Genomic DNA, 72,089 nt, shown 5'->3' with positions numbered 1-72,089 from the left:
ATTCATTTACATTGACCATTCTTGGGACACTGGCACCAGTACTGGGACAGGAGGGAGCTGTTCCGTTGGGACGAACTCCACTTGGCCAGACGTAAAAGGGCATGTGAGTGAGGCAGGTACGGGGATCCAGGAGGTAGAGCTGGAGGAGCCGCAGCCCTTGCTCTTGTCCAACAGGTTCGAGGTTCTTACTCCCTGTGGGGAAAGGAGCAGGGACTGCAGGGAGGATGAGCAACCTGGCCACAGCACCGTGGAACGGGGGGCCATTCAAGAGGGGGGAGTAAATAGAAATGTTGTAGTGGTAGGGGATAGTATTATTAGGGGGATAGATAGAGTTCTCTGCAGCTGAGAGCGAGAGTCCCGAAGGCTGTGTTGCCTACCCGGTGCCAGGGTTAAGGACATCTCCTCTGGGCTGGAAAGAAACTTGCAGTGGGGGGGGGGGGGGTGGATCCAGTTGTCGTGGTCCATGTTGGTACAAACGACGTAGATAGGACTAGGAAGCTGGTTCTGTTAAAGGAGTATGAGCAGCTAGGGGTCAAATTAAAAAACAGAACCTCAAGGGTAATAATCTCTGGATTATTACCTGAGCTGCGAGCGAATTTGGCTAGGACAAATAAAATTAGAGAGTTAAATGCATGGCTCAAAGACTGGTGTGGGAGAAATGGGTTTTGCTTCCTGGGACACTGGCACCAGTACTGGGGCAGGAAGGAGCTGTTCCGTTGGGACGGGCTTCACTTGGCCAGTGCTGGGACTAGAGTCCTGGCAGATCATATAACTAGGGCTGTAGAGAGGGCTTTAAACTAACTAGTGGGGGGGAGGTTCCTAGAGAGCAAATAATAAAAATGACAACAGAGAAGGTAGGTAGCAGTGGGGAAATTAAAAACCAGAGCGTGTCAGGAAGGGGCAGAAGGTATGGAGTAAAAGGTAAAGTAATAAAAAGGGCAAAAGCAGGAACTAAGTGTCACCAAACATATTTGAAAGTTCTCTATCTGAATGCACGTAGCATTCGTAACAAAATAGACGAGTTAATGGCACAAATAACTACATATGGGTATGATCTTGTGGCCATTACAGAAACATGGCTGCAGGGTGACTGCCTGGGAATTAAACATACCAGGTTATTTAATGATCAGGAAGGACAGGCAGGAAGGAAGGGGAGGTGGGGTGGCTATGTTAATAAAGGAAGGAATCACTGTAATACAGAGAAATGATATTGGGTCAAAAGATCAGGATAATGAAACAGTTTGGGTGGAGGTAAGGAATAATAAGGGGAAAAAAACACTAGTGGGCGTAGTCTATAGGCCTCCGAACAGTGGCAACTCTGTTGGACGGAGTATCAATCAGGAAATAGTTGAGGCTTGTAATAAGGGAACATCTATAATTATGGGGGATTTTAACTATCATATTAATTGGACAAATCAAATTGGGCAGGGCTGCCTTGAGGATGAGTTCATTGAGTGTATTAGGGATGGGTTTCTTGAGCAGTATGTAACTGAACCGGCCAGGGGGCAAGCAACCTTAGATCTGGTCCTGTGTAACGAGACAGGATTAATTAAAAATGTCCTAGTAAAGGATCCCCTTGGAATGAGTGACCATAACATGGTTGAATTCCATATTCAATTAGAGGGTGAGAAGGTTGGATCTCAAACAAGCATGCTAAGCTTGAATAAAGGAGACTATGAAGGTATGAGAGCGGAATTGAGTAGAGTGGATTGGGAAAATAGATTAAAGGGTAAGACGATACATGATCAGTGGTGTACATTTAAGGCGTTATTTTACAACTTCCAAAAAAAATATATTCCACTATGAAGAAAAGGGTGTAAAAGAAAAGACAGCCATCCGTGGCTAAGTAAAGAAATTAAGGATAGTATTCGACTAAAAACAAGGGCATATAAGGTAGCCAAATCTAGTGGGAGGATAGAGGATTGGGAAAACTTTAAAAGACAACAAAAATAACAAAAAGATTGATTAAGAAAGGGAAGATAGATTATGAAAGTAAATTAGCAAAAAATATAAAAACAGACAGCAAAAGTTTCTATAGTTATATAAAAAGAAAAAGGGTGGCTAAAGTAAATGTTGGTCCCTTAGAGGATGAGACCGGGAAATTAATGGTGGGAAACATGGAGATGGCAAAAACGCTGAACAAATATTTTGTATCAGTCTTTATGGTAGAGGACACTTAGAATATCCCAACACTGGACAAACAGGGGGCTCTTGGGGGAGAGGAGCTAAATATGATTAAAATCACTAAGGAAGTGGTACTTGGTAAAATAATGGGACTCAAGCCGGATAAATCCCCTGGACCTGATGGCTTACATCCTAGGGTCTTGAGGGAAGTGGCGGTAGGGATTGTGGATGCATTGGTAATAATTTTCCAAAACTCCCTGGACTCAGCAAAGGTCCCGGCAGATTGGAAAACTGCTAATGTAACACCCTTATTTAAAAAGGGTAGTAGGCAGAAGGCTGGAAACTATAGACCTGTTAGCCTAACATCTGTGGTTGGTAAAATGTTAGAGTCCATTATTAAGGAGACAGTAACGGGACATTTGGATAAACATAATTTAATAGGACAAACTCAGTATGGTTTCATGAAGGGGAAGTCATGTTTGACAAATTTGCTTGAGTTCTTTGAGGAAGTAACATACAGGGTGGATAAAGGAGAACCAGTGGACGTAGTATATTTAGACTTCCAAAAGGCATTTGACAAGGTGCCACACAAAAGATTATTGCTCAAGATAAAAAATCATGGGATTGGTGGTAATATTCTGGCGTGGGTGGAGGATTGGCTCTCTAACAGAAAGCAGAGAGTTGGGATAAATGGTTCGTTCTCAGACTGGCAATCAGTAACTAGTGGTGTTCCGCAGGGGTCAGTGCTGGCTCCCCAACTCTTTACAATCTATATTAACGATTTGGAGGAGGGGACTGAGTGTAACATATCAAAGTTTGCAGATGATACTAAGATGGGAGGGGAAGTAGTGAGTGAGGAGGACATAAAAAACCTGCAAGGGGACATAGACAGGCTAAGTAAGTGGACAGAGATTTGGCAGATGGAATATAATACTGCAAAGTGTGAGGTTATGCACTTTGGCAGGAAAAATCGTAGAGCAAGTTATTATCTTAATGGCAAGAAACTGGAAAGTACTGAAGTACAAAGGGAATCTGTGGGTCCTGATGCACGAAACTCAAAAGGTTAGTATGCAGGTGCAGCAAGTGATTAAGAAGGCCAATGGAATGTTGGCTTTTATTGCTAGGGGGATAGAATATAAAAACAGGGAGGTATTGCTGCAGTTATACAAGGTATTGGTGAGACCGCACCTGGAATACTGCATACAGTTTTGGTGTCCATACTTAAGAAAAGACATACTTGCTTTTGAGTCAGTACAAAGAAGGTTCACTCGGTTAATCCTGGGGATGAGGGGGTGGTCATATGAGGAGAGGCTGAGTAGATTGGGACTCTACTCATTGGAGTTCAGAAGAATGAGAGGCGGTCTTATTGAAACATATAAGATTGTGAAGGGGCTTGATCGGGTAGATGCGGTGAGGATGTTCCCAATGATGGATGAAACTAGAACTAGGGGGCATAATCTTAGAATAAGGGGCTGCTCTTTCAAAACTGAGCTGAGGAGAAACTTCTTCACTCAGAGGGTGGTAGGTTTGCTGGAATTTGCTGCCCCAGAAAGCTGTGGAAGCTACATCATTAAATAAATTTAAAACAGAAATGGATAGTGTAATAATCAGTAACCTGTCATTCTGGAATGGTACACTAGGTGGTGCTGTATGTATATAAGAGTGGGCTACCCACAAGGCAGCAGTCAAGATGGAGGCCTCTACAGATACTGTACCTTGTCCACATGTGCTCAATAAAGTGTCAAACAAAAGCTAGCTGTTCTTAATAAAAACGACTAGTTATTAATGAACATAACATGGTACCAGGATTGGTAAGATCTGCTGAATATTGTGCAACGCGACATGGAGAATTTGAAGCCACCAGAGCGTTTGAAACTCACAGGAAATGTCGACTACAATTGGCAGACTTTTAAACAACAATTCGAACTCTACATTGCTGCCATCGGGTACGGTACGAAGCCAGACGCAAGAAAAATAGCATTGCTGCTCACGGTTGCAGGCCCACAGGCGATAGAGGTATTTAATACATTTGTATTTAATCCAGAGGAGAACAGAGAAAAATTAGACGATGTGCTAAAGAAGTTTGATACACATTGTTCTCCCAAAAAGAATGAAATCTATGAGAGGTACATCTTCCGTTCTCGGACATAGCAGCAGAATGAGACTTTTGATAGCTTTTTGACTGATCTGAAACTGAAAGCACAGACATGTAATTTCTCTGAGCTGAAAGCATCCATGATTCGTGACCAAATTGTGTTTGGTATTCATGATAAAAAGGTCAGGGAACGTCTGTTGAGAGAAACCGAACTGACGTTGGAAATTGCTGTGAAAATATGCCAAGCTAGCTCAAAAGCATGCCAAGACTTTCAGTGAAATCAATGCTGATGCGATTGCAGTAAGTGCTGCTGTCGGTGCTGTGTCCTACAAGGAGAAGAAACATGGGCAGAACAGAAGTGAAAAGCAATCGGAGGAAGGAATTTTTAATTGTAAACGCTGTGGTTACATACACCAGTTAAAACAATGTCCAGCATTTGGAAAAATGTGCGCAAAATGTCATGGAAAGAATCACTTTGCCCAACAATGCTTTTCAAAAGTAAAAACTAAGAAAGGGCAACAAGTTAATCTAATTGAGGACACTAAGTGAGACATGTTTTGTAGGAATGGTGTCATGTGACAATATCAAAAAGGATACAGAAAATGTGCAGCCCTCAGCAATTAACAATGCTGAACATAAAGTTAATGCAGTAAAAGAGGACAAATGGATGATCCCACTGCAGGTAAATGGAGCATTAGTTACATTGAAACTAGACACTGGGGCAAAAGCAAACTTAATCAGTATGAGTGACATTAACAATATGAAAGAAAAGCCCAAAATACAGAAAAAGTCAGTACTACTGAAGGACTATAATGGACAGAAAATAGCTTAGGTGTATGCAGACTTAAAGTGACAGTCAAAGACAAAGTGCATCATCTCATGTTTTCTGTTGTGGCTGAAGGACTTGATTCACTACTGGGCGACAAAGCTTGTGAGGACTTAGAACTGGTCAAGAGAGTCTACCGTATAAACTGTGCCATAAGCAGACCAGATGACTCGGTGGATTCTGTAGTGAATAATTTCCAGGATGTGTTCAAAGGATTTGGAGTTCTACCATTCACTTACAAGATCCAGCTAAAGGAGGATGCTCAGCCAGTGGTACATGCTCCACGAAGAGTTCCAGCACCCCTGTGTGACCGGCTCAAGAATGAACTGGACAGAATGACCACGCTAGGAGTCATCAGAAAAGTCGAAGAGCCAACAGACTGGGTTAACTCCATGGTGTGTGTAAAGAAAAAGAACAATGATCTAAGAATATGCATGGATCCAAAGGACTTAAATGCAAACATAAAACGTGAACACTACCAGATTCCCAAGCGAGAAGAAATCACCAGTGAAATGTCAGGTGCCAGATACTTTACAAAGCTCGATGCCTCACAAGGATTTTGGCAACTAAAACTGGATGAAGAGAGCACCAAATACTGTACCTTCAACACACCATTTGGCAGGTATTGTTTCCTCAGAATGCCTTTCGGGATAATATCTGCATCTGAAATCTTTCATAGAGCGATGGAACACATAATTGAAGGTCTGGAAGGAGTTCGGGTCTATGTTGATGACATCATCATCTGGGGCTCCACACTGAAAGAACACAATGAGAGACTGACTAAAGTGCTACAGAGCATACGCCGGAATGGACTGAAGCTCAACAAAGCCAAGTGTCAGTTTGGCGTCCAGGAAGTCACTTTCCTAGGAAATAATTTATCTGGTAAAGGAATAGAGCCAGATGTGGAAAAAGTAAACGCCATACTCAAAATGCCCCAACCCACTGACAAAAAAAGGAGTGCTACGCATCATGGGGATGATAAACTTCATTGGAAAGTTCATTCCTAACTTGTCAGCCAAGACAGCCTGTCTGCGAGACCTGCTACGTAAAACAAATGAGTTTGCATGGACAGAAAGACATGAACAAGAGTGGATAAACCTCAAAACCGTGCTGACAACCACACCTGTACTCACCTTTCTTTGACCCAACAAAAAGAATCAAAGTGTCAACGGATGCATCAAAAGATGGCCTAGGTGCGGTCTTGCTACAAGCAGAGGGTGAAGATTGGAAGCCTGTTGCCTATGCCTCCAGGTCTATGACTGATACTGAGTGTCGATACGCCCAGATTGAAAAGGAATGTCTAGGCTTGGTAGTTGGACTAGAAAAGTTTCATGGCTACATATATGGACTTCCCACCTTCACAGTTGAGACAGACCACAGCCCACTGGTTGCCATCATAAAAAAGAACCTGAATGAGATGTCTCCAAGGATTCAACGACTCATGATGAAGCTGCAAAGATATGACTTTGAACTGATCTACACACCAGGCAAATACATAGTGTTAGCAGATGCACTATCCCGAGCACCCACAATGAGTCATGTGAGCTCTACTGAAGAAGACGTGGATGTTCATGTGAGTATGGTCACTGCTGCGCTGCCTGTGTCAGACACAAAATCAAAGCAAATAGCAGAAGAAACAGTAAAAGATACAGTATTACAAACAGTAATAGAGAACATTCATCATGGTTGGCTAAAAGGTTCCTGTCCAAAATGTTTTCACATAAGGTCAGAATTGAGTGTCGCAAGTGGACTATTACTAAAACAGAACAGAATAGTCATTCCACAGGCTCTACGTCAAGACATGCTCAAAAGGATTCATGAGGGACACCTTGGAATTGAAAAATGCAAAAGGAGAGCAAGAGATACTGTTTATTGGCCTGGCATAAATAAGGACATTGAGAACATGATAGGCAAATGTGAGACATGTCAGAAACACCAAAACAAACAAGCAAAGGAACCAATGATAGTAGCTGACATACCAACAGCACCATGGCAAAAGGTTGGTATGGACCTTTTTCATTTAAATGGTAAAGACTATCTAATAGTGATTGACTACTATTTTAACTATCCTGAGATGGCGCTGCTCTCAAGCACCACAGCAAGCAGTGTCATAATGCATGTGAAATCCATCTTCGCCAGACATGGAATTCCCAGGATTGCCGTTAGCGACAATGGTCCGTGCTTCAACTGTAAGGAGTGGCAACAGTTTGCAGCACATTATGACTTTCAACACATCACATCCAGTCCTTTGTATGCTCAGTCGAATGGTGAGGCAGAGAAAGGTGTTCAAGTTCTCAAGCAGCTACTGAAGAAAGCGACAGAAAGCAAGTCTGATCCTTATCTCGCCCTGCTGAGCTACCGAGCCTCACCTTTAGACTCTGGTTCTTCACCTGCTGAACTTCTAATGGGTCGCAAGTTGCGTACCACGCTACCCTGCTGTGCAAAAGAAAAGCAGAGTAAGGAACTGAGACAGAGACTTCAACTGTTAAAGCTGAAACAGAAATCATACGATGACAAGTCATCCAAAACTCTGAAACCATTGACAAGGGATGATGTTGTCAGGATTGAGGATCCAGATGCATGGAACAGGAAAGCTACAGTTCTTGAGGAAGTAGGACCAAGGTCATACACTGTTAGAACTGAGGAAGGACAGATTCTCAGGAGGAACCGCCGTTCCCTCCTAAAAACACGAGACTATCGAAGAGCAAATCGATGACAATGCCGCAACTGAATCTTGTCACTCACCACCAGAACAATCTAACACAAATACACATACAGGCTCTCATGAAAACACATCAGACTTACCTGTGCTGAGAAGGTCCACACGTGAAGTAAAAAAGCTTGATAGACTTAATCTTTGAGTACAAAGAAAACTACATTGAAAATGTATTGACTGTTGAAGATGTTTGTTATTGATTGGTAATGATTGATACTGATTTTGTTTAACCTCAAAGAAAGGGGGATGTAATGATCAGTAACCTGTCATTCTGGAATGGTACACTAAGTGGTGCTGTATGTATATGAGTGGGCTACCCACGATGCACTAGGCTACCCACGATGCACTAGGCTACCCACAAGGCAGCAGTCAAGATGGAGGCCTCTACAGATACTGTGCCTAGTCCACATGTGCTCAATAAAGTGTCTAGCAAAAGCTAGCTGTTCTTAATAAAAACGACTAGTTATTAATGAACATAACAGATAGTTTCCTAGGAGTAAAGGGAATTAAGGGTTACGGGGAGCGGGCAGGAAATTGGACATGAGTCTAGGTTTGGAATGGTCATGGCCCTGTGGGTAGTGGAGCGGGCCCAGGGGCCGTGTTGCCTGGTTCTGCCCCTACTACTTGTGTTCTAATTCTGTGTTAGATTTCAGGAGATGGTTTTATTCCTGTTCCTGGCTGGGGTGGAGATCGCCTTTACAGAAGGTAAGTACTGTAGAAAATATAGGGACAGAGTGATCTCCTGGATGAGTTTCGATGGCCTAGATGGGTCAGAGAGGAATTTCTCAGATTTTTTCTCCCAAATTGGCCATTGGGTTTTTTACCTTTTTTTGCCTCTCCCGGGATATCACATGGGTTCGGGTGGGATGGAGAGTGATAGAAGATTTGAGGTTAGGATCAGATCAGCCATGATCTTATTGAATGGTGGAGCAGGCTCGAGGGGCCGATTGGCCTACTCCTGCTATTTCTTATGTTCTTAAGAGGTCATCGCTGAGCTGGAGACACACGCCAAGAACAACAACGATTTGATATGGGAGGACAGGAATGCCTCGGCACAGGCAGCCAGAAGTGATGTGTGTGTTGTACGGTGCGTGTGTGCTAAACGAGGGACGCAGTAATTTGGAGAACTTACAACAAGGTCGCGTCCCATCGTGGGTTAGCAACCGGCACCTCACAGCGCTCAGCCTGGATCATAATTCGATGAGCCCGTGTCCGCTCCGATTAGCTTTCGAAGCCTACCCAGTCCCAGTTGATTGCGGACGGTCCAACTACATGGTTATGGGGATTGTACTGCGGATGCCGGTAATGGGCGGGTCACGGCATTGGCGACTTGAGGGACGGGGTGCATATGCGGTATCGTGGGGCCCCACTGATGGTTATAAAGTGGGAGCATGCCATGACCGGCACTGACCAAGGGGTGCCAGAGCAGGGGCGCATACGTGATATTGTGTCCCCAGCACCTGAACGCGTTCGATCGACCAGTGTGTGGGTTTGAATCGGAAAGTGCAGAGCCCATCAATTGCACCATGGAAGCGATGGCCCAGAGCCACGTTCCACCTCAGGTAGCATATGCGGGCGATGGGACGTACTGTGTCACGACAAGCGTGGACCAGTATCGGGTACACTACGACACTTGGTGCCCGGTCACCGATTCGACTTTCTGCTTCAAACCCCACACACAAGTTCAGGTGGTGCAAGAGTGCATCTTTCCCATTTCAGAGCCATCCACAGTACACCACGTGGTAAACAACACGGTGCAGAATCTGCAGCAGTACGCTACACGGTTCAGGTATGAGATACAGCCTCTGCCCGAACACCTCACAAAATTAATAAAAGCCATTGCGCTGACACAAAAACATTTTTACATGCTCGAACAGCGAAACCGGGACACGGGAGGAAATGAAAGGGATGATTTCCCCGCCCTGGTGGGACATTGGGTTAAATGCCAAGATCCCTTCGTGGATCCAGATATGTTCGCACGCTCTTGTAATTATACAGAGTTTGGTGGGATTGTACTTGTTACGGCCCTCCTGTAAAAAGTGAAGCAAGGCACTCCGAAGTCGTTGGCAGGGCCTGATTAAAGGGCAACCAGGAGTTTTGTTCTCTGTAAAAAGTTGTATTTGTGATTAAAAAACAGAACCTGGGGATTTGAAAGGTAATGAACAGCTTGGTTGGGGCTCACAATGCTTCTACACAGTGGAAGAAGAGAAGGATGCTTGATATTTAAGTGGGGACTTTGGTGGCAGTAAAAGCAGCAGGAGCAGCTGGAGAGAGCGAGACTTCGGCGGCAGTGAAAGCCGCAGGAGAGGCTGGAGAAAGCGAGACTTCGGCGGCGGAGAAAGCGAGACTTCGGCGGCAGTGAAAGCCGCAGGAGAGGCTGGAGAAAGCGAGACTTCGGCGGCAGTGAAAGCAGCAGGAGAGGCTGGAGAGAGCGAGACTTCGGCGGCAGTGAAAGCCGCGGGAGAGGCTGGAGAAAGCGAGACTTCGGCGGCGGAGAAAGCGAGACTTCGGCGGCAGTGAAAACCACGGGAGCGGCTGGAGAGAGCGAGACTTCGGCGGCAGTGAAAGCAGCAGGAGAGGCTGGAGAGAGCGAGACTTCGGCGGCAGTGAAAGCCGCGGGAGAGGCTGGAGAAAGCGAGACTTCGGCGGCAGTGAAAACCACGGGAGCGGCTGGAGAGAGCGAGACTTCGGCGGCAGTGAAAGCAGCAGGAGAGGCTGGAGAGAGCGAGACTTCGGCGGCAGTGAAAGCCGCGGGAGAGGCTGGAGAAAGCGAGACTTCGGCGGCAGTGAAAACCACGGGAGCGGCTGGAGAGAGCGAGACTTCGGCGGCAGTGAAAGCCGCGGGAGCAGCTGAGTGTAAAGAAGTAAAAAGTAATCGAAGTGTGATATCACCAGAAAGCAGCTAAGTGATTGGTTGGCGAGTATTTCTCTCTCGCTTTTTTCCAAACTTGGGCGTCTAAATTTAAATGCCTTGGTGTGGATTAAAAGATAGACGTGTTCCAAAGTGATGCTGGCGCAGGGGAAGAAGCTAATTGGTGAGTAGTAGGTGAGTGCTTTTTTTTCTTCAATTTTAAATCTATTTCTTTTAAGGTAGTTCATAGTTAAGGTAGTTCAGGAGAGCGAGAGTTTAAATTTGAGGTAAGAGTTTTTTAATTAAAAGTATGACGGGGACCTCAGTCCCATGCGTTGCATGACCTGCAGCATGTGGGAATTCGTAGACGCTTCTTGCAGTCAGGATGACCACATGTGCAGTAAGTGCCAACGGTTTGGCCAACTTGAGATCAGGATTTCGGAGCTCAAGCGTCAGCTGGAGGCACTGCAGTGTATCCGCGAGGCTGAGAGTTACGTGGATAGCACATTTTTAGACGTGGTCGCCCCGCAGCTTAAGAAAGTGCAGTCAGAGAGGGAATGGGAGACCACCAGTCAGAAGAAGGGGGGCAGGCAGATAGTCAGGAAATCCCCAGAGTGCACCTCACTCAACAACCGTTTTTCTGTGTTGGAAAACGGTGAAAGTGACGGTTTCTCTGGGGAGTGCAGCCAGAGCTAAGTTCACGGCACTGTGGGTGGCTCAGCTGCACAAGGGGGGAGGAGTAAGAGTGGAAGGGTAATAGTGGTGGGAGACTCAATAGCGAGGGGTGCAGACAGGTGTTTCTGCGGCCGCAGACGTGACTCCAGCATGGTATGTTGCCTCCCTGGTGCCAGGGTCAAGGATGTTACTGAACGGCTGCAGGGCATTCTGAAGGGGGAGGGTGAACAGTCAGAGGTCGTGGTTCACATTGGTCCCAATGACATGGGTAGAAAGAGGGATGAGGTCCTGCAACAAGAATTTAGGGAGCTAGGTAGCAGATTGAAAAGCAGGACCTCAAAGGTTGTAATCTCTGGATTACTCCCGGTGCCACGTGCTAGTGAGTATAGGAATAGGAGGATAGAGCAGATGAAAGCGTGGCTAAAGAGTTGGTGCAGGAGGGAGGGCTTTAGTTTCCTGGATCACTGGGTCTGTTGCTAGGGAAGGTGTACAAGTTGGATGGGTTGCACCTGAACCGGAATGGGACCAACATCCTTGCAGGGAGGTTTGCTAGTGCTGTTGGGGGTGGGGGGGGGGGGAGGGGTGGGTGGATACAGAGTGGAACTATAGTAGGGGGTGATGCACAGCCAAAAATAGAGGAAAAAACAAGTCAGTCTGGAAGGCAGAGCAAATATGTAATGGCACAAGGGAGTATGGCAAGGCTGGATGACATTTATTTTAATGCAAGGAGTCTTGCGAGTAAGGCAGATGAATTGAAGGTGTTGATGAACACATGGGAGTATAATATTATTGCTATCACAGAGACATGGTTGAGGGAGGGGCAGGACTGGCAGTTCAATATTCCGGGGTATAGAATCTTCAGGCGAGATAGAGGGGGGTGTAAAAGAGGAGGGGGTGTCGCAATATTAATCAAGGAGTCAATTACTGTTGTAAGGGGGATGATATCTTAGAGGTTCCTCTAATGAGGCCATATGGGTAGAACTTAAAAACAAAAAGGGGGCAAGCACTTTGTTGGGAGTGTACTATAGGCCCCCAAACAGTCAGGGGGAGATAGACGAACGGATATGTAGGCAAATCTCAGAAGTGTAGAAATAATAGAGTAATAATAGTAGGGGATTTCAACTTCCCCAATATTAACTGGGATAGTCAGAGTGTGAAAGGCTTAGCGGGTGCGAAATTCTTAAAGTGCATCCAGGAGAGCTTTTTGAGCCAGTCTAAGGGGGGCATCTTTTAACTGGTTTATGGTAATTTACCTGGCCAGCAGCCTTTGCCTCTGAGCTCTGGCCAATTCCAACCTTTTACCTGGTTTACGGTAATTCACCTGGTCAGCAGCCTTTCGCTGCTGCACTCTAAACCAATTTACAAACAGCGGTTTCGAATCGCTACCCCTCCTTCAGTTCTGAGTGGAGGAACTTATAATTAATGATATTAAAACGGACAAGTGGTTTGGACGAGAGAAAAATCAAGTTTTATTACCTAAATAAACTACAATCAAATGATAAACTATACCACACGAACACAGTAATTACAGTAAAACTATATAACAGGGGGTTGCAGACGGCGAAAACGAGGGATAAAATGACTACAATGTTATTTAAACAATCTTAGCAATTCCCTTAAATCACCACCCCAAACTCCTGCTAGGTTGCCTTGCCGAGGAGTCAGGTCACCCTGCTCACCTGTGGTCCAGCGGAGTAAAGAGAGAGAGATAGCTTCTCAGCAGCTATCTTATATACCTGGTGGAGCCCCCTGCCGTTCTGCCTTGCAAGGGCTGTGTGCAAAATTCCCACCCAAAGGGTCCAATACACAAAGAAAGCTGTGATTGGCTAACTCAGCGTGGTTGGACTGGGTTAACGTGCCTTCCGGAGCTCCCTGGGCTGAAACAAAAGGGAAATACAACTGCTCTATTGTCCAGAATGCTAGGTGATTTAAACCCATTCAGTTCTTAAACAGTCCCCATTCAAGATCCAAAAGTCTCTTCTGCAGTTTAGATGTATCCACTCGATATTCAAACAAATGCTAATAGCATTCAATTGCTTTGTAAACAAAGCATTGTCCTGTGGTCACCTGGAACCACTATTGATAAACAGGCATCGATTGTCCTGCTGCAGGGGGGGGGGTGGGGACACCCCTTTGATTAGCAGCTCCATTGAACCTTACTTCCAGACACAGAAAGCTGCTTTCCAAGTCCTTTGTCTTCGGCCATGTGGTGACAGCCATTTTTATCCCTGGAAATTTAAAAGTACAATGCCCAGGGATTCTTTAATCAAAAAAAATTAATCTTCAGAACTGTAAATTATTGCGAATTCTTACACCAGCATGTAGAAAATCCTACAAGAGAGGGGGCGGTACTGGACCTAATTCTAGGGAATGTAGCCGGGCAAGTGGTAGAACTGTCAGTAGGAGAGTATTTTGGTGACAGTGACCATAATTCGGTGAGAATTAAGGTAGCCATAAAAAAGGACAAAGATGGACCGGAAATAAAGGTTCTAAATTGGGGGAAGGCCGATTTTAATATGATAAGGCAGGATCTGGCCAAAGTGGACTGGGATCAGCTACTTGTAGGAAAATCCACATCAGAGCAGTGGGAGTCATTCAGGAAAAAAATGCAGAGTACAGCGCCAACATGTTACTGTAAAGGTCAAGGGTGGGACCAACAAGTCCAGGGAACCCTGGATGTCAAGGGATATACAAGAGTGGATTAGGAAAAAAGGGAGGCTTTTGGTAGATGCAAAGGACTAAAAACTGTGGAAGCCCTAGCGGAGTATAGAAAGTGCAAGGGGGTACTTAAAAAAGAAATTAGGAGAGCGAAGAGGGGGCATGAAAAAACACTGGCTGGCAAAATAAAGGAAAATCCCAAGGTGTTTTATAAGTATATTAAGGGCAAGAGGATAACCAGGGAAAGAGTAGGGCCCATTAGGGACCAAAGTGGCAATGTGTGTGTAGAGCCGGAAGAAGTACGTGAGGTTTTAAATGAATATTTTGCATCTGTGTTCACTATGGAGAAGGACGATGTAGGCATAGAAATCAGACAGGGGGATTGTGATATACTTGAACAAATTAGCATTGAGTGGGAGGAGGTACTAGCGGTTTAAGCGGGCTTAAAAGTGGATAAATCCCCAGGCCCAGATGGGATGTATCCCAGGCTGCTGTGTGAGGCAAGGGAGGAGATTGCAGGGGCTCTGACACAAATCTTTACAGTCTCTGGCCACAGGGGAGGTGCCAGAGGACTGGAGGACAGCTAACGTAGTACCATTATTCAAGAAGGGTATTAGGGATAAACCAGGGAATTACAGGCCAGTGAGCCTAACATCAGTGGTAGGGAAATTATTGGAAAAAATTCTGAGGGACAGAGTTACTCTCCACTCAGAGAGGCAAGGATTAATCAAGGATAGTCAGCATAGCTTTGTCAGGGGCAGATCATGTCTGACCAATTTGATTGAATTTTCGAGGGGGTGACTAGGTGTGTGGATGAGGGTAGTGCAGTTAATGTAGTCTACATGGACTTCAGTAAGGCCTTTGACAAGGTCCCACATGGGAGACTGGTCAAGAAGTTAAGAGCCCATGGGATCCAGGGCAATTTGGCACATTGGATCCAAAATTGGCTGAGTGGCAGGAGGCAAAGGGTGATGATCGAAGGTTGTTTTTGTGACTGGAAGCCTATGTCCAGTGGTGTACCGCAGGGATCAGTGCTGGGTCCTTTGCTGTTTGTAGTGTACATTAATGATATAGATATGAATGTAGGAGGTATGATCAGTAAGTTCGCAGATGACACGAAAATTGGTGGAGTGGTAAATAGCGAGAAGGGAAGCCTCAGTCTACAGGACGATATAGACGGGTTGGTCAGATGAGCAGAACAGTGGCAAATGGAATTTAACCCTGAAAAGTGTGAGGTGATGCATTTTGGGAGGACTAACAAGGCAAGGGAATACACAATAAATGGTAGGACCCTAGGACGGACAGAGGATCAGAGGCACCTTGGTGTGCATGTACATAGATCCCTGAAGGCAGCAGGACAGGTTGATAAGGTGGTTAAAAAGGCATATGGGATACTTGCCTTCATTAGCCGAGGCATAGAATATAAGAGCAGGGAGGTTATGATCGAGCTGTACAAAACGCTAGTTAGGCCACAGCTTGAATACTGTGTGCAGTTCTGGTCACCACACTATAGGAGGGATGTGATTGCATTGGAGAGGGTGCAGAGGAGATTCACCAGGATGTTACCTGGGCTGCAGAGCTTCAGCTATGAAGAGAGACTGGACAGGCTGGGGTTGTTTTCCTTAGAGCAGCGAATGTTGAGGGGGGACCTGATTGAGGTGTACAAAGTTATGAGGGGCGTAGATAGAAAGGAACTTTTTCCCTTAGTAGAGGGGTCAATAACCAGGGGGCATAGATTCAAGGTAAGGGGCAGGAGGTTTAGAGGGGATTTGAGGAAAAACCTTTTCACCCAGAGAGTGGTTGGAATCTGGAACTCACTGCCTGAAAGGGTGGTAGAGGAAGGAACCCTCACAACATTCAAGAAGCATTTAGATGAGCACTTGAAACGCCATAGCATACAAGGCTATGGACCAAGTGCTGGAAAATGGGATTAGAATCGACAAGGCTTGATGGCCGGCGTAGACATGATGGGCCGAAGGGCCTCTTTCTGTGCTGTATAACTCGATGACTCTATGGGGACATTGAAATATCAAAGGGGGGGTCTGTAAGCACCAGCGCAGGCCCCGAGGATTTTTTTTTTGTTTATAGAGAAAACCGTGCTCTGTTGGGAGAATGACGGGAATGTGACTCGCTGAAGCACTTGTGTATGTACTTCAAACACTTCCAGCTTTCTTTTAGAAATAAGCTTGTTAGAACTAATATGCAATGTATTAAGAATGTATATAATAAATGACTGAATATAGTAATTTAAAAAAAATGTCAGTCAGCCCCTATCCCTATCCCTGGACATGCCAGCATTTGTCTCCTTGGGTAGACCACATTCTGTTTTTACAAGCGCTAACATTCCAGTAATGCAAGTTCTCACCTGCTAGGAGGACCTGTATTACTGTAATATTGTAAGCATCAGCGCAGGCCCCAAGGATTTTTTGTTTTGGACATTTTGTATGATTGTTACTGCTGATTGACCAGCAGTCTGTTTGGAGAAGATGGGAGGGGCCCAGGTGTTCGTGATGGACAGGAGATTCCAGCCAGGCCTACAAACTGATTACGGGAGAATGTTTCCCAGAGAACTCTGTCTGCTCAGACAATGAGATAGCCCCGAAAGGCAGGAACCGGACAAAGGAGGGCCATTGGGAAGTAATGGGAAACCACTTAACCCGGGATCAGGTGAGAAGTACGGCCCATCATCTGCCACTAACACCAGCACCTAGATGGGATAGCCCCGAAAGGCGGGAAACCAGACAAAGAAGGGTGATTAAATAGACATCACTGCAATACACAGACCTTAATGAACTTTTAGGATATAAGAGAAGGCAGCTTTGGCCATTCTTGCTCTCGTATTCGCGTGCGCTCATCTCTGAACCAAGAACCGAGCACTCCGTCCGAGACGGAGAGAAGAAACCACCACGAGCGGCAAGAGCCTCGCCTTGCTCTTTGACTGTAGGAACGAACCGCGAAGCTGGGACTTGGATACTGCATCGGCGATACGGAACCAGGAGACACGCTCTACACAGGGAGCAGCGAGCAAGAAAATGGACAATGGGGGTGAGCATTGTCCAAGCCCACGGATCCTTAAGACCACCGGTACTGTGTGAGGAGGTGTTGTGTGTCCCAACCAATCCACAGGGCCTTAGTGGGGAGGTTCTGTGTGTATTATATAGTGTATGTTCTGGGGTTTGTGGGACAAGTCCATGTTATACTCTGTATAGCAACACAGTGTGATTTTAGGCGTCTTAATACGAGACAGGGGCCTGTTCGACGGGCCAAGTTGTATTGTTGTACTGTTTGTTTTATGTACTGAAGGCGGGTGTGTGTGTTAACCTTATTAAACACCGGACGGTTGAGTCCGAAAAGCTTGTCTGTGTTCTAATCCTGTTCACCGTAATTCCTGTCGTCTAGAACTAAGTAGGAGAGGTGATTCGATCCACCAAGGCAAACCACCTACAGTATTGACCCTGAACTTCAACAGTAAACGTTGAAAACACTTATTGTGCCCTGCTGTCCCTTGTCAGTTTGATATATTCCTTCCGCCACCACCACCGCCTTCATTGTAACGGGTCTTTTTCCGAGTGGCAGGCAGTGACTAGTGGGGTACCGCAGGGATCGGTTGTAGGACACCAGCTATTCACAATATATATAAATGATCTGGACGAGGGAACCAGATGTAATATCTCCAAGTTTGCAGATGACACAAAGCTGGGTGGGCGTGTGTGCTGTGAGGAGGATGCCGAGAAACTCCAGTATGATTTGGACAGGTTGGGTGATTGGGCAGAAACATGGCAGATGCTGTATAATGTGGATAAATGCGAGGTTATCCACTTTGGTGTCAAAAACAGGAAGGCAGATTATTATCTGAACGGCAATAGATTGGGAGAAGGGGAAGTGCAACGAGACCTGGGTGTCCTTGTGCACCAGTCGCTGAAGGTAAGCATGCAGGTGCAGCAGGCGGTTAAGAAGGCAAATGGTATGTTGGCCTTCATAGCGAGAGGTTTCGAGTACAAGAGCAAGGATGTCTTGCTGCAGTTGTACAGGGCCTTGGTGAGACCACACCTTGAGTATTGTGTGCAGTTTTGGTCGCCTTATCTGAGGAAGGATGTTCTTGCCATGGAGGGAGTGCAGCGAAGATTCACCAGGCTGATACCTGGGATGGCAGGAATGATGTATGAGGAGAGATTGGGTTGATTGGGCTTATATTTGCTAGAGTTTAGAAGAATGAGAGGGGATCTCATTGAAACTTATAAAATTCTAACAGGGCTAGACAGATTAGATGCAGGAAGGATGTTCCCCATGGTCAGGGAGTCCAGAACCAGGGGTCACAGTCTAAGGATAAGGGGTAAGCCATTTAGGACAGAGATGAGGAGGAATTTCTTCACCCAGAGAGTGGCGAGCCTGTGGAATTCTCTACCACAGAAGGCAGTGGAGGCCAATTCATTAAATATATTCAAGAAGGAGTTAGATATATTTCTTAAGGCTAAAGGGATCAAGGGATATGGGGAGAAGGCAGGGACAGGGTACTGAATTTGGATGATCAGCCATGATCTCATTGAATGGCGGAGCAAGATCGAGGGGCCGAATGACCGACTCCTGCTCCTATCTTCTCTGTTTCTCCGAATGTTTCACTTTTTAAGTTTCAAATGCTTCAGTTTACCTGTTCATCAGCCTCTTGATCTGTGATGGAGGAGGTTCTGTTGCAGTTTGCACTTTCTCCCAACTCATATTCAGAGTTGAACAGTGTAGTGTATGTGCCTTTAAGAGCCCCCTGTGTACTGTAATGCCGGTAATGGCCACTCGGGCTATATAAGCCTGTATATTGTGTTGTATCAGTTAGTTCACCTCCAGACTTTGTTCAGTAAACACCTGTGAAACTAACTCCTGCCTTCAGTGTCTCGATTAACACACGGATACAACAGTGGCGACGAATTGGAAACGGACTTACCTGCAATTCGGCAGCACCTCGAGCACATCGATTCCTCAGACGTCCAAAGTCGAAGAAAAGCAAGAAAAAAAAAACTGTGTTTTCACCAGCTAGCCGAGCTGGTGGCAGGTACTGCAATAATCCTTCCTGGGCGGCGGGCTGGGGCTCCATCGGCTGACTCTGCAGCGAGGCCAAGCAGCGAAGGCGGAGACAAGCAGAAACAGACAGGGGGCAGCACTCGGGAGACGGCCGGCGCTGCAAAGCAGGTCGGCGTTCGGACCTAGCAGAAGGGAGGAAAAGTCGCAGAGAGTCCGGCAGGAACGAGTCTCCACCTGTAAATAAATAAATAAATAAAAAACACAGGAAACAGCGTTCTCAGCCGCAGCAGCGGCGGGAAAGCGCAGGAAGCGCCATATTTTTTTTCTCTGCAGGAAAGAAAGGAAAGCACGGGAAGCGCCATTTTTTTTCCAGGATGCCTAAGGCTGGCAATATTGATGCTTTTGATAACGATATAGAGGATTGGACCACATATGTGGAAAGAGTGGAGGTATATTGCACAGCAAATGGAATAGAAAATGATAAAAAGGCGTCAGTACTTCTAAATCTAATGGGCGCAAAGACATACGGGCTGTTACGGAACTTAATCACTCCAAACCAAAGGACAAGAATTTTAAGGAAATTGTTGATACCCTACAGGAGCACTTAAACCCAACACCGCTGCTGATAGCGGAACGATTCAAATTCTTCAAGAGGAATCAGCACAAGAATGAAAGTAACGCTGATTACCGCACCGAATTAAGAAAGCTATCAAAGCACTGCCAATTCGGGGCAGGACTGGCAGATTCTCTTCGAGACAAATTCGTCTGCGGACTCCTAAGTGAAGGAACACAAAAAAGGCTGCTTTCTGAGAAAGATTTGACACTGGACAAGGCTTTCAGTATGGCTGTATCATACGAAGCAGCCGCAAGAGGAGCTGCAGAGATACAGCAAAAGACACAGGACTTCGGCACCCATGAAATGACACAGGGTTTCGAGAGATGTTATCGCTGCGGCAGATCCACCCATGACCAGAGGGACTGCTGGTTCAAGGACAAAGCATGCAGGCAATGTGGAAAGATTGGACACATTGCACGGGTATGCCGATCTGGACAAAAAAAATCCACGGACAGGAAAAAAAAAATCAATAAAGAAAAGTACAGAAAGGTACAAATGATGACGGACAGTAGCTCCGAAGACCAGAAGAGCGATAGCGACTCCGGAAACAAGAGACTAAGCTGTCTCAAATTACATAATGTAATTGCCAAAGAAGATTACCAGACCATTTGGGTTACCCTCACGATAGCAGGGTCCCCAGTTAAAATGGAGCTAGATACAGGATCAGCTCTGACCATCATAAATTGACGGGATTACGAGCGGCTATTTCTGCATATACCTTTAAAAGACACATCCATTATCTTGAAAACATATACGGGGCAGAAAGTATACCCCAAAGGAAAAATAAGGGTGCCTGTTGTATACAACGGCAAGGAAATACAGAAGTTGTATTTATACGTTCTACAAGATGATGCTCCACCGCTGTTGGGACGTGAATGGATCAGGAAGATACGTTTAGACTGGCACTCCATTCAGGCACTGACGGTGACCAGTAAGAAAAAAAATGACGATGACGTCATACCTGAATGATTAAAAGACATCTTGGCCAACGCCAAGGAAGTGTTTCAAGAGAAACTAGGAACCTTGAAAAGCATCACTGCCTCAATAAAAGTGGAAGATGCGGCAATTCCCAAGTTTTTTAAGGCAAGGCCGGTGCCATACGCAATTCGTCCAGCAGTCGAGGCAGAGCTGGAGAATTTGGAAAAGGCAGGCGTATTATCCAAGATAGATTGGAGCGAGTGGGCAACACCCATCGTCCTGGTCATGAAGAAAACATTGAATAATGATAAATCTGAAGAACAGAGAAAAATTTGCATCTGTGGAGACTTCAAGGTGACTGTAAACCCAGTCCTTCACACGGTACAGTATCCTCTTCCGAGGATAGAAGATATTTTCGCCTCACTATCCGGAGGGAAACGTTTCACCAAAATTGACTTGGCACAGGCATATCTACAGATGGAGGTTGAAGAGGCCTCTAAAAAGTAGCTCACGATAAATACACACAAAGGCCTGTACCAGTACAATCGACTGGTTTTCGGAGTAGCATCAGCTCCAGCTATCTGGCAAAGAGCTATGGAGCAAGTCCTCCAAGGGATTCCGGGGACTCAATGCTACCTAGACGACATCCTTTTAACAGAAGAAAACAACAACGAGCACCTTGCCAATTTGGAGCAGGTGCTCACTAGGCTGAGAGAACGGGGCCTACGAGCAAATCGCCCCAAGTGCGAATTTTTCCAGAAACAAATATATTGTGGCCACATAATTAATAAGGAAGGATTGCATAAGTCACCTGAAAAAATTGAAGCGGTCATAAAAGCCCCAGCACCTGAAAATGTTTCACAATTAAGGTCGTTCCTGGGATTGATAAATTACTATCATAAATTTTTACCGAACTTATCAACTCTTCTGCACCCTCTTAATGAACTGCTACAAACAGGAGTCATTTGGAAATGGAGCGAAGACTGTAAACGTGCCTTCCATAAATGCAAAGACTTAATAACGTCCAAGGAAGTTTTGGCTCATTACAACCCATCACTGCCAATCAGACTGGCGTGCGATGCATCCCCTTACGGCGTAGGAGCGGTATTATCGCATAGATTCCCTGATGGCTCGGAACGGCCGATAGCTTTTGCGTCACGCTCATTGAACTCAGCTGAGCGTAACTATGCCCAAATCGACAGGGAAGCACTCAGCCTGGTATGGGGAGTGAAGAAATTCAACCATTACCTGCACGGACAAAAATTTACCTTGTTGACTGACCATCAACCCCTCATCTCCATATTCAACCCTAAAAAGGGTGTTCCCATTATGACAGCGCAAAGGCTACAGAGGTGGTCCCTTTTTCTAGGGGCACACCAATATGACATAGAATACAAAGGATCAAAACAGCATGGGAATGCTGACGGTTTATCGTGCCTACTGTTGCCAACGGTAGAAGAGGCACCTACAGTAGACCCACTGGAGATGTTCCACTCTACCATAGTGGAATGTCTACCAGTAACAAATTCTGCCATTGAAAGGGAAACGAGAAATGACCCGACCCTCTCACGGGTCTACGATTTAACAGTGAAGGGATGGCCAGCACATGGCAAACCACTGTTGCCAGCACTCTCGCAAAGAAGAGAACAGCTGTCAGTGTGCCGAGGAACCCTGATGTGTGGATCCAGAGTGGTGATTCCACCCAAACTCCAGGATAAAGTGCTAAAGGAGCTTCACGAGGGGCATCTGGGTGGAGTGAAAATGAAAAACCTAGCCAGGGCGTTTGTATGGTGGCCAGGTATCGATGGAGACATCGAAGAAATGACCAAGAGCTGCCTAGGATGCCAGAAGGTCCAAAACGCTCCACCACAAGCCCCTCTACATTCATGGGAGTGGCCCTCATCTCCATGGCAAAGGGTACACATCGACTTTGCTGGTCCATTTATGGACTCAATGTTCTTAATCGCGGTTGATGCACACTCCAAGTGGCCGGAGGTAATAAAGATGTCCTCCACCACCACGGAAAAAACCATCACAGTATTAAGGACCATATTTGCCAGGAATGGGCTGCCTGAACAGATCTGTTCTGATAATGGACCGCAATTTGTGTCTGAAGAATTCAGGATGTTCTTAAAAAACAATGGGGTTAAGCACTACACGTCCACCCCATACCATCCCGCCACCAATGGATTGGCTGAAAGGTTTGTCCAGACCTTCACGAAGGCCATAAAGGCCATGGGTAATGAAGACATAAAACTTCAGCATAAGGTAGATAACTTCTTGTTTGCATACAGGAATGCAACACATATGGTTACAAACCAAACTCCCGCCATGATGTTCTTCAATAGAAGCCTAAGATGCCGGCTGGATTTGATCAAGCCAAACATCAGAAGGGACGTGGAGAACCGACAATTTCAAGGCATGAATGAAAGGCCAACTAGAACCTTCCAGATAGGTCAACAAGTTTTGGCCCGGGACTAGCGTACTGAGAAATGGCAGCCTGGAACTATTTGCACATGACTAGGACTGCTGATGTATACCGTGGACATTGGAGAAAGCATAATAAGGCGCCGTGCTGACCAGATCATAGAGTCATCCGAAAAGGGACAACCTACACCACAACTCTATACGCCTAATGATGAAGTAGAGATACCCATAGTATCTACCTCCGATCCGGTGATACTGGAACCAGATGAACCCGACACTGGCATTCAAGTCGAATCAGCCTTGCCAAAAGAACCTACTACACCACCAGAAACTAGTACACCACCGAGGCGTTATCCGGACCGAGTCAGGAAGCCTCCAGAGAGACTGACTTATAATTGATTAACTGCAGCAATGTGTAGATTATTGTTCTTGTAACATGTAATTAATGATTACTTAAAATATTATGTACTGGTTGGCTAAAAGGGGGGGAATTGTAGTGTATGTGCCTTTAAGAGCCCCCTGTGTACTGTAATGCCGGTAATGGCCACTCGGGCTATATAAGCCTGTATATTGTGTTGTATCAGTTAGTTCACCTCCAGACTTTGTTCAGTAAACACCTGTGAAACTAACTCCTGCCTTCAGTGTCTCTATTAACACACGGATACAACAAACAGCCAAAACCCTCAGGTTCCAAAGGAGTAAAATAACACATTGGTCAATTGATACAGACTAAAATGATTAGACAGGTTTGTTCAGAAATGAAATAATATACAGTAGCACAACAACACTGCACAGTACTTGAAAACAAAAGTAGAACCAGCAATCGAGGTTTCTTTCTTTGATAAGTAACTGGATCTTTGGATGTCTCTATAAGATGAGTTGAACTATAGAGACGACATAGACAAAATGTCGGAAGCTCAGGTAAGGATCAAATAGGGCGCTGAGGGTTGTGAACAGTCTGGTTCAGCCTGAGACATTGGCAGGGATGAGGAGTGGAATCTGTGTCAAGTGTACAGATTGTGTAGGGGGCCAAAGGTGATGACCCGGGTTTTGCTAATGTTTAGCTGGAAGTAATTGCAGCTCATCCAAGACTGGACAAGCAGTCTGACAACATAGTGACGGTGAAGGGGTCAAGGAAGGTGGCGGAGACGTAGATCTGAGTGTCATCAGTATAATATGTGGAAGCTGACCCCATGTCTTCAGATGAAATTACTAAAGGATGAGAACTGAAGGCCGTTGCTGAAGCAGCTTTGGCTACGGTCAGATAGAGAAGAGTGGAAACGAGCGAGTGCAGCTCCACCGGGATGGATAATGGAGGAGAATGATGTGGTGGACCACAGCAAAGGCTACAGAGAGGACAAATGGGGATCATATACCACAGTTAGCGGAGGTTGTTTGTGACTTTGGTTGAAGTCATTTTTGTGCTGTGGCAGGATCGGAAACCTGATTTAATCATGGAGTTGTGGGACAGCTGGGCACGGACTTTGGAGAGGAAAGGGAGGATGGAGATGGGGCGGTAATTTGTAAGGACAGAAGAGTCAAGGGTGAGTTTTAGAGGAAGGAGATGTCGATAGCTATTTTGAAAAGTCTGGGGACAGTACCTGAAAAGGGAACCATTTACAATGTCAACTAGCAAAGGGAAGTCTTTCTGCTTGTTTGTTAAGTTGGGTAGCATATGGGATTTAAATTTTAACGAGGTTGAATTATGGATCGAGGGCAGCACCATGCAACAAAAGAAATTAAAATGCCCTGCATCATTAAAAAAATGGACTTTGCTTCTATTCATTCTTCAAGCTCTGCGTTTTGAATTTGTTGGTTGGGCTGCGGAGGCTATTGAGGTTTGCTCATTGGAGTAGGCCCAGATTTGGAATCTGGGCTATTGAGTGGCTGGAATACCTACTAACAAAGAAAAACCCTTTTATAAAAGACTTCCACCACCTGGAAAATAATTAATTGAAACACGGTTTTCTGGAATGACCTTGGCATACTAAATGTTGTGCGGACATGTTAAATACTGGTGGCATGTATCTTGTAAAGGAAATGACTCAAGACTTTGGTTTATGTGTAGGACTCTACATGATGTCTGAAGTGGCCCAAGAGTCATCCTACATAACCATTCAATTAAAGGGGTACAGCTGATCTCAGCGGGGTTAGTGGTCAGGGTACTGCAATTGACAACACACCCGGATTAGTGAGGTGAAAAATAAGCCAGGGTTCCTGCTGCTGATCATTTCTCACATCATGCTAGGCTGTGATACTTCTCCCTGAATCAAATAAGCTACCAACACGCATGGTCCGGGCTGTCAGATAAAAGAATGGCCACTTGGGCTTGGCCGTGGAGCGCTGCCGCTGTCTGTGGAATCATACTCCAGCAAGGAGTCAGTGCCTTCAGAAGAGAAAATCAGGCAAAAGAAAATGGTGCGAGTAGGAATATTACCAAACTCGTAGCTAAGCTCAGATATCCAGAACTGAACAGAGCGCAATTCAACACACCAACAACTTCTTTATTTAACTAAAGTTATAAATATAAAAGTAATGCAATTGTCACACAGCTTTTACAATCTTAATATCCACATAGCTTTTACAATCTTAATATCCACAGAGCTTCCAGAGTCAAGTGTATAATTGGGATGACATCAGTGTAAAGATACACAATTTCTTGATCAGATGACTGATTAACTGGCCGCCTCTCTAAGTGCCAAATCAGGGGCTGATATTCATATGCTCACTGCCCTGATTTGGCAGGTGGTGCAATAGGGATGACCACTGCTAGCCTCATTAACACAGCAAACCAAAATCAGCCCCCATGTCTTGGGATTTCTTCTTTGGTGTTGCATCCATAGTCTTCCTGATTTACCATTCTTTTTCACCAACATCCGGGAAGTCCCCGTTATTGTACTTAAATAATTAATCTTCTACTATGCTGTGTGGTTATATTGCTGTATACTGCACCCATTATTTGGTATGGACTCCTGGTATAAGCGAAACTATTATAGTCTGTACTTTGAATGCAAAAGGCTCCAGTTTGTATACCTTGTCTTGCATACCTTCACCATGAAATCTGACCACTCTCCATCCAAGTTAAAATTCCAAATCAATCAGGCATGAAAGTTTAAACATTGATTGCTGCTACATTTTTCACATATGCATGTAACTGAAAGTTAGCAAATGACATATTATTGCCAAATTGTCTCTAGCACTCAAGTCTCAGTATTGTTTGACTAATGGGCAAGGAGCTTTCTTGTCTGGCAAAAACAATGTATACAATGTGGAGAAATTAACTTAGAGTTATATTTACTGCAGCTTCTCTTAAAACAGGCTTAAAAAAAAGTATTTATATCTAAGCAGGATATCCAAAGCTAAAATTGTTTTATACATTTGAAAATCACACCTACCAATGCCAACTTCTTGCATGCAAGTAACAGATATTTAAAAATGTAGTTCTTGGGATGTGGGCAACACTGGCGAGGCTGCGTTTATTGCCCACCCTATGTTGTCCTGAGGAGATGATGGTTGGCTTCAGTCCTTGTTCCCACAATGATGTTAGATTCCAGGATTTTGACCCAGTGATGCTGCAGGAATGGCAGTATATGTCCAAGTCAGGATGGTGTATGCCTTGGAGGGGAACTTGAAATGATACTTTTCCTATGATCTTGCTGCTCTTGTCCTTAGTGCAGTTTGTGGACCTGGGAGCTGCTGTGATTGGTGAGTTTCTGCAGCATATCCTGTGATAGTAAATAGTGCAGCCACAGTATACTGATGGTGGAGAGGATGAATATTGAGTTCAAAGGAAAGGGTACCAATCTAATGGATTGCTTTGTCTTGGATGTTGTCAAGCTTCTTGTGTTGCTGGCTGACCCCATCCAGACGATTATTCTATTACATTTGTGACTTGTAGATGGTTGAGAAGCTTTGAGGAGTCAGGTGAACCACTGATTGTAGTGTAGGCAGCCTCTGTCGCATCTCTTCTAGTCATGGTATTGATGTGTTTGGACCAATTAAGCTTCTGGTCAATGGTGACCCCGCCAGGATGTTGATGGTGAGGAGTTAGCAATGGTAGTACTGTTGAACATTAGGGAGAGGTAGTTGGACCTTTTCTCGTGGAAGATGGTTGTTGACTGGGACTTGAATGGTAAAAAAATGTCCTGCCACTTGTCACGCAAGCTTGGATGTTGTCTAGCTCCTGACGTAGGCTGACATGCTTCATTATTGGAGGAGTTGTGATGGTATAGGACCATAAGAAAAGAGGAATGGGAGTGCTCATTTCAGAAAGCAGAAACGAGAGAAAGACTTGCATTTATATCGGACCTTCCACAACCTCAGAACATCCCAAATCACTTTATAGCTAAGTGTAGTCACTGTTGTAATGTAGGAAACACAGCAGCAAATTTGTGCACAGCAAGCTCCCACAAACAGCAATGTGATAATGACCAGATCATCTGTTTTTTAGTGATGTTGGTTGAGGGATAAATATTGGCCCGGATACTGTAACCTCTCCTGCTCTTCAAAATGGTGCTGTGAGATCTTTTACGTTCACCTGAGGGCAGATGGGCCTTGGTTTAACGTCTCATCTGAAAGACGGCACCTCCAACAGGATAGTACCCCAATTATGACTGTAATGAATTTTCAGCCGAGATTTTGTGCTCCAGTCTCTGGAGTGGGACTTGAACCCACAACCTTGACTCAGGCAAGAGTGCTGCCCACTGAGGCACGGCTGATGCAGGCAGAGCAGCAATCAAACAACAGAATGCTGAACTACACAGTCAAACAGTAGAGTACAAGTCAAAGAAAAGCTTTATCAAAACTGTAACGTGCTCTCGTCAAACTGTACCTTGAGTACTCTTTCTAGTTCTGGTTGCTGAGACACACGATATTCAGGTGCTGGAGAGCAGACATTAGCCACTGGCTGAACCCTAGTGTCAGGGGTTTAGGTTGTGGGAAAAGGTAGAAAGGAAGCATTTGAGAGGTGATCTTGGCAGTATATCAGATAGTTATGAGAATGAAAAAGGTTAATCTAGAATACTGTAAAATAAATCGTGAGGGTAGGAAAAGAGGACATGGGTTCAAACTAGTAAACGGTATATTTCGGACTGATATCACGTCGTTCTTCACACAAGTGACCAATATTTGGAATGAACCTCCAGATAGAGTAGTGGAGGCAAAAAAAACCTGTAGTTATTCAAGCAAGAATTCGATTCGGGAGTGGCTGTTTTGTCTTTCTGGATGGATCAACCTTCTTCCTCAGAGATCTTCAGAGTGCATGATATTTAATTTTAAAATACTTGGCTTCCATTTTATTGTTGTCATTGTCCATTGTCACCACATCCTTTGCCGTGTGGATAAACCAACCTTTTTTGGCACATGACTCAAAGTAAATCCGCTCATTTGAATCCCCCTTCTGAAAGAAACGGAATGGCGTGACATCATCTTTAGTGATGAGCTGGAAAGAGGAAAAGAAACAAATGATGGTCTGGTTTCTGTATTTGTAATGTATGCAGACACACAAGGTAGAGATTCTACAGATCCTTTTCAGTAGGTGGGGTTTCTTTGTCTGCTGCTTTGCCTGACTGCTGGCCGTATCCAAAGACCCGGGGATGTATTATTTAAATATTCAGAGTAGCATGCGACTGGAGTGACGCATGAGTAATGCCCACTCTACATTGCCCCATCAAACACTCCCAGAGCAGGTACAGCACGGGTTAGATACAGAGTAAAGCTCCCTCTACACTGTCCCATCAAACACTCTCAGGGCAGGTACAGCACGGGTTAGGTACAGAGTAAAGCTTTCTCTACACTGTCCCATCAAACACTCCCAGGGCAGGTACAGCACGGGTTAGGTACAGAGTAAAGCTCTCTCTACACTGTCCCATCAAACACTCCCAGGGCAGGTACAGCACGGGTTAGGTACAGAGTAAAGCTCTCTCTACACTGTCCCATCAAATACTCCCAGGGCAGGTACAGCACGGGTTAGATACAGAGTAAAGTTTCCTCTATACTGTCCCATCAAACACTCGCAGGGCAGGTACAGCACGGGTTAGATACAGAGTAAATCTCCCTCTACACTGTCCCATCAAACACTCCCAGGGCAGGTACAGCACAGGTTAGATACAGAGTAAAGCTCCCTCTACACTGTCCATCAAACACTCCCAGGGCAGGTACAGCACAGGTTAGATACAGAGTAAATCTCCCTCTACACTGTCCCATCAAACACTCCCAGGGCAGGTACAGCACAGGTTAGATACAGAGTAAAGCTCCCTCTACACTGTCCATCAAACACTCCCAGGGCAGGTACAGCACGGGGTTAGATACAGAGTAAAGCTCCCTCTACACTGTCCCATCAAACACTCCCAGGGCAAGTACAGCACGGGTTAGATACAGAGTAAAGCTCCCTCTACACTGTCCCATCAAACACTCCCAGGGCAGGTACAGCACGGGGTTAGATACAGAGTAATGCCCACTCTACACTGCCCCATCAAACACTCCCAGGGCAGGTACAGCACGGGTTAGATACAGAGTAAAGCTCCCTCTACACTGTCCCATCAAACACTCCCAGGGCAGGTACAGCACGGGTTAGATAGAGTAAAGCTCCCTCTACACTGTCCCATCAAACACTCCCAGGGCAGGTACAGCACGGGTTAGATAGAGTAAAGCTCCCTTTACACTGTCCCATCAAACACTCCCAGGGCAGGTACAGCACGGGTTAGATAGAGTAAAGCTCTCTCTACACTGTCCCATCAAACACTCCCAGGGCAGGTACAGCACGGGTTAGATAGAGTAAAGCTCCCTTTACACTGTCCCATCAAACACTCCCAGGGCAGGTACAGCACGGGTTAGATAGAGTAAAGCTCTCTCTACACTCTCCCATCAAACACTCCCAGGGCAGGTACAGCACGGGTTAGATACAGAGTAAAGCACTGTAGAGGGAGCATTACTCTGTATCTACCCACTGCTGTACCTGCCTTGCACCCCCTTTAAAATTGTATCATTTAGTTTATATTGCCTCTCCTCATTCTTCCTACCAAAATGAATCACTTCACTCTTCTCTGCATAAAATTGCATCAATCGTGTGTCTGGCTGTTTCACCAGTCTGTCTATGTCCTGAAGTATGCTACTATCCTCCTCACTGTTTACTACATTTCTGAGTTTCGTGTCAGCTGCAAACTTTGAAATAGTGCCCTGTATACCCAAGTCCCAACACCACTGTATACTTCCCTCCAGCCTGGAGAAACAACTGTTCACCACCACTCTCTGCTTTCTGTCCCTTGGCCAAGTACGTGTCCATGCAGGTAGTGCCCCTTTAATCCCATGACCTTCAATTTTGCGAACTTGTTTTCAATGGGGTGATAATCTGGAGGATCCAGATGTTGCTCCCCATGCCTGGATTGCATCCAGTTCCACATCCCCCCCCCCTCCCCCCAGCTTTCCTGAATTTCTACTCTACATTTCTCCAGTTCCCACATTTTTCTGTTCCACACATGATCTTCTCTTGGTTCAAGATTCAGTCTTGTGCTGTATTCCTGTAACTGTTTGAGTAAATCGCAAGTAACATCTGGCTTGAGGAAACCACACTGGCTAAAACCACTTTAAAATCATCGTAAGTCGTTTTTTTTTAAAAAGCGGCCAAAATTAAAATGGATTTACTCAGTTACACGGTCTGACAGTGGAAGATCGGCGGTTACCCTGGATCGACGTGAAAACGGGGTTTCTGTCGATCTTCCGCCAAAGTTATGCCGATCGATCGAGTACCTCCAAGGAAATTCCTTCTGATGATCTAGGGAAGCAAGTTCTTTCTTCTATCTTCCCCAAGCCTCTAAACAAAGGTTTGAGTGAACCCAACCACTCACTCCGCAACTGTTGTTTTCGTATTGCAGAAATTGCTCTTTCTTTAAATGAATATTTTGCTGTGAATGTTGAGCTTTATCAGGCTTAAGGTGAACTGTTTGTTAGTAATAAGCTAGAGGAGATTGGAGAACTTGAAAACATTCTGATCTTTATATCGGCCGTCTTAAATGGACAACCTGCAACCATCAACCGTACAAATATTCCCAGGTGGGAGGGAACCTCTTCTATTATGTTAAGGAACAAAATTACATCTCTTGCCTCAAAAGAAACTAAACTTTTAAATGAGAACATTTCATCAATAACAATAAATTCTACATTATTATAAGGTCCAACAGTGCCAATATTAACAGTTCGACCACAACTACTGAAAGATAAAGTCATTGTTCCATGGTTTTTGCACTACTGTACCACTCCTTATTATAGTCATCGAGTTATACAGCTCAGAAAGAGGCCCTTCGGCCCATCGTGTCCGCACCGGCCATCAAGCCCTGCCTATTCTAATCCCATTTTCCAGCACTTGGTCCGTAGCCTTGTATGCGTTTCAAGTGCTCATCTAAATGCTTCTTGAATGTTGTGAGGGTTCCTGCCTCTACCACCCTTTCAGGCAGTGAGTTCCAGATTCCAAACACCCTCTGGGTGAAAAAGTTTTTCCTCAAATCCCCTCTAAACCTCCTGCCTCTTACCTTGAAACTATGCCCCCTGGTTATTGACCCCTCTACTAAGGGGAAAAGTTCCTTTCTATCTACATTATCTATGCCCCTCATAATTTTGTACGCCTCAATCAGGTCCCCCCATAGCTTTCTCTGCTCCAAGGAAAACAACCCCAGCCTGTCCAGTCTCTCTTCATAGCTGAAGCTCTCCAGCCCAGGTAACATCCTGGTGAATCTCCTCTGCACCCTCTCCAATGCAATCACATCCCTCCTATAGTGTGGTGACCAGAACTGCACACAGTATTCAAGCTGTGGCCTAACTAGCGTTTTGTACAGCTCGATCATAACCTCCCTACTCTTATATTCTATGCCTCGGCTAATGAAGGCAATATCCCATATGCATTTTTAACCACCTTATCTACCTGTCCTGCTGCCTTCAGGGATCTATGTACATGCACACCAAGGCGCCTCTGATCCTTTGTCCTTCCTAGGGTCTTACCATTCATTGTGTATTCCCTTGCCTTGCTAGTCCTCCCAAAATGCATCACCTCACACTTCTCAGGGTTAAATTCCATTTGCCACTGTTCTGCCCATCTGACCAACCCGTCTATATCGTCCTGTAGACTGAGGCTTCCCTCCTCGCTATTTACCACCCCACCAATTTTCGTGTCATCTGCAAACTTACTGATTATACCTCCTACATTCATATCTAAATCATTAATGTACACTACAAACAGCAAAGGACCCAGCACTGATCCCTGCGGTACACCACTGGACACAGGCTTCCAGTCACAAAAACAATCTTCGACCATCACCCTCTGCCTCCTGCCACTAAGCCAATTTTGGATCCAGTGTGCCAAATTGCCCTGGATCCCATGGGCTCTTAACTTCTTGACCAGTCTCCCATGTGGGACTTTGTCAAAAGCCTTACTGAAGTCCATGTAGATTACATCAAATGCACTACCTTCATCCACACACCTAGTCACCCCCTCGAAAAATTCAATCAAATTGGTCAGACATGATCTCCCCCCTGACAAAGCCATGCTGACTATCCCTGATTAATCCCTGCCTCTCCAAGTGGAGACAAATTCTGTCCCTCAGAATTTTTTCCAATAATTTCCCTGCCACTGATGTTAGGCTCACTGGCCTGTAATTCCCTGGTTTATCCCTACTACCCTTCGTGAACAATGGTACTACGTTAGCTGTTCTCCAGTCCTCTGGCACCTCCCCTGTGGCCAGAGAGGTTCTGAAAATTTGTGTCAGAGCCCCTGCAATCTCCTCCATTGCCTCACACAGCAGCCTAGTATACATCCCGTCAGGGCCTGGGGATTTATCCACTTTTAAGCCCGCTAAAACCACTAGTACCTCCTCTCTCTCAATACTAATTTGTTCAAATATATCACAATCTCCCTGCCTGATTTCTATGCCTACATCGTCCTTCTCCATAGTGAACACAGATGCAAAATATTAATTTAAAACCTCACCTACATCTTCCGGCTCTACACACAGATTGCCACTTTGGTCCCTAATGGGCCCTACTCTTTCCCTGGTTATCCTCTTGCCCTTAATATACTTATAAACCACCTTGGGATTTTCCTTTATTTTGCCTGCCAGTGTTTTTTCATGCCCCCTCTTCGATCTCCTAATTTCTTTTTTAAGTACCCCCTTGCACTTTCTATTCTCATCTAGGGCTTCCACTGTTTTTAGTTCTTTGTATCTGCCAAAAGCCTCCCTTTTTTCCTAATCCATTCTTGTATATCCCTTGACATCCAGGGTTGGTTCCACCCTTGACCTTTACAGTAACATGTTGGCGCTGTACTCTCTCTATTTCCTTTCTGAAAGACTCCCACTGCTCTGATGTGGATTTTCCTACAAGTAGTTGATCCCAGTCCACTTTGGCCAGATCCTGCCTTATCATATTAAAATCGGCCTTCCCCCAATTTAGAAGCTTAATTTCCGGTCCATCTTTGTCCTTTTCCATGACTACCTTAATTCTCACTGAATTATGGTCACTGTCACCAAAATGCTCTCCTACTTACAGTTCTACCACTTGCCCGGCTACATTACCTAGAATTAAGTCCAGTACCGCCCCCTCTGTTGTAGGACTTTCTACATGCTGGCTCAAAAAGCTCTCCTGGATGCACTTTAAGAATTCCGCACCCTCTAAGCCTTTCACACTCTGACTATCCCAGTTAATATTGGGGAAGTTGAAATCCCCTACTATTATTACCCTATTATTTCTACACTTCTCTGAGATTTGCCTACATATCTGTTCGTCTATCTCCCCCTGACTGTTTGGGGGCCTATAGTACACTCCCAACAAAGTGCTTGCCCCCTTTTTGTTTTTAAGTTCTACCCATATGGCCTCATTAGAGGAACCTCTAAGATATCATCCCCCTTACAGCAGTAATTGACTCCTTGATTAATATTGTGACACCCCCTCTTTTACACCCCGCTCTGCCTCGCCTGAAGATTCTATACCCCGGAATAATGAGCTGCCAGTCCTGCCCCTCCCTCAACCATGTCTCCGTGGTAGTAACAATATCATACTCCCATGTTCGAGGAACAGCACCTCATCTTTCGATTAGGTACTCTGCAGCCCTCTGGACTCAACATAGAGTTCAACAATTTCAGATCATAACCTCGGCCCCTATCACATATATATTTTTTCTTTTTTTTATTCACACTTTTTGTTTGGCCCATTTAAAAAAAAAATTCCCCTCCCACATGGCAACGCAATTCACACCTCATCTCGAGCCATCCTTTGTTCCTTAACCTGTCCCATTACCACCTCCTCTTGCCTTGAATATCTCTCAATGTCTCTCAATCTCTCCTGCTTTCTATCCTATCACTGACCTTCCCTTTTGTTCTTTCATCCCCTCCCCCTTTTCCCAGCCCCTAAATTCGCTTTCCATTTCCTGCTTTTTTTCCAGTTCTGACAAAGGGTTTCGACCTGAAACGTTAACTCTGTTTCTCTCTCCACAGATGTTGCCTGGCCTGCTGAGTATTTCCAGCGTTTTCTGTTATTATTTCGAATTTCCAGCATCCGCAGTATTTTGCTATCGTCATACTCCCACATGTTCATCAACGCCTTCAATTCATCTGCCTTACTCGCAAGACTCCTTGCATTAAAATAAATGCCATCCAGCCTTGCCATACTCCCTTGTGCCGTTACATATTGGCTCTGCCTTCCAGGCTGACTTGTTTTTTTTCCTCTATATTTGGCTGTGCATCACCCCCTACTATAGCGCCACTCCGTATCCCAACCCCCTTCCAAGTTACTTTAAACCCCCCCCCCAACAGTACTAGCAAACCTCCCCGCAAGGATGTTGGTCCCATTCCGGTTCCGGTCCAACCCGTCCGACTTGTACAGGTCCCACCTTCCCCAGAAGCAGACCTACTGATCCAGGAAACTAAAGCCCTCCCTCCTGCACCAACTCTTTAGCCACGCATTCATCTGCTCTATCCTCCTATTCCTATACTCAGTAGCACGTGGCACCGGGATTAATCCAGAGATTACAACCTTTGAGGTCCTGCTTTTTAATCTGCAACCTAGCTCTCTAAATTCTTGTTGCAGGGCCTCATCCCTCTATCTACCAATGTGAACCACGACCCCTGACTGTTTGCCCTCCCCCTTCAGAATGCCCTGCAGCCATCTGTGGCCACAGAAACGTCTATCTGTTCCTCTTACGATAGAATCCCCTATCACTATTGCTCTCCCACTCTTTTTCCTCCCCTCCTGTGCAGCTGAGCCACTCGTAGTGCCACGGACTGGGCTCTTGCTGCATTCCCCTCAGAAACCATCTCCCCCAGCAGTATCCAAAACGGAAAATCTATTGGAGAGGGAGATGGACCCAGGGGACTCCTGCACTACCTTCCTAGTTCTTTTACTCTGTCTGGCGGTCACCCATTTCCTGTCTGCCTGTGCACTGTTTACCTGCGGTGTGACCACCTTGTTAAACATGCTATCCACGAAGATCTCAGCTTCGCGGATGCTCCACAGTGACTCCAGCTGCAGCTCCAGCTCTGAAACACGGATTTTGTGTAGCTGCAGCTGGAGACACTTCCTGCACACGTGTTCGCCCTGGACACCGAAAGTGTTCCTGACTTCCCACATAGCACAGGAGGAGCACCCCACGCTGCCGAGCTGCCCTGCCATGTCCCACCCTTAATTTACTCCCTTTACTTCCTTTAAATGAAAGAATATTAAATACAGTAGGGACCTTACTTCACTTTAAACACTACTTACTCTAAACTGGAGACCTTACTTTTACTTTAACGACTGGACTGTAGATATACTGTAGAAATACTCACCGCTGGTTCTCTGTCCCCTCTTGTGAAGTTTTTTAGCTCCTTCTCTCCTAGAAGCTGACAAAGATAGAAAAAGAAATTAGGGAACATAGGAACAGACATAGGCCATTCAGCCCCTCAAGCCTGTTGGCTGATCTGTATTCTAACTCCATTTACCTGCCTTGGCTCCATATCCCTTAACATGCTTGGCTAGCAAAAATCTATCGATCTCAGATTTAAAATTATTAATTGACCCCCAGCACCTACTGCTTTTTGTGGGAGAGGGTTCCACACTTCTACCACACTTTGTGTGAAGAAGTGTTTCCTAACTTCTCCCTGAATGGCCTGGCTCTGATTTTAAGGTTATGTCCCCGAGTCCTAGACTCCCCCACCAGCGGAAAACGTTTCTCTCTATCTACCCAATCAATTCCTTTCAAAATCCTAAAGGCCCCAATCAAATCACCCCTTAACCATCTATATTCCAGGGAATACAAGCCTAGTTTATGTAATCTCTCCTCATAATCTAACCCTTGGAGCCCTGGTAACACTCTGGTGAATCTGCGCTGTCCTCCTTCCAAGGCCATTATATCCTTTCTGAGGTGTTGTGCCCAGAACTGTTCACAGTGCCCCAGATGTGGTTTGACCAGGGCTTTGTATAGCTATAGCAAAAGGAGTAGGCTACACGGCCCATCAAGCCTTCTTCGCCATTCAATACGATCATGGCTGATCTGCCGCAACTCCACTTTCCTGCTCTTTCTCCATATGCCTTGATTCCCTTAGTGTCCAAGAATCTATCAATCTCGCTCTTTGATATACTCAATGACTGAGCCTCCACAGCCCTCTCAGGTACAGCATTCCAAAGATTCACAACCCTCTGAGTGAAGACATTTTTCCTCATCTCAGTCTTAAATGACTGACCCTTTATCCTGAGCCTATGACCCCTAGTTCTAGACTCTCCAGGCAGGGTCAACAGCCTCTCCGCATCTACCCTGTCAAGCCCTCGAGTTTTTAAATGTTTCAATGAGCTCACCTCTGATTATTCTAAACTCCAGAGAGTATCGGCCCATTCTACTCGCTCTCTCCTCATAGGACAACCCTCTCATCCCAGGAATCAATCTAGTGAAACTTCGCTGCACCGCCTCCAAGGCAAGTATATCCTTCCTTAGATAAGGAGACAGAGACTACACAGTACTCCAGTTTCTCTGGGAGTGCCTTTAACCATTTGAACAGCTTTCTCTCTCTTGCCATTTGGCTGAAACAGGTGGGAAGTGGCAGTTGGCCAATGGGTGGGAGCAGAATTTCAGGAGGCCACCAGCCGACACCAAAGGTAAGAAGGTAAGTTGTGGGGGAGGGGGTTTCGGGAGGGTCTTGCCTTCTGGAAGGGAGGGGGACCTGTAAAATGTCCATGTGTGGCCCAGAGAAACACCCCTGCTCCTCCTGGCCTCCACAAGGATTAATAAAACTTGTCTATTTGTGCCTCTTCTTGACTCAGCATCCTCTTCCCATTGTCTTCACCTAATGGAAAAGCCACAATGGCGTCTCTGGCCACCTGTTAAAATCGCAGTCAGGGCTCGATGGTGTCATTGCCACCTTCTCAGAATAGCAGGTTCAAATTCAAGAAAGTCTAAGACAAAGTATGAAAGAGCTGGGAACCTATCCAGCTTCAGGAGAGGATGGGGGAAGAATAGAAACAAAAGAAATCTAATTTCCTGAAAAGTCTTCAATAAATTAAACAATTTGTAGTTACCTTCAGTGTCTTGCTCTGTGGCTCACAGTAACACCAATAAGTCGTCCTTCTTTTGTGAAAAGACAAAGACACAGTCATATCCTCGTGCCAGATTATTTTACAGGCTGAAAACCAAAGAGACAAAGAGATTTGAGACATTGGTGCCAATCTGGCACTAGGGGAGGTCAATGAGGTAAGGCCATCAAATTACCATGACAACCCTAAGTCTGCACCTATTTGAATCATCGGGGGAGAAATTGGGTGGAGCCGCAAACGGGGCGCCAAGCTCGCCTGGGCGCCGGAATTAGCGCTGCGATCGGAGCAGCAGCGATCGCCGGAAATTCAGCTTGAGCGCCCCAAGAGGGACACGGGGCGAGGCTCGAGGCGCTCTGTGTCCCTCTTAGGGCGCTGAAACTGAATATCGCAGTGCAACGTGCCGCAGCGCCACACGCTGCGGCACGGCGCGCTGCGGTACTGCAGGCCTTCCTCCCATTCATAAGGGGGAGGGGCCTGCACCAGCGCGATGAGCGATCGCGAGTGCCGGCATAAGAGCCCGGCACCGAGGAGAAATGCCGGGCTCTCGGAAAACAGCCGGCAATGCCGCGGGGGGAGAACAGGAGGCCGGGGACGGAGGTGCTGGCAGGCGGCTGCCGAAAAAAACGACCGCCCCGCATCTCCACCTTAATTTGCGCCACTGCCGCCACAGGTAGGCCCTGTGAACCGGGCGCGATTAGCGAGTGGCGCTACAGAGGCGGTCGCTGCCAAATATCGCAATCGGGGCGGTAGCGGGTCGCTGCGCACACCAATGACATCATCGGTGGCGGCACAGCGCAGCAGGCTAACGCTGCCATTAGCGCCCCAGCTAAATATCGCGGGAGGCATGGCCAGTGGCGCTAAAGCCACTGAGTGCCCTCTTTAGGCACTAACTGGTGGTGCAGCCCACCGAATTTCTCCCCCATAGGATCTTACAGCACAGAAGGAGGCCATTCGGCCCATCATGCCTGTGCCGGCTCTTTGGTAGAGCTCTCCAATCAGTCCCACCCCCTGCTCGTTCCCCACAGCCCTGCAAATTTATTCCTTTCAAGTATTTATCCAATTCCCTTTTGAAAGTTACTGTTGAATCTCCTTCCACCGGCCTTTCAGGCAGCGCGTTCCAGATCACAACAACTCGCTGCATAAAAAAAATTCCTGTATCTCCCTCTCTGGCTCTTTTGCCAATTAACTTAAATCTGTGTCCCCTGATTACTAACCCTTCTGCCATTGGAAATAGTTTCTCCTTATTTACTCTATCAAAACCCTTCATGATTTTGAATGCGTCTATTAAATCTCCCCTTCACCTTCTCTACCCTATTGTAGGAATGGGGTACTCTGCACTCCCCTCCCCCAAGGAAGCGCTGGAAATCCAACAGCAACAAGTACAACCAGTGTGAGCCCTTTTTGCTGTGCTTTGGTTCCAGGGTATCTGTTTACCCAGCTACCAAGCAGAGGACAATCAACCCCCATCAATGGTTTTCATCTGTGCTGGACATAGCTTATTATACAATAGTGGTGAGATTTAACAGTCATACTTATAGAAATACAACCAAAGCAGAGCGGAGGAAGTAAGCTAGCAGTCGATATTTAAAGGAATCACAAACCACGGAACAAGGGACCTGTTGCAAACTTGTACCATCATTCAACATGAAAGTGGAACTAAAAATCATCTCGACCTTCAGATTACAAACATACAAACAATGATGGACAGGAAAAGACCCTCTAGTCCATCCAGCCTGTCCCATATAATTGCAATACCTTGTGTATCACAACGTATACACTCCACCCCGCCTGAAACCATGTGATCTCCTGGGAGAGGTGAAAACCAGATAAAAAACCCAGGCCAATTTGGGGAGGGGTAAATCTGGGAAATTCCTCGCCACTCCACCCGGCGATCAAAACAAGTCCAGGAGATCACTCTGGCCCTGATAATTCTGTACATTACCTGCCCCGGCCAGAAACAGGTCCAGCTCTCACTTGAAGGAATTCAGCGAATCAGCATCCACCGCACGAGCCGGCAGCCTGTCCCAGAGCTCCACTATTCTCTGGGGAAAGAACCACCTCCTGACATCGAACCTCGATCTGGCCTTAAACAACTGAACTTTGTGACCCCTGGCCCTCCCTAACCTATTTAATTGGAACAAACTGTCAACTGGAACACGATCTATTCCCTTCATCATCTTATAAACCTCGACCAGATCACCCCTCAGTCTACGCTTCTCTAAAGTGTAGAGGTCCAGCTCTTTTAGCCTATCTTGATAACTAAGATGCTTTAAACATGGAATTAGTCTAGTGGCCCTCCTCTGCACCCTCTCCAAAGCCTCAATATCACCCACCATGTGAGGAGACTAAAACTGGATACGGTATTCCAAGTGTGGCCTGATGAAGTTCTTATACAAGGCCAAAATAGTATGGGGGAGAAATTCAGTATCGCCCCATTTGGGGCACAATTATCGGCCGGGCGCAAAGATTAGCGCCTGGCACTAATTATCGCCTCCGACTGCAAACTTGGCTTTTATCGCCCCTGGAGGTGATTGGAGCGCTAAATCAGGCGCTTCACAACTGTCTTAAGGCACAAAGGCCGAGGAGCGAGGCGCTACCTCAGAGCACTGGTGAATCTCATGTGATGTCAGTCAGCAATGGAACACAGACACACTGGCGCTGGCCAGTTCTTAAAGGGGAGGGTTGTGTAAGGTTCGAAAATTTCTGCACTACCCCAGAACACAAGGAAAGTCATTTTTTAAATGATTTTGGGAACATCACAGAAGAAATCTGGAGAAGGGGTAAAGGGGTGGTTGGGCCAAACAGAAGTTTTCAAAGAGTTAATTTAAGGAAGAGACTTTTGGACTGTTTTAAAGAGTTATTGCGCAAAAGGGATTTAAAACAAAATTCCAGGAGTGTTCAGGCTTGCAAAAGGCTGGAACAACGGGGAGGCAGGGTGGGCCCCTGAGGTTTGGATATTGGACTGTCTAACCCAAATAAGTCCAAAGTCTAGAACAAAAGGGAGTGGGAGCGATTCGAACTGCTCAAAGGAGTCAGAGGTGAAGCTGACAAACAACCCACACACCACCCCTTACTGTTGATCTTGCTCTCCAGCCACACCCTTCTCATTGCAGCCTTGAATCTCGGCCTGGAGAGACCTGTACATTAAATCTGTTAGAAAGATCAATGGAGAGGCCCAGGGAAAGGGCTCAGTGTGCAGCCCCCACAGTCTCTTCTAAATCGATACAAGGAAGGGCAAATCAAAATGAACCTGCAAAGTGCTGCTCAGTACCCAAATCTCCTTCACACAGCGCTGAATCTCTCCAGAAGTCTCTCTCTCTCTCTCTCTCTCAGAATGCGTGGTGCAAAAATGTCACCAACAAAAAAAGGCAGGAAGCAGTCGCCTTTAAATAGCGCTCCCCCAGTCCCTTCCCGACTGCAAAACGCTCCCCTCAACCTGTCGTTGCTAGTGGCAGGCGGTAAGGCAGGGGGCGCCACTCAATATCCGGTCCAGGGTGTTGCACGCTCGACTGACGTCACGATTTGCCAGCGCAGGAGATTGTGGCGGTAGTGTTTAGCGCCGCCGCAAAATGTCTAGTTAATTTCGTGAGCGACGCAAACATTGCTGCGCCTGGGCGCTAGTTGCTTTGCGTCCCATTAGCGCCCTCTTAAGGTGCTAACGGGAGGCGCAAACCAACTGAATTTTCCCCCCATGTTTTGTCTTAGTCAATTGTCCGGGGCAGCACGGTGGCATAGTGGTTAGCACTGTTGCCTCACAACGCCAGGGACCCGGGTTCGAATCCGGCCTCGGGCGACTGTCTGTGTGGAGTTTGCACATTCTCCCCGTGTTTGCGTGGGTTTCCTCCGGGTGCTCCGGTTTCCTCCCACAGTCCAAAGATGTGCGGGTTAGGTTGATTGGCTATCATAAATTGACCCTTAGTGTTAGGGGGATTAAATACGTGGGGTTACAGGGATAGGGTGGGATATGTGTTGGTGTAGGGGTTACGGGGATCGGGTGGGATATGTGTCGGTGCAGGCTCGATGGGCCGAAATGGCCTCTATCTGCACTGTGGCGTTTCTGTGATTCTGTGATTCTGTGAATGCACTCCAAGACCCTATTCACTCGAGCTATTGCTTCACAGCATTGCTCATGATTCTCTAGAGATCTATGCATGACAATGCCCAGATCTTTCTCTTTGCTCAAATGTCATTGCTTCCACTACTCTGCTTAACAGAATATTCTAAACATTTCTCGCCCTTCCAGAATAGATTCATAAGGGGGGAAATTCAGCTCTGGTGGGGGTGCAAAGCAGGCGGCAGCAGATCGGCCGCCCATTATTTACCCTGCCCAATTTTTCCTTCCCATTGAAATTGAATTTCACCCCCACAGAATTTTCAGTTAAGAAGGTGGCCATTTCCGGCGTACTCCAGACAGGAATCTGCTCTTACATACCAATGGGCAAAGACTTCAGCAGCTAATCAATCACCGTTACCAGTGAACTAAGACTTACCGTGCTTCTCACCAGCTCTTTGGCGAGGCACCGCCTTCAGCTTGAACCGCTGCGCAGGAGTCTGGTTGACAGTCAACATTCTGTTATCGGAAGTCACAATAGAGCAGCTACTTTCATTCTGGGGGATATGCTCCATGATTTTCTTCAACTTTCCTGTGGCACATAAAAAAAACCTCATTTTCTTTTGTTTGTATTCACTTGATACTTCACAGAAATGTGGCGCTCTAGTACAGCACTCGTACAGCAGAAGTGCTGCTGCAATGGTGCAGGGCTCCCCGCTATCTTTATGGCGGCTTATTTGGTTAAGAAGAAAAATGAAATATTTGGCTCATTGGGTAAATATAAATATGGGGAGGAAAACGCAGGAAAAGCTATGAAGGATATGAAAAGAAGAGAAGCAAAAAGGAAAATCAGAAAGGCTAAGGGGGGAGGGTGTGTGTGAAAGAAAGACTGATGGACAACATAAAGGGAAGCAGCAAGAGGTTTTTTTAAGCATGTGAGAAGTAAAGGAATATTAAAGAAACGGTGGGACCACTTAGAAATGAAGGGAACTATCTTGTCCTTGAATGTCAGGGATTCTTAACAACTATATTGTCTCTGTGGTATGGACTAGAAGGTCCAGTGTTCCATTCTTCAGCTGCGCTGAATTAGCTGGAAGTAGTTAGGATGCTACAATTGGCCTCAGCACCAGAGGGAACCAGACAGTGTTCCTGTACTGACCACCATTTGCAACCATCTTCAGCCAGTGGATGATCTACCTCAGCCTCCTCCCGAGGGCCCCACCATTACAGAAGCCAGTCTTCAGCCAATTCGATTCACTCCGTGTGATAACAAGAAACGGCTGAACGCACTGGCTCCAGCAAAGGCTGTGGGCTCCAACAACATCCCGGCTGTAGTGCTGAAGACTTGTGCTCCAGAACTAGCCGTGCCTCTAGCCAAGCTGTTCCAGTACAGGTACAACACTATCCAACAAAGTGGAAAATTGACCGAGTGTGGCACCAAGGAGCCCTAGTAAAATTGATGTCAATGGGAAAACTCTCCTGGCTGGAGTCATACCATACAAAGGGAGATGGTTATGGTTGTTGGAGGCCAATCATCACAGCCCCAGGACATCGCTGCAGGAGTTCCTCAGGGCAGTGTCCTAGGCCCAACCATCTTCAGCTGCTTCATCAATGACATTCCCTCCAACATAAGGTCAAAAGTGGGGATGTTCGCTGATGATTTCACAGTGTTCAGTTCCATTCGCAACTCCTCAATAATGAAGCAGTCCGTGCCCACATGCAACAAGACCTGGACAACATCCAGGCTTGGGCTGATAAGTGGCAGGTAACATTCGCGCCACACAAGTGCCAGGCAATGACCATCTCCAACAAGAGAGAGTGTAATCACTTCCCTTTGACATTCAATGGCATTACCATCATTGAATCCCCCACCATCAACATCCAGAGGCTGGGTATTCTGTGGCGAGTGTCTCACCTGTTGACTCCCCTAAGCCTTTTCACCACCTACAAGGCACAAGTAAGGAGTGTGATGTAATGAATACCCTCCACTTGCCTGGATGAGTGCAGCTCCAACAACACTCAAGAAGCTCGACACCATCCAAGACAAAGCAGCCCGCTTGATTGGCACCCCATCCACCACCTTAAACATTCACTCCCTCCACCACTGACGTACCGTGGCTGCAGTGTGTATCATGTACAAGATGCACTGCAGCAACTCACCAAGGCTTCTTCGGCAACACCTCCCAAATCCACGACCTCTTCCACCTAGAAGGACAAGGGCAGCAAGCTGTGCGCACACCACTGTGGGAGTACCTTCACCACACGGGACTGCAGTGGTTCAAGGCGGCGCTCACCACCACCTTATCAAGAGCAATTAGGGATGGGCAATAAATGCTGGCCTAGCCAGCGACGCCCACATCCCATGAATGTATAAAAACTCTTTTTGCAGTTTGTCAATTTCCTATTGGGTGACCATTTTGGCAGGGCCACGCTGTGTTCTATCTGTTTAAAAGGTAATGAGTGTAGGTGGATGTGGACTGTGAGGAGGCATGGGGAGAAAATGGGTTAATGTGTATTTTAAAAGTACAGCAAAGGCTGAACAAAGGAGCTTGTGCAATTGCCTCCTTCTACTGGAATGCAGAAGCTGGACGGCAAGATAAGATAAAGGCTTATCTGGTCACAAAAGCCCATACATGTTGCTGCGTATTATAGAATGGTTACAGCACAGTAGGCGACCTTTCAGCCCATGCCAGCTCTCTGCAGGAGCACTTCAGCCAGTCCCACACCCCCGCCCTTTCCCCATAGCCCTGCAAATTCTTTCCCTTCAGGTATTTATCCAATTCCCTTTTGAAAGCCACGATTGAATCTGCCTCCACCACCCTCTCAGGCAATGCATTCCAGATCCTAACCACTCGCTGCGTAAAAAAGTTTTTCCTCATGTCACCTTTGGTTCTTCTGCCAATCACCTTAAATCTGTGTCCTCTGGTTCTCGACCCTTCCGCCAATGGGATCAGTTTCTCTCTACTCTGTCTAGACCCATCATGATTTTGAACACCTCTATCAAATCTCCTCTCAATCTTCTCTGCTCCAAGGAGAACAAGCCCAGCTTCTCCAGTCTATCCACATAACTGAAGTCCCTCACCCCTGGAACCATTCTTGTAAACCTTCTCTGCACCCTCTCTAAAGCCTTCACATCTTTCCTAAAGTGCGGTGCCCAGAATTGGACACAATACTCCAGTTGAGGCCGAACCAGTGTTTTATAAAGGCTCATCATAATTTCCACACTTTTGTACTCTATACCTCAATTTATAAAGCCCAGGATCTCATATGCTTTTTTAACCACTTTCTCAACCTGCCCTGCCACCTTCAATGATTTGTGCACACATACCCCCAGGTCTCTCTGTTCATGCACCCCCTGTAGAATTGTACCATTTAGTTTATATTGCCTCTCCTCATTCTTCTGAGGAGTGTCAGACTTAAATAATGTGGATCCAGTGACTTCGCATGAGGAAGATATGATATATGGGAAGTGAAGGTAAATAGCATTATGAATGATATCCCAGTTAGGGCTCAATCAATCAATGGGGAGTATAACTTTGTGTGCATTGGCCATATATATCTGCACCTTGTCATTTAGAGTGCGAGTGCAGCTTTCTAAGAACATTTATAGTCATGACAGGTAATTAAAGGTAGCAAATGACACGCACCACAGAAAGAGTTAACGATCAGGAAACGTATTTAGAAAATTCTTGCTTATTTTCTTGGTTTCCACTCTAGTGCTGGGGCCCAGGTTGCCTCTAGTGCCTTGCCCAAGTGTCCATTCTTCATACGTGACAAGCTAATTAACCATGGGGGCATTGCAACCGAGCCTGATCGCCCCTTTCTCACTTGATATTTGGGCTGTGCGTTTTCCCTAACTCAGGCATGCCGAGGCTGAAAACTGCTGCCTCAGTTAAATCAAACCGAGAATCTAACCTGGGACCTTCTCATCCATTTGGTCCAGTTACACATCCCATCAATTAAATCATTGGGCAGCTCAGAAGATATAATTGAACTTAATAGCAATATTTAATCTGACCTTTCATGGCTGATCACATTTGCATAAATGGTGGTGTTTTGCACTGGAAGTATCAAAAACGTTGAGAAATACACAACCAACTACAGTAGTGCAATTCATCAACACAACAAACAAAAATACACAACTGTGAGGTTAAAATGAACATTGAGTACAGTCTCTTATCCTTCATAACTTTTTTTACACCCTTTTGTGTCTTCTTACAAAAAGCTACAAAGGAGACAGCATCTCCTCGTCACTTCTCAGGATTTGTATATGATTCATCAAAGCCCAACTCAAGTTGGCAATGTGAAGGAATCGCCACGATTCAGAGAAATACACGATACCATGAACAGATTTCTAATATTATTAATAAGAGACAGACTGGGTTTAAAAGACACGAGTCTCCGCAGACAGGCTGTAAACAGAAATACAGGCTTCTGAGATAAAGCAAACCATTGGTGCTTCCGAAAGGTCTACGGTTTGCAACGAACACAATGAGGAGGCCCAGTTTAAGGTGTTACAAACTAACACATTGAAACAGAAATACAAACATTAAAAGAGGCATGTGCCGTCAAGAAAAGAAACATCTGCTGGTCAAAACTTATGTTAAACTTGGAAAACAGGAACCATAAGATTAAATATGCAACCAATTGAGATAGCTAGAAAACAAGTAAACACACAGTTAAAGTGGTTTTGATTTACATATAGTAAAAACCATACCAACAAGAAGGCTTTGAAGATGTAACTTCAATAGAGACACCAAGCAATTGCACTGTGTTTGTATTGAACATGGAGAATAAGGAAAGACACGTTGGCCTAGAAATTCAGTTGCCTTAGCGCCGCTTTTGAGGCGCTAGAGGGACTAGCGCCAGAGTTATGGCCAGTTTAAAAATTCCCTGGGGCCCTAAATCGGCGTTGCACCGGTAGCGCTGCGCCGGCACCGATGACGTCATCGGTGTGCGCAGCGTCCTGGTTGCCATGCCGACGGGCCCTAGCGCCGAAATTCAGTTGCGGCCGCCTCGCCCGTGGCAGCCGCAACTAAGACTCTGGCAACGTTGGCCTAGAAATTCAGTTGCCTTAGCGCCGCTTTTGAGGCGCTAGAGGGACTAGCGCCAGAGTTATGGCCAGTTTAAAAATTCCCTGGGGCCCTAAATCGGCGTTGCACCGGTAGCGCTGCGCCGGCACCGATGACGTCATCGGTGTGCGCAGCGTCCCGGTTGCCATGCCGACGGGCCCTAGCGCCGAAATTCAGTTGCGGCCGCCTCGCCCGTGGCAGCCGCAACTAAGACTCTGGCAACAGAGTCTTGCATGAGTTTGCGCCGGCACATTAAAGGCCCCGCGGCGGCCGGCCGCTTTCCCGCCGGCCGCCTGCCCGCAGCTCCCTCCCCGGACTTCTCCCCCCCACCCCCCGGAACAGATGCAAGCCCGGCACTTGTCCGAGGTGCCGGGCTCATTTTTAGACAGATTTGCGCGGGCCGCGGCCGGGTGCAGGCAGCTCCTCCTTAACGGAAGGAGGAGGCCTGCACTTCCCGAGCCTGCCGCACCGCATCGGGTGCCGCAGCGCCGGAATTGCGGCGCGAAACGGCAGTTAGCGCCGATTTACCGCCGCAAAGACCCTTCAGTAGCGCCGGCAGCTGTTTGGGCGCGGCCCTGCTGAATTTTTGGCGCACGCAGGGGGACTTAGCGCCGGCACTAACTTCCGGCGCTAAAGCCCTGGCTAAGCCAAAACCCAATTTCTAGGCCTATGTCTGCAAAAAAGCAGTTAAGCCAAAACTAAGAATTGAATGAAGAATCTTAGGTCAGAATGGCATCAAACAGAAACCATAGCTGTCATTGTTTTTATGATGGTTTTTGGAACACCTAAAGGTAGAGAAATAATTATGCATGCAATAGTAGAATTGACAGTAAATAGAAAGCATTTAAACAGAGGGATCAATAAAGACAATTAGCTGACATCAGCGGAGAACATCAAAGAAGAAACCAATGCCAAAAGGGTATAAAAAGTAAGATCTTTTTTAACAGAACGTCAGAACATGCTGAATGGGCAGGGCATTTCTCAACCTACCAGAGGCATCTCTGTAAGTTTTTAACTATGAGTCTCGGGAAGTTAAAGTATTGATTTTTGGTGGATGTTCTGGATTTAGAAATAAGAAATAAGAAATGTTCTGGATTTAGAAATAAGAAATGTAATGATGTTCTGGATTTAGAAATAAGAAATGTAATGATGTTCTGGATTTAGAAATAAGAAATAAGAAATATAATGAAGTAAAGATTTGAGAATAAGGATCTCTGAGAAATAAGAAAAATAAGGTTATTGTACATTGAATTGTTAATGTTGCGACTGATTCAACAGATGTTAACTGAATGCTGGCTCTTAAATAAAACGATATATTTTTAGAATTGTCTCAAAGAGTGAATCTGTATAGACACGCGAACCCACAAATTCTGTAAGGAGTTGCAGAATTCTGGGGGGTATTCCGGACCCTCATAATATCCGGAAGGTTACAGTCTAGTTCAACTTATTAAAAGTACTATCCGGAGGACGGTAACATCTTCAGTCATTCCGTTCCTTTAGGGAGAGATAGCCTGAACCTTTAGACCCATTTAAGCGTCTTATGGAATTCGGCTATCTCTAACTTAAGTTGAGGGTGAACGTCTGGGGAATACGTCTGATCTGGGATAGCCCGAAAGGGCTAGGAATGTAATTAACCCTTCAGCAAGACACCGATTTTAAGTAATAAAAACAGAAAATGCTGGAAACACTCAGCTGGTCAGGCAGCATCTGTGGAGAGAGAAACAGAGTTAACGTTTCAGGCCGATGACCCTTCGTCAGAACTGGAAAATGTAACAGATTTTTAAGCAAGTGCAGGGGCAGGGAAAGGGGGGAGGGGAGGAAAGAACAAAAGGGAAGGTCTGTGATAGGATGGAAGGCAGGAGAGATTAAAAGACAAAAGGGATGATGGTGCAAGGCAAAAGGAGATGGTAATGGGACTAGTTAAGAAACAAAGGATGGTTCTAGATGAGGTGTAAATGGAAACAGCAGAATCAACAACAACAGCTGTCATGTGAAAAAAAGATAGGGGCAGAGGTTATGGTCTGAAGTTGTTGAACTCTGTGTTGAGTCCAGAAGGCTGTAAAGTGCCTAATCGAAAGATGAGGTGCTGTTCCTCGAGCTTAGTTGGGCTTTGTTGGAACAGTGTAAGAGGCCGAGGATGGAGAGGTCAGAGTGGAAGTGGAGCGGAGAATTAAAGTGACAGATTTTAAGTGTAGACTCATATAAATACAAGCTATACCTGCTTGCTACAGTTTTTGTCACAGTCCCTATGAGTTTTAAATGTCTTCAACTTTTCCCCCCAGATTAGCAAACTAGGCAGAGAGTTTGCCTCTTACACTGTTCCAACAAAGCTCAACGTAAGCTCGAGGAACAGCACCTCATCTTTCGATTAGGCACTTTACAGCCTGCCGGACTCAACATAGAGTTCAACAATTTCAGCCCCTATCATATATATTTTTTTCCACACATTTTTGTTTGTGTTTTCTTTTCTTCCCTCCCACAGGGCAGCTGTCTTTCACTCTGCCAGCGCAATTCACACTTCATCTAGAGCCATCCTTTGTTTCTTAACCTGTCCCATTACCATCTCGTCTCGTCTTGAATATCTCTTAATATCTCTCAATGTCTCTTTAACCTCTCCTGCCTTCCACCCTATCACAGACCTTCCCTTTGGTTCTTTCATCCCCTCCCCCATTTCCCAGCCCCTAAACTTGCTTAAAAATCTGTTCCATTTCCTGCTTTTTTCCAGTTCTGACGAAAGTTCATCGACCTGAAACGTTAACTCGGTTTCTCTCTTCTCTCTGCTGAGTATCTCCAGCATTTTCTGTTTTTCTATTAGAGAGTTTGCCTCACCTTGATCAGCAATGTTGTAAGGAAGAACACTCGAGATCAGTCGCTGTCCAGTTGAGTGTCGTTGGAATGGAAGAGCTCAGTCCTCCAGTGTAGCTCGTACTTCTATTGCTTCTCAATTTATAAGCAAGGGAAGTAACCACAGGACAGGATGTGTTTTTTTATTGTGTGCAAGGAAATCAATTCAAACTCCCACTCTGGGAAAGTGATGAATAAGATAACATCTGTTATGTAATCTGATATGGAACAAAGCCAATAGCCTAAAGCTTACTGACCTCTGAGTCAGTCTTTGCCACTAAACTCAAATATTCCGAGAAACCACCATCTCAAAATTAGCAATTAAGTGTATTTGGCTTGTAAGCGAGCTGCGCTGTACGGGGTGGGGATAATTTTCTGAATCTGCACCGCTGGTATCAGAAGTTCCAGCAACAATCTTCTGACTATTCATTTTCATTTCTGTTATGTGCTTCCAGTATTAATGTTCACCACTTGGAGCACCACGGGGAGGGAGGAGAGGAGCTCGGGGGGGGGCAGGAAGCAATGTAAAAGTTTCCTAAAACCCACACAATTCTTTTGAAGTAGTGGTGAACTCCCGGAGCACCCATATCCAGATCATTTGCCAAGTAGATAAAAAGAAATGATTGCAACAGCAAGCAAACCAGCAATCACTAATAACAGCTTCCGGTCTTAAACTATTTTCCCAACTCCCCACTGGTTCCACAAAATAGGAACTAATTTACATAAAAATATGAGCTGGTCTGTAATTATTGCAATATCAGGTTTGCAGGTAGCTGCCATGACGTCTTAATCTGCAACAGTCATCCATCCACTATTCAGGCGAGACAGAGGTGGAGGTAAAAGAGGAGGGGGTGTTGCAGTTGTTAAGTCTGTGTGTTCTAGTTGTAATTACTAACACAGACTACAAGATTAAAGTTCAACAGGTCTTTACTGGTTGGAGGTCAGGACTATACTAAATACAATATTACTACACAGTGCTTATATACCGGTGGTCACCACCGGTATTACGTATACAGCAGCCAGAGAAAGTAGTACATCTCTTAAGGTGGAACAGGCTTAAGTTCTCTTAAGGTGGAACAGGTTACATACACCACAATCCTCCCTTTTTAGCTTAACAGTCATATCCCCATTTAACATAACATAATAACATATATAACTTCAGGTATAAACAGTTCAAAGGTTCAGTCTCTCAGGAGGCCTTCTGATTCGGTTTGGATAACGCCTTTCAGTGGTCTCTGATTCCTGTTGCTGAGGTGACTCCTCTAGTTGGTCTCCCATGCATTGGGTGTTATCATCATCAGGTACATTCCCTGCCGAGGTAGATGCTTCAGGTTCATTAACGTCTTCCACAGTTGTCTCTGTCGCAACCATGGGTTCGACCCTTGCTCTCGATTCTACCAGTTGATCCGCATGACGCCTTATCACATTGTTACCAATATCTACTGTGTACATCAGAGGTCCTTGTCTGGCCCGAATTGTTCTGGACTGCCATTTTTCGTTTCCATAGCCCCTTGCCAACACTGGTTGTCCTACGTCGAAACTTCGAGTGGTCTTGTTATTAATATGCCGGAACTGTTTGTTTTCCACTTCCCTCCGCACATTTGGTTTTAACAAGTCCAACCTGGACCGCAACCTCCTGTTATAAAACATCATGGCAGGACTTTGGTTAGTCACTGCATGAGCGGCGTTTCGATATGCCATTAGGAAATTGTCCACCTTGTGCTGTAGCAGAATCTGATCATCGTTCATGGCCTTTATTGCCTTTTTGAATGTTTGGACAAATCTCTCGGCCAACCCGTTTGTCGCCGGATGATATGGGGCAGAGGTATAATGTTTCACCCCATTCTTCTTTAAGAATTTTTGGAATTCTTCCGACACGAACTGTGGTCCGTTGTCCGAACAGATCTGTTCTGGCAATCCGTTCCTTGCGAATATTGTTCTTAACACCGCAATTGTCTTTTCTGAAGTAGTGGTATTCATCTTGATCACTTCTGGCCATTTGGAATGTGCGTCCACCGCAATTAGGAACATGGAGTCCATGAATGGACCAGCAAAGTCAATATGTATGCGTTGCCATGGGGCTGAAGGCCATTCCCATGGGTGTAGTGGTGCGATCGGAGGTGCATTTTGCACTGTTTGGCACCCAGCGCAGCTTTTCGTCAACTCCTCTATCTGTTGGTCAACACCCGGCCACCATACATAAGTCCTAGCAAGACTTTTCATCTTAACTCCCCCCAGATGACCTTCATGCAGTTCTTTTAGAACTCTTTCCCTTAACTTGGGAGGAATAATCACTCTTGTCCCGTACATCAAAGTACCATGGCAGACGGACAGCTGGTCTCGCCTTGCCGAGAATGCCGGTAACAGAGGATCACCACATGTTGGCCATCCTTTCACTGTCACCTCGTAGACTCTGGACAGTGTCGGGTCGTTCCTGGTTTCTCTTTCAATACTTGCATTGGTGACTGGTAAACACTCGATGATGGTTGAATGAAATAACTCAACAGGGTCAACTTTCGCCGTTTCTTCTTCTTCAGGTAGTGGCAGGCGCGACAGCCCATCAGCATTGCCATGCTGCTTTGTACCTTTGAATTATATTTGATATTGATGTGCCCCTAGGAAAAGGGACCATCTCTGGAGACGCTGTGCTGTCATCACTGAAACACCCTTCTTAGGCTTAAAAATGGATACCAACGGCTGATGGTCTGTCAGAAGTGTGAATTTTTGGCCCTGCAGGTAATGATTAAACTTCTTCACTCCCCATACAAGGCTGAGAGCCTCCCTATCGATCTGCGCATAGTTGCGCTCAGCGGAGGTCAATGATCTGGATGCAAACGCGACTGGCCTTTCCGTGCCATTTGGCAACTTATGTGAGAGTACTGCCCCAATACCATATGGAGAAGCATCACAAGCCAACCGAATAGGCAGTGTCGGGTTGAAGTGAGCCAACACTTCCTCTGAGGTGATCAATTCTTTGCTTTTGCGAAATGCCTTCTTACAGTTTTCGCTCCATTCCCATGGTACCCCCTTCTGTAAAAGAGCATTTAGCGGGTGCAGTACCGTGGATAGATTTGGTAGAAATTTATGGTAATAGTTAATCAATCCTAGAAACGACCTCAACTGAGAGACATTATCCGGAGCGGGAGCCTTTACAACTGCCTCTATCTTGTCAGGAGACTTATGAAGCCCCTCCTGGTCAATGACATGACCACAGTACGAGATTCGCTTCTGGAAGAACTCACATTTCTGCCGATTAACTCTAAGTCCATACTCTTTCAGTCTGTTGAGCACCAGTTCCAAGTTTGCGAGGTGTTCTTCATCACCATCACCTGTAATCAGAATATCGTCCAGGTAACATTGTGTGCCTGGAATTCCCTGTAATACCTGCTCCATGGCCCTCTGCCAAATTGCTGGAGCCGATGCCACTCCAAAAACCAGCCTATTGTACCGGTACAAACCTCGATGCGTGTTGATCATGAGGTATTGGCGTGACTCTTCTTCAACCTCCATCTGCAAGTACGCCTGCGCCAGGTCTATCTTGGTGAAGTGTTTCCCGCCAGACAACGAAGTAAAAATATCCTCAATCCGCGGAAGCGGATACTGCTGTAGGGGGTTTCTCTTGCTCTTTCTGGTCTCCTGCCAGGCTTCGTGCAATAATTACCCTTGAGTGGTTCGACCCACTCCCCCCTACGGTTCTAGACCTTGGACTTAGGTGCAGAGAACAGTAGTGCAGAGAAAGAACTCAATAGACCAGGTTGAATAGCACGAAATGGATGCTTTTATTTTTAAACAGTTTGAAGCATTACAAAATACATGTCATAGGCACAGATTAAAGTTACTACAATCATGCACAAATTTATGAACTTGACTCTATGGAAATGGGGAACACACGGCACATCGAAAAAGGGGAAACACATTACGATTTCCCTTAACTCCCTCCCCTATACCTAAACTAAGTTTCGACCTGGGGAACTTGGGATCATGCTCACCACTCTCGAAATCGCGAGAAAGGGGGTTCGCAGCCTTTTTGGCACCGCTTTCCGTCGTCACGTGGATTTGGAAACTTCTGGCGCAGTCGATATTCTCTCCTCCCTCGAGGCGGTGGGGTAGACCCAGCCTCGATGAGCGCTCGTTAAGGTTGAGATCCACTAAGTCAATTTGGGTTCATGGAGCAGACCCAGATGCAGGCTATGCACTTGGGAGAATCTTGTGGCATCGATCGCCGGTTCTCCAGAGGGTTTCTTCTCCGTCGGCCTGGGTCGTCGATGATCTCCCGACCCCAGTACCCGGGCCACCCTCGTCGTCTTCTCGTCGTGGCCGAGCCTTGTTTGGCTGAACACCGACCACGTTGTCCTTTTACCGAAACCGTCCGTCTTAAAAAAAAAACGAAAACGTTTTCATCGATCTGCCGAAGTGGAAGAGGCGCCGATCCGGGCACCGTCCGCCCTTCGTTCGTTCCTCGTAGAAGAAAGTTCTTGAAGAAATGGAAGCCTGAAGTCGCCCAACAAGAAGCCGTGGCAGTGAAGAAGAAGTTGTTCAAGTAACCCGGAGTCCGAAGTAACTTAGATGGACTTTCAATCCATAGTTATACTCTTTTGGGACAGTCTTATCTCCCGCCAAATCATAGTCCTGTCTTTGTATTAATTTTGGCGGGCAGAAATCTCTGCAGGGGCGCTTTGTCTTGTAACGGAGCCGGTGATAACTTAAACTGGCCTTCCTGGCCGATAATGTCTTTCAATGTCTTTTGCATTGTCACCGTGGCTCGGTTCGCATATTGATCGGTCCGGACATTTTCCTTGATGGCTGCTAAACGGTTTTTCCTTTGTACGATAAATGGGTATAAGTGTTTTTACATTGTCCGCCCATATCTTGATGGGCCCCATCCTGTACTTATAATCCATTGAATATGTATGCTGTTGCTCTGAGTTTCGGTTCCCAGAGACTGGCTTTCGTGGGCTCACTGTCTTCAATCCACAAGCCTGTCTGGCTTGCAGTAACAGAAATAAAATGGTTCATAAACTGATCACGGGGCCTGGCGGCCATTTTGTATGCCCTTTTATCAAAGGTTTTTCTGTGCAAGCTTACTTTGGTCAATAAACAGTCTTATTTTATCCAGTTTTCTTGCGTGATTTTTGCTGAAAATTGCGAATCTTACAGGCCCCCCTGTGATACTGATAGCTTGCTTAAAGTATCAATAATCCTTGATGAGCAAATTTTCCCTGATTCCCCACATCCAAACATTCCTGGCACTTAACTATCTATGCCCCTCACGACACATGCAGTTCCCATTTCCGGAGAAAATGAAAATTACCTCATGCACATTTGGAATCATAGACAGCAAAACTTAAACTATAACATCTTCACCTGTCAGATGGGCAGGGGTTGATACCCTTTTGCGCCATCTGCATGCATCTTTTATTAATCCAAAAAAACTTACTAACAACTAATAACATAACCATACTTATTTCCTTATAACCCAAAACAATCAAAAAAAAAAATAATTTTTAAATGGAGGGACGCTTAATCTTATACTAGCAGCTTAGAGTGGGGTATCTGCTTCCCCCATCTGCACATAGCGTTCTCTCCATTCTCCTGTGTTCTCGTGCCTCTGGAGGCGTTTGCCTCTTTTGCAATGCACGAAGAGCAAAAATATCACAATCAAAACCTGACATACTACTAGGATATGGGATGCTATTCTAATCCAGGCGGGGACCTCTATGTTGGTGAACAAGTCCCACCATGGTGGGATGGTTATGTCCAATATGTCTTTTCCTATCTCTAAAGTCTTCTGCTCCAGTGTATAGAAATGTTTCTGCGAAACTATAACGGCTTTTAAAACCTTGGTGAGGTGTTCGGGAAGAGGGGGAATGACATAACCAAAATGCGCGACAAATCGTTGTAAGTCTGTGAAATTCTCTTTGATAGTGATGTGTACAGTGGAGGGCGCAGGAATGGGAACAATTCGTTGTTGTGCCACTTGAACCTCGGCCCTGGGTTTGAAACAGAAACTGCTATCACCGACCGAACACCACTCGTGTTGTCCATATCGGTACTGAGGCGCTGCAGTGGTGACGCAGTATGTCCCACCCCCGATATATGCTACCTGTGGGGGCACATGGTCCTCTGCCATTGCCTCCATGGTGCAATTCACCGGCTTCGCGCTAGCGGTTCTGAACCCGCACTGTGGTTTCAAAAAGGCATTCAAGTGCTGGGGACACAGGATGATGTGTGCTCCCCGGCTCCGACATCCCGAGAGGTCGGTGCCTGTCATCGTACGCTCCCATCTGATGACGTAAGGCGGGACCACTGCGTAACGAATGTGTGCGCCCCCCTGAATGACTCCAATGTTCTCTACTCTGTATACCGGGGCGGGCTTTGCTGCGGGACCCAACACCGGCATTCTTACTACTATTCCCATAATAGTGTGATTCGAATGTCCGCAGTCCACTGGAACTGGGTATGCTTCTGCGGCTAGTCTGAGCTGGCACGGGCTTAATGCATTCTCAAAAGGGTGGAGCGCTTGCAAGTGCTTGTTGCTGATCCAGGACGGGACCAAACCCTGTTTTAAATCCTCAAGATTACTGCGGCCCTCGCCCAATAACCACGCCCCGTACAGCACACAGGCCTCGTTTTGCGCAGCTTGATCGGACGCATTCCGATCCTCCTTAATGAGTGCATTTACCGTTCTCGCGTGTTTCTCCAGTTCAGCAATTATGTCCTTAAAGTGTAGTGTCATGGCCTGGTCCTCATGCAACTCAGAACCCACGACCTTGTTTTCGTCTGTCAATATGTTCCTTAACTGGGCTTTTAAACCGTTGATCTGTGTCTGCAGTTCCACGTTATCTAGAGCGTTGACAACAGATGTCCCGGTATTAAAAGCAGTGAATATGTCATTTACAGTACCCCTTCTTTGCCTCCCGACTCGATCCAAAACTTCTGGCGGTGTGGTGTATAATTTGTCTCTGTCGATGTCGGCAAAGTCAAATTCGTAAAATTGTCTAAACATACTGGTTAACAGGACCTGGTATAATTGTTCCGTTTCTTCGGGACACCACTCCGGCAATCTTACCTCAGTGAGATTTAAAATCACTGAGGCCACCGCGTAGTGTACCCCTTGGTACAGCACCTGACCGGTGGGTACCAATACTAAACCGTTCCCGGGTCCCCTGGTGGTGGTTGGGCACCCTCCTTTCTGGGCTAGTGCTACCGGAAGCGTGGGCAGGGGCTTGCGTGGGCGGGTGATGAGTTCAGTGGCGTTCACCGGAATAGGGGAGTATGGGGCTCCGCACGCTCGAGTGCTAACATCCCATCTCATCCCCTTCCCTTCATCCTGCCACTGCCTCTGGAAGAAGATGGACACGCCCTTGGGGCAGACGCGTCTCGAACCCCACATACAGACATATATTCCCTCATCCGGTTCCCACCATTTGTCCCAACACACACGTAATTGTCCGTGAGTTCCCGTAATAGTCCGATGGGTATTATTACCCAGTCGCTCCCACTCGACCGTAGAGTTTCTCATGTCCTTTCCCAGCTTTCGTAGCCACCACCATCGCCTTGGTGGTACGTTCCCTTTGCACACCAGACAAATCCTCTTTCCCACGGTGACGCTGACTCTGGGCGCTAGGATCCTCACTCGAGGGCACGTTAATGAAGTCTCTTGGTAGGCAAAACCGAAATTGCTGGAATATTCCGTAGAATTCGTTCCCAGCCAACCTGGCCATCTCCCTTGGTGGAAGTAGGTGGCGGTTTCCTCTACCTCTCGCTCCCCCGTCCCATCCGTTGCGATGGGGGCCGTGTCCCCGGAGCACCCGAAAATGATGACGTCCTTGGTGCGGCCTCGGTAGGCCCACCCGCACCCGATCGCCATGAACGCGACGACAATCCTTTCCATCGTATCCCAGGTTTCTGTAACCAACAAAATGATGTAGCCGGGCTCCCGATAGGTGCTGGCCTAAATTAATTGGACGCGCGGGTTCCTGGACCCCGCTCCCTAACAAACACACATACCGGGCAGACTTCAAAATTGTACTCTTAACACCATATACTTTACATTCCTTAAACTATGACCATAATTACCTATCTTAACTTATGTACAGCGCCGCCCTCCGTGGGGCGGCTTTCCGAATCCCTGTGAGGTCTGTCGTGTGCCACACCCTGCGGTGGGGCTGCATTGATCTTTGGCCTTGATCCCCCGCAGCCTGTCGCTGCTGAACGGGGATCATGTCTTCCTGGGGCTGCTTTAAACCGTGGTTGGGGAGGATGGGGAGAATCTGGCCAAAATTTTCTGGGCTGGGGCGCTCGAGCTGACCTACGAGGGGCTGCTTTGGGTTGGGCTCCCGGGGCCGATGGACCTGGGGTCGTGACTGTTACCGTCACAGCCTGTGGTTCCTCCACAGCTGCCGGCTCCAGCTCCCCTTCCTCAGGCTCCGCCCCCCCGGGGTCGGGATCTGTGGCTTCCGACTCCACCTCACCTGTCCCTACAGGTAACGAGTCTCCACCCCCACTCCCTACCTCCCCCAAGCTTGAGTCGAGGGCGGGACTGCCGTCCTCTGACTCTTCCTCCTCCGTGATTGGGTCTAAAGCGAGGTTGAGCTGTTCGGGCTCTCCCCTGCCTAAATCCCATTCAAAAGATGAGACCTCCCACTCCAATGGGATGGCCTCTCCCTTCACGCAGGCTACTGCTCCAGCCTGTGTGGTCTGTGACTCTGTTACAGGCTGAGGATCTTTGTTCTCAGACCTGGTCCCCTTTGGTGGCCCTGGTGTACCCGGTTTAAACAGTTTACACTGGTTGATGTGAAACCATTTGGTACGTCGGGGCGTCTTCACTGCATAAACCATGGGGCTGGCTTTGTCTACAATGCTGTATGGCCCCATGTACAGTGGTTCAAAACTCCCTACCCTGGCGTAGTTTCGGACCATGACCTGGTCCCCGACTACCCACTCTTGTTGTTTCCGAGGTTCCAACAACAGTTTATTTCCCTGGTGCTGTCTTCCCATGTTCCCAGCCGCCTGCCCATAAATCTGTCTCAGGCGCTCCAAGAGGGTTTGGGCGAATTTGTCCCGTTTCACCTCTCGGAGCTGGCCCTCAGTGAGCACCGGGGCTAGCACATGGGTGGGTGTTCGCATGATCCTTCCAGTCATTAACTCGTGCGGGGAATACCCCGTGCTTTTGGACTGGCTGGCTCGGATCCCCATGAGGACTAAAGGCAGGACCTCCGCCCATTTCTGGGGCGAGCCCATTGTCTCTTTCCTCAGCTTTTCCTTGAGGGTCCGATTCATACGCTCAACAATCCCGGATGACTGGGGATTGTATGCTACGTGCCACTTTCCCTCAATGCCCAAGAGCCTGAGGGCGTTCTGCATTACTTGACCGGTGAACTGACTCCCTTGGTCGGACTCTACAAAACGGGGGAGTCCCCACCGTGAGAACACTTCCCGAATCAAGATCTTAGCAGTACCCAGTGCCGTAGCTGTTCTGCACGGGAAGGCTTCTACCCATTTGGTGAACACATCTACCAGGACAAGGCAGTACTTATAGCCTCCCTGGGCGGCGGGCAGGGGCCCTATGTAGTCGACCTGAATCGACTGCCATGGTCCCTCTACCCTCCTGATGTGCCCCATGGGCACCTTCCTTTTGTGGGGGTCTGGGTTGTTAGCAGCACACACAAGACAGCTTGCGCAGAACTCGCGGACATCGTCCCGAAGTCCCGGCCACCATCCCGCCTGTTCCACCCGTTGCCAGGTGACCTCAGGTCCGGGGTGTCCCGCTCCTGGACCCTCGTGGGCCAATTGCAGGAATTCCCTTCGGTGCTGCTGCGGCACAACCCACTGCTCCTTTCGGAACAGCATACCTTCTTTGACTGTGAGGGCTGCCGTACTGTACGGACCTTCTACCTGTTTGCCCTCTGTGATGGCTTTTAGGACTGCTTTTAGGGCGGGATCCAGGGTTTGGACGGTCTTTAGGTCTGGGGGCGGTGTCACCCCTGTGTTCCCGGGAATTCCCTCCCTGCCTTGGATCGCCGCCACGGGTCCGGGTTCGTATGGGTCCCAGAGAATGCCGCTGCGGGCACCCTCCCTGGCTAGCGCATCCGCCTGCTGGTTGCCCTGACTGCGGGGTTCTGTAATGGAGTGAGCCTTCACCTTATGGATGAACACCTCTCCTTTCTCCCCCACAGCTGCTAGGATCTTCTCCAGCAAGGGCTTAACTGTTAAAGGCCGCCCGTCCGCGGAGGTGTACCCGCGTCGGGACCAGATGGCGAGGTACTCCGTACACGAATTGCACGTGAACATGCTGTCTGAGCAAATCGTGTATGGGGTTGGGAAAATCTCGGGGTGGGTAACCACGTACGCCACCGCGGACAGTTCAGCCTGCTGCGCGCTCATAGTGCTGGGGAGCTTAATTGCCAGGGCAATGTTTGCCGCAGGGTCATAAACTCCACACCCTGTGAGTCGCTTGCCATCAGCTACAGTGCTAGAACCGTCTACGTAGATCTCGCGGCCCGTGGGATGTATCCCGGCCCGTAAACCTATGTTAACTTCCCATACCCCTTCTACGGAACATTGATGGGCTGTCCCGGGATATGCCATATTGGCTGCGAGCCTTGGCGCGCAGAGGCCTTTAACTTTGAGATCCATCTGGGAAAGGAGGAGGGTCCAGCGCGCAATCCGAGCGCTGCTTACGGTCCCATCCTTAATCCTCCTGTCCAGAAGCATCTTCGTGGGGGTGTGATGGGTGAGGAGCGTAATGGGAGAGGTCCCTGTGAAGATCACTGATCTGTTCACAGCCCAATGCGTGGCCAGGAGATGCCGTTCGCAATTGGAGAAACTCCTCTCCACATCCGTGAGCACCCTGGAGGAATAAACTACTGGTCTTAGCTTGCCGTGCCGCTCTTGGAGCAGTACTGCGCTCAGGCTGTCCCCACTAGCGGCTACCTCCAGAAAGAACTCCTCTCCCCCATCTATGGCCCCTAGGGCTGGCGCGGTCTGCAGATCTCTTTTCAACTTCTCGAATGCTGCCTGGCACCCCTCGTCCCAAGACCACTCGACTCCCTTGTGTAAGAGTCGAAGTAGCGGGGCCGCTGTGGCAGCATAGTCCTCGATGAAATCTCTGCAGTACCCGGTCAATCCCAAAAAGGACCTTACACCCGTTACTGTGTTGGGAATCGGCAGATCTTGTATAGATTCCCGTCTGGCCTTATCTATGGCTCTTTCCCCAGCGCGGATGGCCAGACCCAGGAATTTAACTTCCTGCTGGCCGATCTGGGCTTTCTTTGGGTTTACTTTGAAACCCTTCCTTTCTAACAGTTCCAACAATTCGGCTAACAGTGGGCCGTGCTGCTCCCTTGTATCTGTGAACAGGAGTAAGTTGTCCACATACTGCACTATCTGGTTGGGCTGGCTGAACTCTTTCAAACTCCCCGCCATACACTGATGGAAAATGCTGGGGCTGTTGTGAAAACCCTGTGGTAAGCAGTTCCAGGTGTACTGTTGCCCTTTGAAAGTAAAGGCAAACTTGTACTGGTCCTCCCGCCGCAGCGGAATGGACCAAAAACCGTTCGAGATGTCCAGCACCGTGAATGTGGTCGCCGATGCTGGAATACTCCCTATTAAGTCTGCAACTGCTGCTACCGTGGGCGCGCAGGCTGGGATATTACTATTGAGGACTCTATAGTCCACCGTGGCTCTCCACGAATTGTCCGGTTTCTTTACCGGCCATAATGGGGAGTTCACGTGGGTGGCTATCGTCCTCAATACGCCCTGCTGTACCAATGAAGATATTGCTGTCTCCATGTCGGGTTCTGCCTCCTTGGGGAAATTATACTGCTTTTGGGGTCGGATCATGGGGTCCCCGTCTACGCTGACTTCGAACCCAGTGACTCTCCCGCAGTCGTGCTTGTGGGTGGCGAACGCGGTCAGATTTTCTGACACACGCGCCTGCAAGTCCGTTGGGACGTTTGTTATCATGAGCTCGAGATCGTAACCTCCTGATGGCTTCATAGTGCACAGGGCCCCCTTTTCTTCCTTCCCCGGGATTACGACTACCTTACCTAAACCGCCCTCGGCTCCCCAGAGACAGTGATTTCTCAGGTCCACGAGGATCCCGTGTTCCACCAAGAAATCAGCCCCGAGGATGCCTTTCCCCCCCCCCTCTTTCCACTTCAATAGGATGCACGTCCATGTGGTGTGGAGCGCTCCCAACTGAATGGAGAGCGGGAGGGAGTGCGCGCCAGCCTGTGCTCTACCTGTGAAACCCGCTACTAAATATGGAGCCTGGGCAGACAGAGGTGAGGCAAAAGGTTTGTCCGTGTGGATCAAGGTACACGAAGCTCCCGTATCCAACAGGTAACTACCCCTTTGTTTCTCCACCTCCATCTCCACCACAGGTCTTCTCCAAGCGTCATAGCGGAGCGGACACAAGTAGATGGGCTGCGCGGGCGTCAGTCATTTAGGTGTTTCGGCTGGGGTCTCGGGGGCGATAGGGCTGTTAGCAACCGCTACCTTCCCCTGCCAGGTCATCAGAGACCGCATAGTCTCCAAGACTGACTCGATCGCAGCGGGGTCCACAACCGCACCACCCCCTTCATTCGGGGCAAAGGCTACGGTTGGGTTCTGGACTGGTGTTGGGGCAGCGGCCTGCACTTGTGGTTGTGCTGGTGTTGGGGAAACTCTCGGGCCGTTGGCGACTCGGGCTTGGGCTCGATCTTGGGCTGCGGCGAACGCTCTCTCCCTCTTATCCTTCCAAGGATTCCTACAGTCCTTGCGCCAATGACCCTCCTTCCCACACCCGTAACAACTGCTATTTGCTTGGGGATGGCGATTTCCCTCCTGACGCCATTCCTTTTTAGCAGAGGCTGCGGGTCTCACCTCATGCACCTTTCCTTTCACAACAGGCGTTTTCTTGCCCTTGTTGTTTCTATAACTGATCGTGAGCTGATCTAGTACTACTTCCTCCGTGGAGCGGGCGTTAGTGGGGTCAAACCATGCTTTGGCCTGTTCCTTCACTACTGGCAGGCAACCTGCTACCAGGCACCGAAGCCAGTGAGCCCTTTGTTCGCCATCCAGCCCGGCCCGGGCCGGCCCGCCCGGGCAGCTGCGCCGATACACTGGCCACAACCTGTCGGCGAAAACCCGTGGGGGTTCTCCCTCTAGCTGCACTGTCTTTTCTAAACGGAGGAACGGAGTTCCGTCCCCCTCTCCCATGATCTCCAGAATCTCATCCCGTAGCAACTCATAGTCCCTGTGCCCTCTCTTGCTCTCGTCAGGGAGACACTGGAGGAGCGAACTGTCCAGGGAGAACAGCAGCATTTTAGACTGTTCAACCCCGTCGCAGTCATTGACTGCTGCGGTCTGCTCCACGTCCCTGAAATGCACGGAGGGATCTCCTGACTCGGAGAGTTTTGGGATGTGACTTATCATCTCTCTTAGCTGTCGTGCGCTATGAGGCATTATGATCTGACTCTCAAGGGGTCCGTCATCGCCATTTTCTTCATTTGGACCGATCCTCCGGTGTCTCGTTGGACACATTGGCACCGACCCCGACTCTACTGTCTGGGGTTGCTCTACCTCAGGGCTCTCTTCCTCCACCATCTCCGTCTCCTGTCCCGGAGTCCAAGACTCCTCATAGGCAGGAGGCGCAGAAGGTTCGGGGGTTGGTACCCCAACTGCCTCTTGTGGAATCGGTCTTTTGGATTCCTTGGCTAGCAACAGCTGACTCGCTGGTGGATTTATGAGACACACCAACCCGTTTGCCTTCGCTAGGGCCTTTCTCAGGTCCTCTAGCTCCCGGCGGCAAGTGCTGTGGTCGGTGTTCTCAGATCTATCCTCCATGGCCATTTTATATGCTGCCCTGGCTCCCAGGAGCTTTTCCTCTTGGGCATCTACTTGTTTGGCTAGACGGGAACACCTCTCTCTCATTCTACCTTCACTGGCCTTGGCCTCAACGACCTGACATTTTAAATATTCTACCCGGGTTTCGTGGCAGCGAATTACAGAGCGGCATTCCTGGTTCAGCGCGTCAAGCGATTCAATCAGTTTTTGACCTCCCGCAACCTTTTCCTCCACGCCTTTAAGCAAGCCGTTGATCTGGACTGTCTGTGCTGCAACTACCTGGTCCAAAAGCTGGACTTGCTTCTTGTAGCACATCAGCCAGACCGCCTTTTCTACAGATTTCTTATGCTCTCTACCCGCTGTCCACTTGATGGCTGCGTCTAGCGGGCGCCTATCCCTTAGTAGATCAGATATCCATTGTTTTGTGAGGTTGACTTTTCCGAAAACATAATCTGCTATTCTTTCATCCATCACATTTCGTTTATTCAGATCTTGATCTAACACACTACTTTCCTGCTGCCAAGGTCCTGCCGTGGTCGCCATTTCTGTAGGGGGTTTCTCTTGCTCTTTCTGGTCTCCTGCCAGGCTTCGTGCAATAATTACCCTTGAGTGGTTCGACCCACTCCCCCCTACGGTTCTAGACCTTGGACTTAGGTGCAGAGAACAGTAGTGCAGAGAAAGAACTCAATAGACCAGGTTGAATAGCACGAAATGGATGCTTTTATTTTTAAACAGTTTGAAGCATTACAAAATACATGTCATAGGCACAGATTAAAGTTACTACAATCATGCACAAATTTATGAACTTGACTCTATGGAAATGGGGAACACACGGCACATCGAAAAAGGGGAAACACATTACGATTTCCCTTAACTCCCTCCCCTATACCTAAACTAAGTTTCGACCTGGGGAACTTGGGATCATGCTCACCACTCTCGAAATCGCGAGAAAGGGGGTTCGCAGCCTTTTTGGCACCGCTTTCCGTCGTCACGTGGATTTGGAAACTTCTGGCGCAGTCGATATTCTCTCCTCCCTCGAGGCGGTGGGGTAGACCCAGCCTCGATGAGCGCTCGTTAAGGTTGAGATCCACTAAGTCAATTTGGGTTCATGGAGCAGACCCAGATGCAGGCTATGCACTTGGGAGAATCTTGTGGCATCGATCGCCGGTTCTCCAGAGGGTTTCTTCTCCGTCGGCCTGGGTCGTCGATGATCTCCCGACCCCAGTACCCGGGCCACCCTCGTCGTCTTCTCGTCGTGGCCGAGCCTTGTTTGGCTGAACACCGACCACGTTGTCCTTTTACCGAAACCGTCCGTCTTAAAAAAAAAACGAAAACGTTTTCATCGATCTGCCGAAGTGGAAGAGGCGCCGATCCGGGCACCGTCCGCCCTTCGTTCGTTCCTCGTAGAAGAAAGTTCTTGAAGAAATGGAAGCCTGAAGTCGCCCAACAAGAAGCCGTGGCAGTGAAGAAGAAGTTGTTCAAGTAACCCGGAGTCCGAAGTAACTTAGATGGACTTTCAATCCATAGTTATACTCTTTTGGGACAGTCTTATCTCCCGCCAAATCATAGTCCTGTCTTTGTATTAATTTTGGCGGGCAGAAATCTCTGCAGGGGCGCTTTGTCTTGTAACGGAGCCGGTGATAACTTAAACTGGCCTTCCTGGCCGATAATGTCTTTCAATGTCTTTTGCATTGTCACCGTGGCTCGGTTCGCATATTGATCGGTCCGGACATTTTCCTTGATGGCTGCTAAACGGTTTTTCCTTTGTACGATAAATGGGTATAAGTGTTTTTACATTGTCCGCCCATATCTTGATGGGCCCCATCCTGTACTTATAATCCATTGAATATGTATGCTGTTACATAGATACATAGATACATAGAAGATAGGAGCAGGAGTAGGCCATTCGGCCCTTCGTGCCTGCTCCGCCATTCGATGAGATCATGGCTGATCCTTTAATTCAGTATCCCGTCCCCGCCTTCTCTCCGTAACCCTTAACCCCTTTTGCCCGTAGAAATATATCTAATTCCCTCTTAAATATATTTAATGAGCTGGCGTACACTGCCCTCTGTGGCAATGAGTTCCACAGGTTCACCACTCTCTGAGTGAAGAAATTCCCCCTCATCTCTGTCCTAAATGGTTTAGCCCTTATCCTTAAATTATGTCCTCTAGTTCTGTTCTCACCCGCCAAGGGAAACATTCCTTCTGCATCCAGTCTGTCTAGACCTGTCAGAATTTTATACACTTCTATGAGGTCCCCTCTCAATCTTCTAAACTCCAGTGTGTACATCCCTAAACTACATAGTCTCTCCTCATAGGTCATTCCCGCCATTCCTGGTATCAGCCTGGTGAATCGCCGCTGCACCCCCTCCATGGCAAGAACATCCTTCCTCAGATGAGGCGACCAAAACTGTACACAGTACTCGAGGTGTGGTCTCACCAGTGCCCTGTACAGCTGCAGCAAGGTATCCCTGTTCCTGTATTCTAACCCTTTTGCTATGAAGGCCAGCATACCGTTTGCCTTCTTGACCGCCTGTTGCACCTGCATGCTCGCCTTCAGTGACTGGTGTACAAGAACACCCAGGTCTCTCTGTACTTCCCCCTCTCCCAATCTATTGCCATTTAAATAATAATTTGCCCTCCCGTTCCTGCACCCAAGGTGGATAACTTCGCACTTGTCCACATTATAGTGCATCTGCCATTTATCCGCCCAATCGCCCAGTCTGTCCAAATCGCTCTGGAGCTTCCTGGTCTCTTCCTCTGAGCCCACCCCCCCTCCTAGTTTAGTGTCGTCTGCAAATTTGGAAATGCTGCATCCGACTCCCTGATCCAGGTCATTAATGTAAATTGTGAACAGCTGGGGGCCCAGGACAGATCCCTGTGGTACCCCACTTGTTACTGCCTGCCATTCAGAAAATGAGCCGTTTATTCCAACTCTCTGTTTTCTATCTGACAGCCAGTTCCCTATCCACGCCAAAACTTTCCCCTTTATCCCATGAGCCTCAATTTTCCATGCTAATCTTTTATGTGGGACCTTATCGAAGGCCTTTTGGAAGTCCAGGTACACCACATCTACTGGCTCTCCCCCATCTATTCTACCAGTTACTCCCTCAAAAAATTCCAATAGATTAGTCAAGCACGATTTACCCTTTGTAAATCCATGTTGACTCTGTCCTATCCTGTCCCCATTTGCTAAGTGCTCTGCTATTTCATCCTTAATGATGGACTCCAGCATTTTGCCCACAACTGATGTAAGGCTTACAGGTCTGTAATTACCTGCTTTTTCCCTACCCCCCTTTTTGAATAGTGGGGTAACGATAGCTACCCTCCAATCCATCGGCACTGTTCCCGAGTCTAATGAATTCTGAAAAATCATCCTTAGTGCATCCGCTATCTCTAGGGCCACCTCCTTCAGTACCCTAGGATGCATGTTATCAGGCCCTGGGGATTTGTCCACCTTCAATCCCTTTAGCTTCCTTAACACCATATCCTTAGAGATATTGATTTGCGTCAGTTCCTCCTTTGCCAATGTCCCTATTTTTCCCGATATCCCAGGGAGGTTTTTTGTGTCTTCCTTCGTAAAGACTGACCCAAAGTATGCATTTAGTTGATCTGCCATTTCCTTATTTCCCATTATATATTCCCCCGTATCTGACTGCAATGGACCAACTTTGGTTTTCACCAGTCTTTTCCTTTTGATATATTTATAAAAGCTTTTGGAGTTAGTTTTTATATTTTCCGCCAGCTTGTTTTCGTAAGCTATTTTGCCCCTCTTGATCATGCCCTTTGCCCTCCTTTGCTCTATCTTAAACTGTTCCCAATCTTCCGCTCTGGCGCTTTTTTTGGCTATTTTATACGCCCTATCTTTGGATTTTATGCTGTCTCTAATTTCCCCTGTTATCCACGGTTGAGTCACCTTTTTAGATTTCCTTTTATGCCAGATTGGTATAAACAATTTTTGCAATTTTGTCATTCTATCTTTAAATGTTTGCCATTGTTTATCTACCTCCAGTCCTCCCAGGAACGTTGTCCAATCAGACCTACTCAGTTCCCGTCTCATGGCATCATAATTCCCCTTGTTTAAATTCAGGACCTTAGTCTCTGAGTCAATTTCTTCGCTCTCCATTTCGAGTGAGAAATCGATCATGTTATGATCGCTCTGACCCAAGGGTCCCCGTACAACAAGATTACTGATTAGTCCCTTCTCATTGCACAGTACCCAGTCCAATATAGCCTGTTCCCGAGTTGGTTCCTCGACATATTGATCCAGATAACCATCCCTTAAACACTCAAGGAATTCCTCCTCCTCATTATTTTTACTGATTAGGCTAGTCCAATCTATATGTAAGTTAAAGTCACCTATGATGACAGCTGTGCTCTTATTGCACGCTTCTCTAATTTCCCTCGTGATGCCCTCCCTAACCTCTATTTTACTATTTGGAGGCCTATATACCACTCCTATTAATGTTTTTCGCCCCTCGCTATTTCTTAGCTCCACCCATATAGATTCTGTATTAACTGAGTTAATATCCTTCTTTTCAATTGCATTTATCCCCTCTTTTACTAGCAATGCTACCCCTCCTCCCTTTCTTTTTTGTCGATCCTTCCTAAATACTGAATACCCCTGTATGTTAAGCTCCCAGCCCTGCTCACCCTGCAACCATGTTTCCGTAATCCCAATTAGATCATAATTATTAACCTCTATTTCCACAGCTAATTCATCTACCTTGTTCCTGATGCTTCTCGCATTAAGGTATAAAACCCTCAGGCTTTTTTTATGCTCACATTTTTTATGAATTAGTTTGGCCCTGAGTTTCGGTTCCCAGAGACTGGCTTTCGTGGGCTCACTGTCTTCAATCCACAAGCCTGTCTGGCTTGCAGTAACAGAAATAAAATGGTTCATAAACTGATCACGGGGCCTGGCGGCCATTTTGTATGCCCTTTTATCAAAGGTTTTTCTGTGCAAGCTTACTTTGGTCAATAAACAGTCTTATTTTATCCAGTTTTCTTGCGTGATTTTTGCTGAAAATTGCGAATCTTACAGGCCCCCCTGTGATACTGATAGCTTGCTTAAAGTATCAATAATCCTTGATGAGCAAATTTTCCCTGATTCCCCACATCCAAACATTCCTGGCACTTAACTATCTATGCCCCTCACGACACATGCAGTTCCCATTTCCGGAGAAAATGAAAATTACCTCATGCACATTTGGAATCATAGACAGCAAAACTTAAACTATAACATCTTCACCTGTCAGATGGGCAGGGGTTGATACCCTTTTGCGCCATCTGCATGCATCTTTTATTAATCCAAAAAAACTTACTAACAACTAATAACATAACCATACTTATTTCCTTATAACCCAAAACAATCAAAAAAAAAAAAATTTTTTAAATGGAGGGACGCTTAATCTTATACTAGCAGCTTAGAGTGGGGTATCTGCTTCCCCCATCTGCACATAGCGTTCTCTCCATTCTCCTGTGTTCTCGTGCCTCTGGAGGCGTTTGCCTCTTTTGCAATGCACGAAGAGCAAAAATATCACAATCAAAACCTGACATACTACTAGGATATGGGATGCTATTCTAATCCAGGCGGGGACCTCTATGTTGGTGAACAAGTCCCACCATGGTGGGATGGTTATGTCCAATATGTCTTTTCCTATCTCTAAAGTCTTCTGCTCCAGTGTATAGAAATGTTTCTGCGAAACTATAACGGCTTTTAAAACCTTGGTGAGGTGTTCGGGAAGAGGGGGAATGACATAACCAAAATGCGCGACAAATCGTTGTAAGTCTGTGAAATTCTCTTTGATAGTGATGTGTACAGTGGAGGGCGCAGGAATGGGAACAATTCGTTGTTGTGCCACTTGAACCTCGGCCCTGGGTTTGAAACAGAAACTGCTATCACCGACCGAACACCACTCGTGTTGTCCATATCGGTACTGAGGCGCTGCAGTGGTGACGCAGTATGTCCCACCCCCGATATATGCTACCTGTGGGGGCACATGGTCCTCTACCATTGCCTCCATGGTGCAATTCACCGGCTTCGCGCTAGCGGTTCTGAACCCGCACTGTGGTTTCAAAAAGGCATTCAAGTGCTGGGGACACAGGATGATGTGTGCTCCCCGGCTCCGACATCCCGAGAGGTCGGTGCCTGTCATCGTACGCTCCCATCTGATGACGTAAGGCGGGACCACTGCGTAACGAATGTGTGCGCCCCCCTGAATGACTCCAATGTTCTCTACTCTGTATACCGGGGCGGGCTTTGCTGCGGGACCCAACACCGGCATTCTTACTACTATTCCCATAATAGTGTGATTCGAATGTCCGCAGTCCACTGGAACTGGGTATGCTTCTGCGGCTAGTCTGAGCTGGCACGGGCTTAATGCATTCTCAAAAGGGTGGAGCGCTTGCAAGTGCTTGTTGCTGATCCAGGACGGGACCAAACCCTGTTTTAAATCCTCAAGATTACTGCGGCCCTCGCCCAATAACCACGCCCCGTACAGCACACAGGCCTCGTTTTGCGCAGCTTGATCGGACGCATTCCGATCCTCCTTAATGAGTGCATTTACCGTTCTCGCGTGTTTCTCCAGTTCAGCAATTATGTCCTTAAAGTGTAGTGTCATGGCCTGGTCCTCATGCAACTCAGAACCCACGACCTTGTTTTCGTCTGTCAATATGTTCCTTAACTGGGCTTTTAAACCGTTGATCTGTGTCTGCAGTTCCACGTTATCTAGAGCGTTGACAACAGATGTCCCGGTATTAAAAGCAGTGAATATGTCATTTACAGTACCCCTTCTTTGCCTCCCGACTCGATCCAAAACTTCTGGCGGTGTGGTGTATAATTTGTCTCTGTCGATGTCGGCAAAGTCAAATTCGTAAAATTGTCTAAACATACTGGTTAACAGGACCTGGTATAATTGTTCCGTTTCTTCGGGACACCACTCCGGCAATCTTACCTCAGTGAGATTTAAAATCACTGAGGCCACCGCGTAGTGTACCCCTTGGTACAGCACCTGACCGGTGGGTACCAATACTAAACCGTTCCCGGGTCCCCTGGTGGTGGTTGGGCACCCTCCTTTCTGGGCTAGTGCTACCGGAAGCGTGGGCAGGGGCTTGCGTGGGCGGGTGATGAGTTCAGTGGCGTTCACCGGAATAGGGGAGTATGGGGCTCCGCACGCTCGAGTGCTAACATCCCATCTCATCCCCTTCCCTTCATCCTGCCACTGCCTCTGGAAGAAGATGGACACGCCCTTGGGGCAGACGCGTCTCGAACCCCACATACAGACATATATTCCCTCATCCGGTTCCCACCATTTGTCCCAACACACACGTAATTGTCCGTGAGTTCCCGTAATAGTCCGATGGGTATTATTACCCAGTCGCTCCCACTCGACCGTAGAGTTTCTCATGTCCTTTCCCAGCTTTCGTAGCCACCACCATCGCCTTGGTGGTACGTTCCCATTGCACACCAGACAAATCCTCTTTCCCACGGTGACGCTGACTCTGGGCGCTAGGATCCTCACTCGAGGGCACGTTAATGAAGTCTCTTGGTAGGCAAAACCGAAATTGCTGGAATATTCCGTAGAATTCGTTCCCAGCCAACCTGGCCATCTCCCTTGGTGGAAGTAGGTGGCGGTTTCCTCTACCTCTCGCTCCCCCGTCCCATCCGTTGCGATGGGGGCCGTGTCCCCGGAGCACCCGAAAATGATGACGTCCTTGGTGCGGCCTCGGTAGGCCCACCCGCACCCGATCGCCATGAACGCGACGACAATCCTTTCCATCGTATCCCAGGTTTCTGTAACCAACAAAATGATGTAGCCGGGCTCCCGATAGGTGCTGGCCTAAATTAATTGGACGCGCGGGTTCCTGGACCCCGCTCCCTAACAAACACACATACCGGGCAGACTTCAAAATTGTACTCTTAACACCATATACTTTACATTCCTTAAACTATGACCATAATTACCTATCTTAACTTATGTACAGCGCCGCCCTCCGTGGGGCGGCTTTCCGAATCCCTGTGAGGTCTGTCGTGTGCCACACCCTGCGGTGGGGCTGCATTGATCTTTGGCCTTGATCCCCCGCAGCCTGTCGCTGCTGAACGGGGATCATGTCTTCCTGGGGCTGCTTTAAACCGTGGTTGGGGAGGATGGGGAGAATCTGGCCAAAATTTTCTGGGCTGGGGCGCTCGAGCTGACCTACGAGGGGCTGCTTTGGGTTGGGCTCCCGGGGCCGATGGACCTGGGGTCGTGACTGTTACCGTCACAGCCTGTGGTTCCTCCACAGCTGCCGGCTCCAGCTCCCCTTCCTCAGGCTCCGCCCCCCCGGGGTCGGGATCTGTGGCTTCCGACTCCACCTCACCTGTCCCTACAGGTAACGAGTCTCCACCCCCACTCCCTACCTCCCCCAAGCTTGAGTCGAGGGCGGGACTGCCGTCCTCTGACTCTTCCTCCTCCGTGATTGGGTCTAAAGCGAGGTTGAGCTGTTCGGGCTCTCCCCTGCCTAAATCCCATTCAAAAGATGAGACCTCCCACTCCAATGGGATGGCCTCTCCCTTCACGCAGGCTACTGCTCCAGCCTGTGTGGTCTGTGACTCTGTTACAGGCTGAGGATCTTTGTTCTCAGACCTGGTCCCCTTTGGTGGCCCTGGTGTACCCGGTTTAAACAGTTTACACTGGTTGATGTGAAACCATTTGGTACGTCGGGGCGTCTTCACTGCATAAACCATGGGGCTGGCTTTGTCTACAATGCTGTATGGCCCCATGTACAGTGGTTCAAAACTCCCTACCCTGGCGTAGTTTCGGACCATGACCTGGTCCCCGACTACCC

At 47.3% G+C, this 72,089-nt stretch overlaps 1 protein-coding gene across 2 annotated transcripts; it reads right to left on the bottom strand.

The window, feature by feature from the left end:
* Positions 1-25,408: 25,408 nt before the first annotated feature.
* On the bottom strand, positions 25,409-49,525 carry LOC147098164 (uncharacterized). 2 transcript variants are annotated; one of them, XM_085971364.1, is made up of 5 exons: positions 49,416-49,525; positions 41,954-42,106; positions 37,449-37,552; positions 35,726-35,779; positions 25,409-28,359 (listed from the first exon to the last, which is right to left on the bottom strand). In XM_085971364.1, exons 2-5 carry the CDS (start codon positions 42,087-42,089, stop codon positions 28,171-28,173), a joined length of 483 nt encoding a protein of 160 aa, XP_085827490.1. In that variant the 5' UTR covers positions 42,090-42,106; positions 49,416-49,525; the 3' UTR covers positions 25,409-28,170. The 2 variants fall into 2 exon arrangements, with proteins under 2 accessions (XP_085827490.1, XP_085827488.1); XM_085971362.1 differs by lacking the exon at positions 49,416-49,525 and adding an exon at positions 43,675-43,963.
* Between the last annotated feature and the right edge of the window lie 22,564 nt (positions 49,526-72,089).

The sequence above is a fragment of the Somniosus microcephalus genome, chromosome 30 (genome assembly GCF_052327205.1).
Source record: "Somniosus microcephalus isolate GS21.2 chromosome 30, FLI_Smic_1.0, whole genome shotgun sequence".
Lineage (NCBI taxonomy): Eukaryota > Metazoa > Chordata > Chondrichthyes > Squaliformes > Somniosidae > Somniosus > Somniosus microcephalus.
Note: the sequence above shows the minus strand (reverse complement) of the source record. Positions and strands in the feature narration are given on the sequence as shown.

Excerpts from the sequence above, each read along its gene's own strand:
- LOC147098164 (XM_085971364.1), bottom strand. The coding sequence starts at position 42,089 with ATGGAGCATATCCCCCAGAATGAAAGTAGCTGCTCTATTGTGACTTCC. Across the intron at positions 37,553-41,953 it reads AAGAGCTGGTGAGAAGCACG|CCTGTAAAATAATCTGGCAC; the intron begins GTAAGTCTTAGT and ends TTTGGTTTTCAG. Across the intron at positions 28,360-35,725 it reads GAGGGGACAGAGAACCAGCG|CTCATCACTAAAGATGATGT; the intron begins GTGAGTATTTCT and ends TCCTCTTTCCAG.